Source organism: Zingiber officinale, chromosome 1A (assembly GCF_018446385.1).
Source record: "Zingiber officinale cultivar Zhangliang chromosome 1A, Zo_v1.1, whole genome shotgun sequence".
Taxonomy (NCBI): Eukaryota; Viridiplantae; Streptophyta; class Magnoliopsida; order Zingiberales; family Zingiberaceae; genus Zingiber; species Zingiber officinale.
In genome coordinates, this window is record NC_055987.1 from 190,384,895 (window position 1) to 190,436,110 (window position 51,216).

Below are 51,216 nucleotides of genomic sequence, written 5' to 3' on the forward strand. Positions count from 1 at the left end.
CACTAATGTTGTCCCATCTCCAGCCTCTCCATCTTGAAGTTCAGCAAGTTCAACAAGTACCTCTCATCAGTTCGGTGTTAAATGAAACTCTTCCCTAAGCACAACTCTTCATGATTCGAGCTAAAACTTCCTCAAACTTAGATTTTTGAAACTGAAATTTGATAAACCAGATATCCAGAAATCAGTTTTATTTCTGAAATTGACCTTTTGAATCTAGTTCCTGAAATGTGAAATGCAGAGATTAATTGCATCATGGAGGCTTCTTAACTGAAGTTGATAGCACTATTGTAATTCTGAAGATCCTAGAAGCTGCAGAGGAAAAGAATTTGACAAAGATCTGCAGGGTTAGTGTGGAATCTACAAATTTCAGTACTTTGAAATGATAATTGAATTTGGAGCATTAGCAAGGCATGATTGACTTCCAAGATCTATTAAGTTTATAGTGGCAGATCTTCTCAGTAATTGATCAGATACAAGTATTGAGCTTGTATTGTTTGCTAGGCACATACATAATAATTTAACATTAAACAGGGCAATAAAGAACATTATGAGGCATCAATAAAACGGATTATCTTCACAGTGTATAATTTCATAGTCCACTTGTATTTGAATTTGTTCCTTGCATTTAATTTAGCCTAAATTTATAGGATTTACATTTACATAAAACAAATTTAGCCTAAACAATACATAACAGACACACTAAAAAAGATGTTGTCGTAGGCTCTAAAAAAAGTTCACAATTACTACGCCAAGTAGCAAGAAAATAGAAAGGAAAGGCCTTCCGCAAGCACACATACCGTGTATCCACATGTTGTGCGTCTACTCCCTTGTGCCTCAGCGACTCCAAGTAGAAAGTCGGGCTTCGATTGAAAGCAACGAGCACCAAGCCGCTATCGCAAATAATCCATAAAATCAGTGATCGACGATTAAAAATCCAAAAAAAAAAATCAAACTTTTTTCTTGAGAAGTAGCGCTAGCTGACCATGCTTGGTATTTTCTGACGACGATTTGGGAAGCGAGGTTGGCGAGGAAATGATCGAAGACACCAGAACCGAGAGACAAAGCAAGGGAGACTAGGTGCAGGAGGCACAGAGGAGGCTTTTGGTGGAGATGGATAAGTTTTGGAGACTAAGGGGTGTTTGGTTGATGGATTTGAAAATGAGGGAATGAAATGATAGTGTTTGAATTATGGATTTATGAATGACAAATTGTGAATGATTTCTAGATTTATAAGAATCAACTAAACTCATATAACTAAGTGAGTTTCATTTCCATTTTCATTTCTATTCCACTTTACTATTAAACTCATACTCATAGTTAATCTCATCATTTAAATAGATAAGATTTTTCATTGGGAAAGTTTTAACTAAGGAGATTGAGTACGACAGCTCTAGTTAAAAAATTATATTGTCATAAATACTATAAAAAATATCTTTATAGTGTCTTTAATTTTAAAAAAATAATTAATAAATAACACTTATTTAAAAAATTATTATCTTTAATAAAAAAATAAAAAATATAAACAACGAGTTTTTATTGTAAGCATTTTCAAGATAATACTAAGGTTACGTTTGGTAGGGTGTAATATATCTTATAATGTAATTAGGATTACATTACAAGGCTGATTATTTTATTTGGTTTAATTTTAAACTTGTAATGTAATATAATCTGGATTACAAAAGATAGTGAAGTTTTGTAATTCCACCGCGTCCGTCGGTCGCCCCCACCGTCGGTCGCCCCCACCGTCGGTTGCCGCCCCACCGTCGATCGTCGTTGTCGCCCCCACCCACCGCCAGTCGCCATCGCTGCCCACCGCCAGCCATCGTTGCCGTCCACCGCCGTCGCCCCCCTCCATCGGCGACCACCGCCGGCCGCCGACCACGATTGACGGCGACCGGTACCGCCGGCTATTATCTCCGTAGCCGGTTACCGATTGTCAGCGGCTGCCGGCGACCGGCGGAGGAGGCCAACGACAGCGATCACTGGTTGTTACAAGCTCCGACAGAGGTGCGACGGCCATCGGTAGAGATCACGGGATATTTTTATCATTTTATAATAATATGAATTACATAAAAAATAATGGACACCAAACAAAAAAATATAATCACCCTTGTAATCAAAGATTACATACATTACATTATCATTGTAATCAAAGATTACATACATTATATTATCAAATGTAGTAATATAATCGAGATTATATTATATTACATTATAAATTTGATTACATTACAAAGCTAGATTATATTACACCTAACAAAATGTAGCATATATAAGTATTATCTTTTAAATATTATGTAATCTTAATTTTTTAATAGTGACCCAGGTAAATTTAGATTAGCTAAGCCCTTGAATGGATTGTTTTTTTATTTTTTTTTTTTTTTTTTTTTTTTTTTTTTACTGACGTAGCTCTTTCCATGATCTGCATAATTTGAAATGGCCCAAGATTATACGCTAATAAATGGCATTACATCTACAGATTGAGCTAGAACATTTTCGGATTTGATGAAGATATGAAAGACATCAGGCAACTGTTTGATATTAGTTTAACAGCTCGCGTTGTCCTCTCGGTTGTTGGTACTGGTGGTTTGGGCAAAACAGCGCTAACTAATAAGATCTACAGGAGCAGAGATGTCAAAAACTATTTCCAGCGGAAGGCATGGGTGCCCGTGTCACACAAGTATGTGGTTAAAGAACTCTTGTGCAGCATTGTGAAACAAGTGCTCGGCTTCATGGATGGACAAGAAAAAGGTATGGAAGAACTAGAGGTGAAGGAAAAGTTGTCGGAGCACTTAAGCGACAGAAGGTATCTAGTCGTGATGGATGCCATTTGGGGGGTGACAGCTTGGAACGCCATTAAAGCAGCTTTCCCAAAAGAATCGATAGGATCCAGAGTGTTGCTGACCACACGCAAGATGACTGTTGCGAACGTTGCAGATGTTCCTCCACCCGAGCTGAAATTTTGGAATGTCGAAGAGAGCTAGAATCTATTCTGCTGGAAAGCTTTCCGCACAGCATGCTCCCCACCAGAGTTTGAGCGATTCAAGGAAGATATCTTCACAAAAAAAAACTAAAGGTATTCGGAGGGCTTTTGAGAGGTACAAGTCAAGCCAGTGATGGGAGGGAATGTTGGATATATGCGAATGGAGAAGAGATAGAAATAGTATGAAACATTATTGTGAATGAGACTTTAGTCCCACATTAAGAATTTTAAGATATATTGGTTGGTTTATATTGATTTACATGTATTGATAATGTGAATAAATGTATGGGGAGAGACTTTCTTTCACGCCTAATTCACTTGGTCTGCGACTCGCCCAAATACGGGAGAAGATAATCAATATTTGATGAGGAAGGAGAATAGAATTGGGAATCACGCGATGAAGATTACAACTTCCCATACTTTGAGGAAGATGTGGATACAGCAAACAAGAGAGGACCTTACTAAGAATTCAAGTGAAAGAGGCAACTAAGAATCAAAATAATCTTACTCTCTTTTGTCTCTTTGTCGATTACGAGCTCATGATTTTCATGAAACTATAAAAAACAAGAAACTTCAAGTCACAAGGGCATGGGATAGTCAAATAGATAGTTACTTGTAAGAGACAAGTTTCATCAAATGTCCTTATAAGCATGCATTAGACATTCAGAATAAGGATAAAGATATTTTGATCATCTATCTATATGTTGATGACTTGATCTTCATTGGAAGCAATCTGAGCATGTTTGAAGAATTCAAAGAAGTAATGACCAAGGAGTTCAAGATGACTGATACTAGGCTCATGACATATGATCCTGTCTGAAACTGGTGAAGATGTCACGCTGAGCAGGTAGCTTTGAGGTTGACTGGGCAAAGACTCTAGACTAGAGAAGAATGAGCTCCTTCTTCCTCTTTGCGCACACCAAAGATAGAGCAAATCGAATGTTAGAGCGAGAACCAGGGAAGTCCCTGACACAGGTACTCTGACACTCAAGTAATAAGGTGGCCGAGCGGAAATTGAATAGTAGAATAGTAGTAGATGCGTGTGTGGATGGGTTAGAGCATGTACCTAGCCAACGAATAGGACCCCTTTTATATACCACCTCTCATAACCCCCACAATCATGAGGTGACAGCGAATGTTGGATGTCAAAAGTTGTTGAGCAAAGGAAGGCGTACAACCTAGGAGATGCATAGTTACTCATCTGTGGAATCTTCTATTACCTGTCTGTGTACTGCTTTTGGAACTTACACCATTAATGAGACAGTTGAGGGAATATGCTATCATAATATATTGGCTGATGAAAGGTGTATAATCACCTTCGAGAAAGGTTCCATTCAATGCATATGTTACAAGAGAAAAATATTCTTTGGCGCATGGTTGTTACTCTCTGACAAGTTGTTATGATTCTTTGACAATGTTGTCCCCTGAATATATCTCGATCGGACCTTTAGCTGATCGGCTGTATATTATACTAACAGATCAATACATAAGAAGTAGGGTACCAGCCCCGTAGGCCGTCTGGCCCATAGGTCTCTCGGCTATATATTGTGATGCTAGGGATTTGATATTGAAGCAACAGGGAGCCATGTTCCGTAGGCCGAGCCGGTTCTATGATTGACCAGCTATATGTCAAGATACTTATCTCTGAAGGATAGGGAACCGAGTCCCATGAGATCCAATCGATACTTTTATCCGATCAGATATGTAATGAGTTACCTGGTGTCTATCTTGCATACATATAGGAGATAGGAATGCTGAGTTGTATAAACCCGACCAACATCATGGTTGACCGACTATTATGAAGAAGGAATGTCACATGAGGAGTGAAAGATGTTGGATTGAAAAGAATTTAGATATCTCCATAATGGCATGATATTGTCTACTTTGGGTCTAAGCCCTCATGGTTTTGCTCTTGGACTCTACCCAAAAGACCTCTTACCAATGGAGATATCTTTCTCTTATAAACCAATGATCTTTCCCATGTGTTTTCAATGTGGGACTATGTTTGCAACCTTGCAACTCCAACAATCCCCCCCCTCAAACAAAGGAGCACAGACTCCCTAATGTCTGATCCTCGACCCACTAAGACTTCCTACCTCTCGGTCCACCCGACCTACTAGGACTTCCTTGCCTAGCTGTAACTAGGACTTCCTACCCCTCGATCCACCCGACCTACTAGGACTTCTTTGCATAGCCACAACTAGGACTTCCTGCCCCTCGGTCCATCCGACCTACTAGGACTTCCATGCCTAGCCGTAATTAGGACTTCCTGCGTAGTGTCTAGTTTTGTTGATCCAGACACGAGACCCCCCACTTCTTCGTTCGAGGTCAATATTCTACCCACATGGTTCAATTGGACCATGACTCTTGTGCACAGTCGGCGGATAGTTATTCTGGCAGTCCGGGCTCTGATACTAATTGTTGGGTCGAAAAGAATTTAGATATCTCGATAATGACATGATATTGTCCACTTTGGGTCTAAGCCCTCATGGTTTTCCTCTTGGCTCTACCCAAAAGGCCTCTTACCAATGGAGATATCTTTCTCTTATAAACCCATGATCTTTCCCATGTATTTTCAATGTGGGACTATATTTGCAACCTTACAACCCCAACAAAAGCCCCATAGGTTCAGTCGAATGTTGGGTCAACCGGCTATATAACGAGAATCACACTGTAGCAGTGGGGGACTATATCTTGTATGGTTAACTGGCGCGTTAAGGCCAGTCGGACTTGCTTTGTGTATCTTGGCAATGAGTGGAGCTACAAGTCTTTGCAATCTGACCATAGGGTCAACCAACCATATGCCGAGAGCTGTGCTTTGGGAATGGGAAGCTAGGTGCCCTAAATCTGGCCGAATATAAGTCTGATCAGTTAATAGCTGACCAGATATATACTAGGTGTTTTAGCATGAGTGAATCACTAGGTCCCTCGAGTCTGACAGGCTCTTTGGCTAGTTGTCTTTATATTGAAGGCCTTAGCACTGCGTGGGGAGTGAAGTCCTGTTGAGAGTGACATGTTAGCTATCACCTCCTTTTGACTTTAACTACCACGTCATCCCTGGGTCCACTCACGACATTCCGTATCAGCATACTATTTGGGCATTGAAGTGAATCAAAGGCAAGATGGAATCTTCATCTCTCAAGAAGGTTATGCAAAAGAGATATTACAGAAGTTCAAGATGGATAACAGTAAATCCATAAACACCCCAATAGAATGTGGAATCAAACTATCAAAGCATGGTGAAAGATAAAGAGTTGATTCAACACTCTTAAGAGCTTAGTTGGAAACTTACAACACTTGACATGCACAAGGCCCGATATTCTTTATGTTGTTGGATTTGTTAGCCGCTACATGAAAGCTCCAAGTACAACCCACTTTAAGATCGCTAAAAGAATTCTACGCTATATCAAAGGTACGACAAATTTTGAGTTGTTTTATTCATCATCTAACAATTTCACACTTGAAGGATATAATGACAGTGATAGGGGAAGATATATGGATGATAGAAAGAGTACTATAGGATTTGTGTTCTTTTTGAGTGATACAACTTTCACTTGGATTTCGAAGAAACAATCTATTGTCATGTTTTCTACTTATGAAGCGGAATGTGTGATTGTGACTTCATGTGTTTGCATGCTATTTGGCTCAAAACTTTATTGAAGGAGCTAAGTTTACCACAAAAAGAGGCAACCAAGATTCGAGTTGATAATAAGTCTGCAATAGCAATAACAAAGAATCCAGTCTTCCATGATAGAAGCAAATGTTGGAATGTATACTAAAAGTCGAGTTTTTATAAACATTTATTTAAAAATAAAGAATCACAATGGTCAAATATCTATATTTATTTGTTAAGTGTAGCTGTTCAATTAATTTATATTGTAGATAACATGGTGTGTAGTGTCACACACAGAAGATCATGTTATCAGTTCTTTATAAATTATAAACAGTTGCTCACGACTAAGATGGAAAGGAACAAATCATTGGAATAGTCGTAGTGTAATTAGGTATTAGTTTATCTTGACTAATAAATTAAGTAGTACACTCTAAGTGTATTGAGTAGTACCATTTTAGGTAAGTTCTTTTTATACTGACTTGATAAAAGAACTAGACCTTAGTTATTATGGAAGTATGTGCTCTTAATCCTAATATAATAACAAACACATATATTTAATATTTATTTCTTTGACTTATCAATGGGTGAGATTTAGCTCGATAAATCAATAAGCTCGATAAGTTGGGAAATGATATTACTTATAGTGTGTGTTGTTGATTATAGAAGGAAACTGTGTCCTAGTAATCTAGGTTGAGAATGACCCCAAGAGGAGCTCATAAGGATTGTCATGTTAAACCCTGCAGGTGGACTTAGTCCGACATGACGATGAGGTTGAGTGGTACTACTCTTGGATTAAGATATTAATTAAGTGAGTTGTCAGTAACTCATTTAATTAGTGGGCATTCGACATCTTAAACACAGGGAGACTAACACACTCATAATAAGAAGGAGCCCAAAATGTAATTTGGGATTGGTGCGGTAGTTCAATAATAATTCTTTAGTGGTATGAATTATTATTGATGAAATTAAGTTGTGTGTTCGGGGCGAACACGAGAAGCTTAATTTCATCGGGAGACCAAAACCAATTGCTCCTCTCGGTCCCTATCGTAGCCTCTTGTATATAGAGATTTATACCCACCACATACCCACTTCTTACCCAACCCAAGGGGGACGTCCAAGCTAGCTTGGAACCCAAGCTAGGGCTGGCCAAGACCCAAGGATAGAGCCAAGATTAGTGGTCGGCCCTAGCTTGGAGTACAAGCTAGGTGTGGCCAGTTGCATAGAAAATAAAAAGAGATTTTTATTAAAATTATTTCTTATGTGGATATCATGGTTTTAAAAGAAAGTTTGAAATTTAAATCTTCCCTTAGCTTTCTACAAAAGATTAAGAAAAGATTTGAAATCTTTCCTTATTTGTAGATTGAAAGGTAGAGAAAACTTTTCTTTTTAACCATGTTCATGATTTAAAAGAGAGTTTAAAAATTAAATATTTCTTTTATAAGTTTTTACAAAAGATTAAGAAAAGATTTGATATCTTTCCTTATTTGTAGACTAAAAGGAGATTTTAATTTTTAGAGATAACTTTCCTTTTTGAAAATCATCCACATGTTTAAAAGAAAGATTTTAATTTATAAAATTTCTTTTTTACAAACCACCATGAAGGGAAAATTTATTGGAGAAATTTTTATAAATTTTCGGAAACAAAATAAGAAGTTTTAATTCTTGTATTAATTAAAACTCTCATTGTTTTGGAGATTAAGGTGGCCGACCATGTTATGTGAGAAAAGGATTTTAATTAATTAAATTTTATCTTTTCATGGCAAAAGAATTAAGAAAGTTTTTATTTACATTTCCTTATTTGCCAAGGCCAAGGATTATAAAAGAGGGGGTGGAGGTGCCTTCAAGAAGAGAACTCTATTCTTTTTCTTCCTCTCTTTTTCTCCTTGGTGTGGCTGGCCCTAGAGGTTCTCCCTCTCCTCTTCTCTTCTTCTTTAGTGACCAGTTTCATCTTCTCTTGGAGCTCTTGTTGATGGCCGGTTCTAGCTAGGAGAAGAAGGAGAGAAAGGAGATTTTGTTTCTAGGATCCCTTGGAGCTTGGTGGTGGTGGCCGGACCTTTACTTCTCTTGGAGAATTGTAGTGGTCGAATCTTGCTTGGAGAAGAAGGTGGCTTAGGTGGATTCTCATCTCGGAAGATCGTTGCCCACACAACGTCCGAGATTAGAAGAGGAATACGGTAGAAGATCAAGAGGTTATTTGCTTACAAAGAAATGTATAACTAGTAATTGTTTTCTGCATCATACTAGTTTTCTTTGTATAGTTATTTTTGGAAATACCAAACATAAGAGACATATGATTCTAGAGTTTTCGGATTTGTTTCGAATTTGTGTTTCTTTTGTTTTATTTTTAGAATTTGTGATTCGATTGTTCTTTTTGGTTAAACCTAGAGTTATATAAGAAAATTAAATATTAGCTTTCCTTAAAAGGCTTTGTCTAAGCGGTGGTGGATGATTCCATACCCAAGAAGACCATGTGCCTCGCCATGCAGTCATGGAAGTCAATTTTGGAAATTAATATTTAATTGAATTTATAACATAAGTTGATTTGGATCAATAGTGTTAAGTTCCGCTTGCGATCCAAGTCTAAACCATTAAGAATAGATAAGTTAAATTTGGAATCAATAATATTAAGTTTCGTTTGTGATTCCTAATTTAATTTCTAAAGAACACAATAGGTTATTTAGGAAAGGTTCGACACTTGTACAAAATTTTTGTACAGTGGAACCGATACGATCTTCCTAGGACTAACCTGTTGGATCGAGACTGCGCTAGAGGGGGGGTGAATAGCGCTTGCGGCTATTTTGTACGTTTATCGGAATCGTGAAACTTATCGGAGTTAAAGCAGCAGAATTAGAACAAAGAAACATAAACAGATGGACACAGGGATTTTACTTCGTTCGGAGCCTAAGGCGACTCCTACTCGAAGGCCCGCGATCCTTGATCGCTTCCGGTGGGCAACAACTATAAGCACGATAGAAATTACAAATTACACTGAAGTTATTGAAATAAACTTGTACCGACAACTTAAGAAAGAAGAAGATTAGAGCTCCGGGTCGTCGGAATGTCGCAGCAGCACTTCGGAATGACTTTGTTAGCAGCACGTTGAAGAAGGAAAGCTTAGAACTTGATTCACTGAAGTGTTGGTCGAAACCCCCTTATAAAGGGTGTTCAAGGCGCCTTGAAGGCTGTTCAAGGCGCCTCCATGCTGCCGAGTCCTCCGCGTGGATGAAACTTGAACTGGTCGAACTTCATCTGTTTAAGGCGCCTTATACCCTGCTCAAGGCGCCTTCCAAGGCGCCTTAAACCTCCTTCAAGGCGCCTCCATTGAAGCTTCACAGCCAGGTCAGCTTTTGCACCCGAGGCGCCTCCAAGCTCCATGGAGGCGCCTCGGACACTGTTCATCCGAGGCTTTAGGTTGCTCCTTTGCACCTGCAAGATACATTAGTCCCAAACACTATCCCGCAACACAAAGTTAGCACAATAAATATGATAAATGAAGTATAGACAGTCTCCGGACTGTCCGAGTCTGACTTCAGGTTTCTAACCGGAAACCCTAGGTCGACCCGACGCCTACTGTTCCCTCTATGAGGAACGCATCCTCACCTACTCCCCTCAGGAGAGATTACTTGATGTCAGTCCGGTCCTCCAGACCGAATGGACTTTCCGCCTAGGGTTACCACCCCCTAGGACCTAGGGTTACCACCCCCTAGGGTTTTTCTCCACCTAGGGTTACCACCCCCTAGGACTTAAGGTTGTCGCCCCTTAGGGTTTTCCTCCACCTAGGGTTACCGCCCCCTAAGACCTAAGGTTGCCGCCCCTTAGGGTTTTCCTCCACCTAGGGTTACCGCCCCCTAGGACCTAAGGTTGCCCCCCCTTAGGATTTTCCTTCACCTAGGGTTACCGCCCCCTAGGACCTAAGGTTACCCCCCCCCCCCCTTAGGATTTTCCTTCACCTAGGGTTACCACCCCCTAGGACCTAAGGTTACCCCCCCTTAGGATTTTCCCTTGCCTAACCGCAGTTAGGACTTTCCTGAAACCTTATTTAACCACGTTAGATAACAAGGAATCTTAACTTTGAATCCCTTTTCCATTATCAAAACTGAGGATCGATCGTCGGATGCTTACTGCACCAACATAACCAACAACAAACACATCGATATACGCTATCACTATATCAAAGAGTACATCATAAGAAAGGAGGAGCAACTGGAATACACAAAATCTTAAGATCAAGTTGCTAATATCGTTACCAAGCTGCTCAAATTTGAAGACTTTATAAAGATGCGAAGTTTGCTTGAAGTGACAAAATCAAGTTTAAGAGGAGGTGTTGAAAATTAAAATTGATTTTGGGCTATTATGATTAAGGTAAAATGAATTGGATTAGACAAGTAAGCACATGATCAAGAATAGAGTAGCATATTCTAGAATAATCTAGAGAAATATATATGAGACTAGATTATAGTAGAATAGTTTAGAAAACTCTAGCTAGGCTTTATTAGCCATTAGATGAATATGTTGGTGCAGCGGGGCCGGCAAGAGGGGAGGGGTGAATTATCTGCAATAAGAAAATACTCTCCTCGTTCTTTCAACTCTAAAATAGCAATAATAAAATAAAAACAAAATAATAGAAAGGAAAGAGAGAAAACTCAGGGATTTGACTTGGTTACAACCTAGGTGGTTGTTAATCCAAGGTGGTTGAACAACTTCACTAGAAATATCTCCTTCACTGTAGGCGGAGAAACCTTTTTACACACTAAGAAAGCTCAGATGTTGCTAGGAATTGAATACAGAGTTAAATGAATAATTCCTAGCTCCAGGGACCTTTATATAACTCCTAGAAATCTTATCTCGAGTCTTGAGGGTGCCTCCAAAGGGGTTGAGGGCACCTCCAGCCGAGACATCTGATAAAACTTTATCCAAACTCAAAACAATCAAGTAGACTGGGTCGAGGGCGCCCTCAATAGCCTTGAGAGCGCCCTGGACAATGTGGAGGGCACCCTTAAGGCAATGAGGGCGCCCTTAAGCCTGTAGGAAATAGAGGCGCCTCCAACACTTCATTGAAGGTGCCTTCAGCTTGCTTTTCCAGCTCCTTTTAACTCCTTTTCTTCTTCAGAAGCTTCAATCGCTTGGGTGATTACGGCCAACTGAAATAGGGCTCACCCGAATCCAATTTCTGACCTTCTCCTCGAGCAGACTTCCTCTCCAGCTTCTCGTCCCTCAAATATCACACACGTTCTTCTCGTCCACCGGTGTACTCTTCCGCAGCTCTTTCATCCTTCGGACGCACCGAGCCCGTCGGCTCCCTTCCCGTGTCGTCCTTCTCGCTAGCTACGTCTTCCGCTCAACTTCCTGTACTCCTAAGCGGCCTGTACACTTAAACATAGGGATTAAAATCAAATAGGACCTAACCTAACTTGGTTGATCACATCAAAACAACCACGGGGTCCAACAATCTCTCCCTTTTTGATGTGCATCAATCCAAGTTCAAGTTAGGGTAAAAATAGACAAGTAGTAATTTAAAGAAATTACTAAACTAACATTTTAAGCATAAAGATTGTAATAATATAATTTGCAACACTATTTTTTTTTAAAAAAATATTAACTCCCCCTAAACTTGTTCCTATCTCTCCCCCTTTGATCACAGCAAAAAACAGGATAGAAAATTTTCAAAATAAATTCTAAGTTAAAATTTTAAGTTTAAAATAAATCATTTTCAAAAATAATTTCTAAGTTCTGAAATAATTAGCAATTAAGCATAAAAAAATTTCTAAATTGCTTATCAGTTTGTCAATTAAACATTCAATTCGATAATCGGCTTCCAGGCTGTGGCGAGACACTAGATCTTCTTGGTTATTGGATTATCAACCACTTCTAGGCAAAGCCTTTTAAGGAATTTAAATATTTAATTTCTTTTGAAAGCCTTAGCTTATAGAAAATTTAATTTAGAAAAGATTTTGGAATCTAGTATAGGTTCCTTCCTACTGGATTAATCAAAAACTTAGGGGGTACATAATTTCTGAAAATTTTTCTAAGTTGTCCTTGGTAGTGTTTAATATACCAATTTAATTTACCATAAATTCTAAGTTTTTATTTTTAAAATTTATTTAAGCATGTATAATCATTTTTTAATTTTTTAATTTCAATTTTCAATTTTCATTTTCTAATTTTAGATTATCGTACATTTCTAAAGGGCATGCTTTTACTAAATTTAATTTTAACTCATCATTTTCCTTTTCTAATATAACTAAATTTTTAGTAAGCACTTTAATGAACTGAAAGGATTGCTTGGGAGTTAGAGCACGTACCTTACTTACCTCAATTTCTGATGCTCTCCCTTCATCGCAACTTTCTTCTTCTGATGATCCCCCCTTCATCTATGCTCATTTCTGAGCTGGTCTCATCGTCTTCAACTTGATGGTTGGTCATCAGTGCTAATCCCAAGAAGGCTTCGACTTTATATTCAGAGGATAATGACTCATCCCATGTAGCCTTCAGACTCTTGCATTTAGAGGGCGTCGGTCTTTGGGACTTCTCCTTGTCCCTTTTCTTTAATTTTGGGCGGTCATCTTTGATGCACCCTTCCTCGTTGTAGTTGTAGCATTGGACCGTCCTTCTGTTGCATTGATGCTTTCTCGACTGTGATCTAAATTTATTAGTCTTAATAAACTTATTTAACTTCCTTACCAATAGCGCCGCTTCAGTTTCATCGATCGACGCTTCGGAGTCGGGATTGCCCATCTCGGCTTGTAGGGCAACATTGAGATTTGACTTCTCTATTTATTTAGGTTCTGCAATTCGAGACTCATGAAGTTCAAATGTAGAAAATAAATTTTCTAACGTACTTACCTCAAAGTCCTTAGAGATGTAGTATGCATCTACTAAGGACGCTCATTCTGGAGTTCTTGGGAAGACATTGAGCGCATTCCAGATTGAGTCTCAGTTTGTTACTGATTCTCCAAGGTTGTTCAATTGAGTTATTAACTCCTTGATTCTTGCTTGAAGTTGCGCTACCTTCTTGTCATTGTTTATCCAGAGATTTGTAAGTTGAGTCCGGAGGATGTCGCGCCTTGCTAACTTCACTTCTGAGGTACCTTCGTGGAGGTCTAGGAATTTTTCCCAGAGGTCTTTGGCAGAGTCGTAGCTTCCGACTCGACTTACCTCCTGGGGCGGCAGAACGCTGAGCAAATGGAACTCAGCCTTTCCGTTGGTCATGAAATTAGCTTGTTCCTTTTTTATCCAGTTGTATTCTTCCTTATCTTTAGGGGCTACAAAATCATATTTCATAATTAAAAGAATATCAAATTCTGTTTTGAAGAATACCTCCATTCGACGTTTCCATGTAGCGAAGTCTCCGTCGAATTTCGAGGGATGAATACTTGCACCAACCATCGTCTTGATCTTGATGCTTCAGTCGGCGGTCAGTCCTTCTGAGGTGGTCTGGCTCTAATACCACTTGTTGGTGCAGCGAAGCTGGAAAGAGGGGAGGGGTGAATTGCCTGCCATAAGAAAATACCCTCCTCGTTCTTTCAACTCTAAAATAGCAACAATAAAATAAAAATAAAATAACAGAAAGGAAAGAGAGAAGACTCAGGGATTTGACTTGGTTACAACCTAGGTGGTTGTTAATCCAAGGCGGTTGAACAACTCCATTAGAAATGTTTCCCTCACTGTAGGCGGAGAAGTCGTTTTACACACTAAGAAAGCTCAGATGTTGCTAGGAATTGAATACATAGTTAAATGAATAATTCCTAGCTCCAGGGCCCTTTATATAACTCCTAGAAATCCTATCTCGAGTCTTGAGGGCGCCTCCAAAGGGGTTGAGGGCGCCTCCAGCCGAGACATCGGATAAAACTTTATCCAAACTCGAAACAATCAAGTAGACTGGGTCGAGGGCACCCTCAATGGCCTTGAGGGCGCCCTGGACAATGTGGAGGGCACCCTCAAGCCTGTAGGCCATGGAGGCGCCTCCAACACTTTGTTGAGGGCGCCTTCAACTTGCTTTTCCAGCTCCTTTTGACTCATTGTCTTCTTCCGAAGCTCCGATCACTCGGGTGATTGCAGCCAACCGAAATAGGGCTCATCCGAACCCAATTTCTAACCTTCTCCTCGAGCAGACTTCCACTCCGGCTTCTCGTCCCTCAAACGTCGCACACATTCTTCTCGTCCCTCAAACACCGCGCACATTCTTCTCGTCCATCGGTGTACTCTTCCGCAGCTCTTTTGTTAGAGTGTATACTAAAAGCCTAGCTTTTGGTATAAACATTTATCTAGAAATAAGAATCACATTGGTCAAATGTCTACATTTATGATAAATGTAGTTGCTCAATTAATTTATATTGTAGATAACATGGTGTGTGGTGTCACACACAGAAGATCATGTTATCGGTTCCTTATAAATTATAAACAGTAGCTCACGACCAAGATGGAAAGGAACAAACCATTGGAAGGTCGTAGTGTAATTAGGTATTAGTTTATCTTAACTATATAATTACACTAGTACACTTAGAGTGTATTGAGTAGGATCATTTGAGGTCGTTCCTTTTATACTGACTTTATAAAGGAACAAAGACCTCAGTTATTATGGAAGTGTGTGCTCTTAATCCTAATATAATAACAAACACATATATTTGATATTTATTTCTTTAATTTATCAATGGGTGAGATTTAGTTCGATAAATCAATAAGCCCGATAAGTTGGGAAATGATATCACTTATAGTGTGTGTTGTTGATTATAGAAGGAAACTGTGTCCTAGTGATCTAGGTTGAGAATGTCCCCAAGAGGAGCTCATAAGGATTGTCATGTTAAACCCTGCAGGTGGACTTAGTCCGACATGACGATGAAGTTGAGTGGTACTACTCTTGGAGCTAGATATTAATTAAGCGAGTTGTCAGTAACTTACTTAATTAGTGGACATTTGTTATCTTAAGCACAGGGATACTAACACACTCATAATAAGAAGGAGCCCAAAATGTAATTTGGGATTGATGCGGTAGTTCAATAATAATTCTCTAGTGGAATGAATTATTATTGATAAAATTAAGTTGTGTGTTCGGGGCGAACACGGGATGCTTAATTTTATCGGGAGACCAAAACCAATTCCTCCTCTCGGTCCCTATCGTAGCCTCTTAATTATAGAGTACTATACCCACCTATACCCACCTTCTTACCCATCCTATAGGGGGTCGGTCAAGCTAGCTTAGAGACCAAGCTAGGGCCGGCCATGTTTTGGTTCATGGGTGAATTCATGTGAACTCAAGCTTAGGTGGTCGGCCCTATTAAAATAAAAAGGAATTTTATTTTTAAAATTTTTCTTATGTGGATAACATGATTTAAAAGAGAGTTTAAAAATTTAAATCTTTCCTTTTATAAGATTCTACAAAAGATTAAGAGAAGAGTTAAATCTCTTTCCTTATTTGTAGATTAAAAGGTTGATTTTAATTTTGGTAAAAACTTTCCTTTTAATCATGTTCATGATTTAAAAGAGAGTTTAAAAATTAAATATCTCTTTTATAAAGCTTCTACAAAGATTAAGAAAAGATTAGATATCTTTCCTTATTTGTAGATTGGAAGAGATTTTAATTTTTAAAGATAACTTTCTTTTTAATCCACATGTTTAAAAGAAATATTTTAATTTATAAAATTTCCTTTTTATTGACCATCATGAAGGGAAAAAATTTTAGAGAAATTTTTTATAAAATTTCCGGAAACAAATTAGGAAAGTTTTAATTCTTGATTGAATTAAATTTCCTTTGCTTGGTTTAAAGTGGCCGGCCACATTGTTGATGAGGAAAAAAATTATTTTTAATTAAATAAATTTTCCTTATCAATGGCAAAAGAATTAAGGAAATTTTTATTTAAATTTCCTTATTTTCCAAGGCCAATGATTATAAAAGAGAGGGTAGAGGTGCCTTCATGGTGAACAACTCTATTATTTTTCCTCTCTCTTTTTCTTCCTTGGTGTGGCCGGCTATCCTCTCCTCTTTTCTTCTCTTTGATGGCCGAACCTCATCCTTCTTGTGGAGACTCATATGGTGGCCGGATCAAGTTTAGAGAAGAAGAAGAAGAAGGAGAGAAAGAAAGCTTTGTTTCTAGCATCCCTTGGAGCATGGTGGTGGTGACCGAACCTCTTCATCCTAGAAGAAGTTTTGATGGCCGAAACTTGCAAGGAAGAAGAAGGTGCTTGGTGGTTCTCATCTCGGAAGATCGTTGCCCACACAACGTCCGAGGTTAGAAGAGGAATACGATAGAAGATCAAGAGGTCTTTCTAAAAGGTATAACTAGTATTTTTCCTTTCCGCATCATACTAGTTATTTTTGGAAATAATACCAAATACAAGAGGCATACGATTTTAGTGTTTCATATTTGTTTTCGATATAGTGTTCTTTTGTTTTTCTTTTCCTTGTGATTTGATTGTTCTTTTCGGTTAACCTAAAGTTATTTTAGGAAATTAAATATTAGCTTTCTATAAAAGGTTTTGTCTAGTCGGTGGTGGTTGCTCCCATATCCAAGAAGGTCATGTGCCTCGCCACGTCAGTACTGGGAACCAATTATGGAAATTAATATTTAATGGAATTAATAACTTAAGGTGACTTGGGTCGAATGTGTTAAGTTCCGCAGGAGATCCAAGTCAAAACCTAAAAGAACAAATAGATTAAGTTTTGGATCAAACGTGTTAAGTTCCGCAGGCGATCCAAAATTTAATTTAAAAGAACACATGGTAGCTAGGAAAAGGTTCAGACCTTTGTACAAAATTTTTGTACAGTGGAACCTCTAGGTTTTCCGAGTAGCAACCAACATCTTTCATCCTTCAGACGCACCAAGCCCGTCAGCTCCCTTCCCGTGTCATCCTTCTCACTAGCTGCATCTTCCGCTCGACTTCCTGTGCTCCTAAGCTCCTGCACACTTAGACACAGGGATCAAAATCAAACAGGACCTAACCTAACTTGGTTGATCACATCAAAATAACCACGGGGTCCAACAAAACATGTGTTGGCACAATCCTAACCATTGGTAGGAGGTGGAACTAGCATAAATAGGGGTGAACTCTCATTTTGTAACCAAGCCAAGATTTTAAGTAAAGCAAAGATTTCAATACAAGTTCAAGTTCTTTTTTTCCCTCTTTCATCTAAGTGCAATTTCCCCTTCCACAAGCTTTTCATTCCAATACAAAATGCATTGAATGTTCTTTACAGATCCCTCTTGGGCTTGTATTGGCCATCCCTCCTTTCAACTATCCTGTAAGCATGGTAGTCTCCGAGATTGTTCCTGCACTAATCGCCGACAACTCCTTGGTACTCAAGCCCCATACTCAGGTATGGAAATTACATTCTGCTCTGATCCTGCTATACGAATCAACTTCAACTGTCAATCTAATCTTGATTAGGGCTCTGTGGCTGCTCTTCACATGAACTGCTTTCACCTTGCTGGGTTCCCAGAGGGCCTCATCAGCTGTATCACTGGCAAAGGTTCATAAATTGGTGATTTCCTAACAATGCAACCTGGAGTAAATTGCATCAGGTATCGGCAACATGTTTGGTATTTCTAGCTTGGATGAATCAAATAGCGATTGATTTTCTGTGTTTCACGATATTGCTTCATTGGAGGTGATATCGGCATTGGCATCTCAAAGAAAGCCGGAATGATCCCTTTGCAGATGGAGATTGGTGGGAAGGTAAATTTTTTTGTGCTGCACGATATCGACTTAGTTGCTTCAAACATTGTCAAAGGAGGCTACTCTTACAAATGATATATCAGAGTATTGGTTGCTTCTAACTTACTCGTGTAATATAACAGAGTATTGGTTGCTTCTAACTTACTCGTGTAATATATCAGAGTATTGGTTGCTTCTGTTGAAGATCAATACCAACCCGTTAATGGATAAGAATAAAGACATGGATGAGAGTAATTTTCTCATTCAAAGGATAAAATTTAATAGATAGAAATTAGAATGTATGGTTGAGAGTATTTCTCTCATCCAATAGATAGGGATAAAATTTCTTTGTGGATATAATTTAATTTTATGATAACTATGTATCTTGCATGGTGAGTACTATAAATACTCCCGCCTGCATTCATGTTCAATCATCCAACGAAAAATAAAAGTATAGTTTTCAAGTTGAAAGTTGTTCTTCATCTTCCTTTTCTTTTCCTCTCTAAACTTGTGAGTGATCCTCAAAAGTGTTGTAGTGTCTTTGAAGTGTGGATATAATACAAGTAATTTATTTATTTGTTTATAGTCTAATTTTTTCAACAATTGGTATTAGAGCTGAACGATCAGGGATTGTTCTTGGTGGAGTTATCTTAAATCGTGAGGAGGTTTATATTGTACAAGGTTGTTAATCAAACTTGTTCGGTATAATCAAAAATTTTCCGACACGATGGGCGACCTTCAAGTAGTAGGAGTCAAGAAGCTCAACAACAAAAACTACAACACGTGGACAACATATATGGAGTCCTACCTACAAGGTCAGGATCTTTGGGAGGTTGTTAGTGGTAGTGAATGTTGGCGCAATATCCCACAGGTCAAGGTTGACTTGGTTGACCAAGATTAAGTCTTGGTTTGTGTTTCAATGTTTGACAATACAAGACTTCGATGATATGGACAAGTGCAGGTGCAGTTGTTCATTTGGGTAGATTGTTTGGTGCAATTCTCCTCTGATCAGGGTCTGATCAGGTTGGTTGAAGAAGAGTCAAGTAGGTCAAGGTTGACCAAATACTTGACTGGGAAGTCCTAACTGGGATGTTAGGCAGAAGTAAAATCATGGTGAGTAAAGCCAGGTGAAAGACCTAGTGAGTGAAGCTAGGCAGAAGGAAAATCCTGGTGAGTGAAGCCAGGTGAAATACCTATTAAGTGAAGCTAAGCAGAGAGAAAATCCTGGTGAGTAAAGCCATGTGAAAGTCCTAGTGAGTGAAGCTATGCAGTATGAAAATCTTGGTGAGTGAAGCCAAGTGAAAGCCCTGGTAAGTGAAGCCAGGCAGATGGAAAGTCCTAGTGAGTGAAGCTAGGCAGAAGGAAATTCTGGTGAGTGAAGCCAGGTGGAAGTCCTAGTGAGTGAAGCTAGGCAGTGAGAAAATCCTGGTGAGTGAAGCCAGGTGAAAGTCCTAGTGAGTGAATCTAGGCAGTTGGAAGTCCTGGTGAGTGAAGCCAGACAGATGAGAAGTCCTGGTGAGTGAAGCCAGGCACGGGGAAAATCCAGATGGGTCAAGGTTGACCAGACATCTGGTGAAACTTCAAGTAGGTCAAGGATGTTGGTGCAATATCCCTCAGGTCAATGCTGACCTGGTTGACCAAGCTTGAGTCTAGGTTTGGGTTTCGATGTTTGACAATACAAGACTTCGATGATATGGACAAGTGCAGCTGCAGTTGTTCATTTGGGGAGATTGTTTGGTGCAATTCTCCTCTGATAAGGGACTGATCAGTTTGGTTGGAGAAGAGTCAAGTAGGTCAAGGTTGACCAGATACTTGACTGGGAAGTCCTAACTGGGATGTTAGGCAGGTGGAAATCCTGGTGAGTGAAGCCAGGTGAAAGACCTAGTGAGTGAAGCTAGGCAGTTTGAAAGTCCTGGTGAGTGAAGTCAGGCAGAAGGGAAATCCTAGTGAGTGAAGTTAGGTGAAAAACCTAGTGAGTGAAGCTAAGCAGAGAGAAAATCCTAGTGAGTGAAGCTAGGTGAAAGTTCTGGTGAGTGAAGTCAGGCAGAAGAAAATCCTGGTGAGTGAAGCCAGGTGAAAGTCCTAGTGAGTGAAGCTAGGCGGTTGGAAGTCCTGGTGAGTGAAGTCAGGCAGATGAGAAGTCCTGGTGAGTGAAGCCAGGCACGGGGAAAGTCCAGATGGGTCAAGGTTGACCAGACATCTGGTGAAAGTCCAAGTAGGTCAAGTGGGTCAAAGGAATTGATCGGACACCTGGTGAGGGAGTCCTAGAAGGTTAAGGGTGACCAGATGCTAGGCATGATGAACCAACAGGTCAAGGTTGATCGGATGTTGGTTTGGGGGTTTGGGACTTGGTTTTGGGCAAAAACCAACAGTTGGATCGATTAGCCAATCGATTGGCTGGAGCCTAATCGATCGACCGATCGATTGGGGTATCCCCGCGAGAAGCCTTCGTCCCGATCGATCAGTGGATCGATTGGGAGGCAATCGCGAGCGCACAGTAGCCTGCTGGATCGATCAGTCGATCGATCCAGAGGTCCCAATCGATCAGTGGATCGATTGGGAAGCTGCGACTTATCGCGATAAGCCCTGGATCGATCCGTTGATCGATCCAGGCATTTTTCAAGAGCACAGAGGCACTCTGGATCGATCAGTGGATCGGTCCAAAGCCTCCCCGATCGATTGGGAGTAATCCAATCGATCGGGATCCGACCGTTGACGTCGTTTATAGCTGCAGGCGTTCGAGAACTTCAGCAGTGCTTACACGATTCATCTTCACCAGTGACTCCACAACATCTCTTGAGGTTCAGATCACCAGTTCTTGAAGGATCTTGGAGAGACATCCAAGTCAAGAGGCGAGAACACAAGAAGAAGGAAAAGCTAGGGTTAGGGTTTTTAGCTGTAAAACCTGTAAGATTTCTTGTATTTGTTGTTCCCTTTGTTTTCTTCTTGTATTGAGAGATTGTAGGGCTTCTCCGCCTTTGGTAGTTACCATAAAGGAGTGTTATTCATAGTGGAGGGTGTGTGAGTGTGTGGATCCTTGGATTAGTCACCTCCTTTGGAGGTGGATACCAAGTAAATCTACTTGTTAGCGTTGTGTGAGTTGTTTCTTGTTCATTTCCGCTGCACATCGTCGAAGAAACAAGCAACGCCGACCATGAGCACGCGACGAGCTATTCACCCCCCCCTCTAGCTACATTTCGGTCCCAACAAGTGGTATCAGAGCAAGGTCGCTCTTCACCAGAATCATCGCCGGAAGGGGCAAACAAAACAAGCAAAGCTAGAGGGTGAAGAAGTTGGAGCAAATTCATCAAAAGTCAAAGATTCCAAGAAGCTCATCTTCAAGATGCAATTCCAAGATAGACTTGGATTTGACACAAGGGTGGCTCCACCATATGCTTCCACAAGCTTCAATTCTTGGAAATCAAGAATCGAAAATTTTCTTATGATGGAGAGAGAGCAATGGTTTGCTCTTATGGAAGGCTTCGAAGCTCCAACGAACTCAAAGGGAAAAGTCCTCAAGCAGAGCAAATGGAGCAAAGAGCAGATTCAAAGGAGCGAGACAAATGATAAAGTGACCAAACTTTTGGTCAACTTATTGCCTAGCCACATTTTGGCTCAAATCGGAGAATTCAACGATGCCAAGGAGCTTTGGAGAAAATTGGTAACAATCCATGAAGAACCCTTCACTGTACTAAATCAAGAGGAATCCAAAGAGGGCGACTCATTGGAGCAAGATCAAGAGGAAGAGAACTCCGAGGTTGAGAGATGCTCAACTTCCGAAAAAGAAGTCCAAGAAGCCTTATCTTCAACGGAATGCAATGAAGAGGGCAAGGAGGGAGCATACTCCTTGTTCCATGTACAAGATGAAGAAGAAGAAGAAGCCTCCATCTCTAGGATTGAGGGGGAGCAAATTTCATTGACACCGGATCAAGAGCAAGAAGAATCTTCTACATCCGAGTCAAGGGAAGAAGAGGAGGAAGAAGCTTCCACCTCCACAAGTCAAGCTAAATCAAATGGAGGAGTATCATCATTATCGGATCAAGAGGAAGCCTCTACCTCCGGATCCAAAGGAGAAAGTGTCATCCCTACACAAAAAGGTATAACAATTTCAATTAATAATAAAAATCATATTATATGTTTTGAGTGTAGGGAGAATGGGCACTACAAGAGCAAGTGTCCCAAATTGGCCAAAAAGAAGGGTCAAGTGGTACCCAAGGGTAAGGAGAAGGCCAAGGAGACCATCCCTGGAACAAAGAAGAGCAAGGAGCACATTGTGTGCTTCTTGTGCAACCAAAAGGGGCATTACCAAAGTCAATGCCCTAAGGGGAAGAAGGTGGTCAAGGCTCAAGGAGGAAGCTCAATTCAAGGGGGAGCCTCCAAGGTAAAAAGAAAGGTATCTTTTATTGAGCCTACCCCTTTAAATTATGGTAAAAAGCATGATAATTCTAATTTATATCATTTCAATGTTATTTACCATGAAAATAGGAGGCATGATAAAATTAAAGAAAATCATGTAGTTTATCATGCTAAGACCTCTCAACCTAGGTTTAGAAAGGTAGATAGGGACTTAGGCAAGAACCCTAAGGATTCTTGGTATGTGCCTAAGAAGAAGAAAAGTCAAGGTTTTAGTGAAAAACCTAAGGTTAAAGAATTATGGAAGGAAAATCAAGTCTTGAGGTCAAGACTTGATAAATTAGAGAGGACTCTTAGAAAAATCACAAATATGACACAAGGGTCCAAGAGTCAAAATCTAGGTCTAGAAGTATCAAAGTCATCCAATGGTCATAAGGGTTTGGGATACAAACCTAAAACCAAGAAGGATGTAATTTCTTACCATAGGGCTCCGTATAGCTATGGAACCAACCCTAGACCTAGTGGGCAAGTCAAAAATACTAGGAAAGTCATCCCTAAGAGTATTTTTGCAACAAATGTGACTAAGACTTCTAAGAAGTCCTAGAAAGTCACAAAGAAGGTCACAAGGGAAGCAATCCCTAGGGTTGACCCAGAAAAGGTGACCAAGGCTTCTAAGAAGCCAAACAAGGTCACTAGGAAGGTATCTAGGGAAGTTATCCCTAGTGAATACCTAGAGCATCCAAGGAGCACCAATAGGTTTTGGGCTCCTAGGAGTATTTTTTTTACCCCATAGATGGGTTAGAGAGTGTCAACTCTAAGAAGAAGGGTAGTTAACCCAACTTTAAAGAAATTGACACTCAAGGAGCATTTTCAAGGTTATTATTAACCTTTGAAAATGAAATGGATTTATGAGTTACTCTTTGAAAGAGTAATATGTGCCAAATTTGAGAAGTATTGATCTTATTTTAAAATGACACATATTGGGAAAACATAAGGAAATACCAAGTTGGGATTTTGGTATTTTCTTAGTGCTACTCTTGTGGAAAAATGAAATATGTCAACATTTGAGGAATAAGTTTAATTTCAATTGGCATAAATTAATCAAGAGAATTAGAAATGTCAATTTAGGTTTTGGCAAATTTCTTGAAGCACTTTGGTCAATCTAGTTTAGATTTCAAGTTAGCCAAGATTAAGGATACTTAGATAGGTAATCTAGGTATTTTATTTATGCTAACTTGCCATGATTTTCTTGCCCATCATATGCCATGACATCATGATTATTTTTGCATTCATGACTTACTATGAAAAACACAAAAATACCATGTCATGATATACATACATCATGTAGTTATAGGAAATTTTCTTTTGAAAATTATTTCTTTTTGATGTATGTCATAACATTATCATGCATTATGTTTATTTCCTTAAAATTAAGGACAAAAGGTATTTATCAACAAGTATCAACAGTGGTAACAAGTGGTACAAGTGTATCAACAAGTGACATCCTAGGTGGATGTTCATATCCACAAAATGCCTAGATAGAGATGCATGATCCCTAGATTAGGGCAAAACCAAATTTTACATCTCACAAAGATCCATAAGGTGACTTGTATGTATTTTAGTGCACAATAGATACAAGTGAGATGTTAGGATGATGAACAAAGCTCAAGATGTTGATTTAGTGCATTCTTTTGAGTTTTAAGTTCATCAAAACACATAGTATGTGTTTCCCATCATTGGGAAAGCTAATGTACAAGTTATGTGCATTAAGCCCAAAGAACATGGTGGGATATTGGTTTTGAAAATCATTTAAAAATGTTTTTGGAAAACCTTGGTGAAGGCTATCTTTTGATAGTAATCACCATTGAATAGTTAGACACAAACTTGAAGAAAACACTAAAGTTTTTGCAAGTTTTCAAGTTTGTGTAAATCTTTGAAAATATGATGTATTTTCTTAGAAAACTATTTTTCATTGAAAATATATACCCTAAATAATGTCTACACGAATTTTTATGATTTTTAGAATTTTGTAGAATTTTCTAGGGGTTTCTGAAGTTGGCTGAAATGAAATTTCAGCAACTATCAGACCTCAATCGATCACCTGATCGATTGAATGGGTCTCAATCGATCGGGCGATCGATTGAGAACAGGCTTCTCATGAACAGAAGCCATCTGGATCGATCCGTTGATCAATCCAGACCTCTTGAATCGATCAATAAATCGATTCAGCATGGTCCGATCGATTGGGACCCAACTCCAATCGATCGAAGTTGCTGATTTTGGCTGGTAAAGCCTGATTTCAGTATTTTTGAACCATGGTTAGTCTAGGTAACCATTTAAAACCCTTAAAATACACTTGTATACATGAAAAGGGTGTTTTCATGTTGAAAACAAGGATGGATTGGTTAAGGGAGACTAAGTAGAAGTAGGTTGAGGTTTGCTTCAAATATTGAATATTCGAACCTCAAAACTTCTAAAAATGGGTTTCCTAAAGGTTTAGGGATTCTAAGTCATTGTTGGTGCAATGACAGAAGTTACCACCATGTCTTTAGGGGGAGGGACTCTTTAAAGACATGAAAACTATTTTTCATGAACCTTGGAAGGTGGTTAACCTTCTTTTCAGAACATGCTCAATGTTGAGCATTTGAACTTTAATGGGGAGTGGATATCCTCATTGTTCAAGTGGTTTAAGTTAAAAATGCTCAAGGATGGGCATTTGACTATATTAATGGGAGAATGTAGGGTTAAGGATAATGAAGGGTATGAGACTTTCATTATCATGTTGATCACAATGAGTGAAGTTGTGAGCAACGATGAGCAACTCTTCAGGGGGAGAGTTTTCAACAAGTGAATTTGTTGATGTGTGCCCAAAGATGGGGCATTTGTTGATGTGTGTCAATAGGGGGAGAATAAAGGGTTTAAGTTAGAACTTCATTACCTAGAGGGAGTTTGCCCTCTTAGGAGGAGAATGAAGGGTTTAACTTATGCCTTCATTACCTAGTGGTATGAAGGAGGTTGAGGCTATGAGATTAGCCTAACTTAAATGTGGTATTGTCAAACATCAAAAAGGGGGAGATTGTTGGTGCAATATCCCTCAGGTCAAGGCTGACCTGGTTGACCAAGCTTGAGTCTAGGTTTGGGTTTCGATGTTTGACAATACAAGACTTCGATGATATGGACAAGTGCAGGTGCAGTTGTTCATTTAGGGAGATTGTTTGATGCAATTCCCCTCTGATCAGGGACTAATCAGTTTGGTTGGAGAAGAGTCAAGTAGGTCAAGGTTGACCAGATACTTGACTGGGAAGTCCTAACTGGAATGCTAGGTAGGTGGAAATCCTGGTGAGTGAAGCCAGGTGAAAGACCTAGTGAGTGAAGTTAGGCAGTTTGAAAGTCCTGGTGAGTGAAGCCAGGCAGAAGAAAAATCCTAGTGAGTGAAGCTAGGTGAAAGACCTAGTGAGTGAAGCTAGGCAGAGAGAAAATCCTAGTGAGTGAAGCTAGGTGAAAGTCCTGGTGAGTGAAGTCAGGCAGAAGAAAATCCTGGTGAGTGAAGCAAGGCAGAAGAAAATCCTGGTGAGTGAAGCCAGGTGAAAGTCCTAGTGAGTGAAGCTAGGCGGTTGGAAGTCCTGGTGAGTGAAGCCAGGCAGATGAGAAGTCCTGGTGAGTGAAGCCAGGCACGGGGAAAGTCCAGATGGGTCAAGGTTGACCAGGCATCTGGTGAAAGTCCAAGTAGGTCAAGTGGGTCAAAAGATTTGACCGGACACTTGGTGAGGGAGTCCTAGCAGGTCAAGGGTGACCGAATGCTAGGCATGGTGAACCAACAGGTCAAGGTTGACCGGATGTTAGTTTGGGGGCTTGGGACTTAGTTTTGGGCAAAAACCAGCAGCTGGATCGATCAGCCGATCGATTGGCTGGAGCCCAATCGATCGGCCGATCGATTGGGGTGTCCCCGCTAGAAGCCTTCGTCCCGATCGATCAGTGGATCGATTGGGAGGCAATTGCGAGCGCACAGTAGCCTGCTGGATCGATCAGTCGATCGATCTAGAGGTCCCAATCGATCAGTGGATCGATTGGGAAGTTGCGACTTGTCGCGATAAGCCTTGGATCGATCCGTTGATCGATCCAGGCATTTTTCGAGAGCACAGAGGCGCTCTGGATCGATCAGTGGATCGATCCAAAGCCTCCCTGATCGATTGGGAGCAATCCAATCGATCGGGATCCGACCGTTGGCGTCGTTTATAGCTGTAGGCGTTCGAGAACTTCAACAGTGCTTACACGATTCATCTTCGATCTTCACCAGCGACTCAACAGCATCTCTTGAGGTTCAGATCGCCAGTTCTTGAAGGATATTGGAGAGACATCCAAGTCAAGAGGCGAGAACACAAGAAGAAGGAAAAGCTAGGGTTAGAGTTTTTAGCTGTAAAACCTGTAAGATTTCTTGTATTTGTTGTTCCCTTTGTTTTCTTCTTGTATTGAGAGATTGTAGGGCTTCTCCGCCTATGGTGGTTACCATAAAAGAGTGTTAATTCATAGTGGAGGGTGTGTGAGTGTGTGAATCCTTGGATTAGTCACATCCTTTGGAGGTGGATACCAAGTAAATCTACTTGTTAGCGTTGTGTGAGTTGTTTCTTGTTCATTTCCGCTGCACATCGTCGAAGAAACAAGCAACGCCGACCATGAGCACGCGACGAGCTATTCACCCCCTCTAGCTACATTTCGGTCCCAACAAAGGGATTGACCGGATACTTGGCACGAGGAGAAAAGTCCAAGTGGATCAAATGGATTGACCAGACACTTGGTGAGGGAGTCCTAGCAGGTCAAGGGTGACCAGATGCTAGGCATGATGTACCAACAGGTCATGGATTAACCGGATGTTGGTTTGGAGGACTTAGGACTTGGTTTTGGGTAAAAACCAGCATCTGGATCAATCAGCCGATCGATTGAATAATTCCCAATCGATCAACCGATCGATCAGGTGAGTCCCTGCGACAGAGCTCCTCCCAATCGATCAGCCGATCGATTGGGAAGAAATGTCGCGCGCACAGAATGCCTCTGGATCGATTAGCCGATCGATCCAGAGCTCCCAATCGATCAGTGGATAAATTGGGAGATGACGATGTTGCGTGATAAGCCCTGGATCGATCAGCCGATCGATCCAGGCATTTCTCGAGAGCACATAGGCGCTTTGGATCGATCAGTGGATCGATCCAAAGCCTCCTCGATCGATTGGGAGCAATCCAATCGATCGGGATCCGACCGTTGGCGTCGTATTTAGTTGCAGGCGTTTGATTCCTTCAGTAGTGCTTCACCGATTCATCTCAGATATTCACTGTGCTCCCAGAGCTTCTCCACAAAGTTCAGATCGCCAGTTCTTGAAGGTTCTTGGAGGTCTTCCAAGTCAAGAGGCGGCTCTACAGCTGAGGAAGAAAGCTAGGGTTAGGGTTTTTCTATACTCATTGTAAGCTTTTGCTTGTATTTGTGTATCCTTTCCCTTTCTTCTTGTAGTGTGAACTTATAGGGATTCTCCGCCTTCGGTAGTTACCGAAAAGGAGTGTTTATTAGTGGAGGTATGTGGATCCTTGGACTAGTCATCTCATTTGGAGGTGGATACCAAGTAAATCTACTTGTTAGCATTGTGTGTGTTGTTTCTTGTATATTTCCGCTGCACATCTTTGAAGAAACAAGCAACGCCGACCACGAGCACGCGACGAGCTATTCACCCCCCCTCTAGCTACATTTCGGTCCCAACAAGTGGTATCAGAGCGAGGTCACTCTTCACCGGAATCATCGTCGGAAGGGGCAAACAAAACAAGCAAAGCTAGAGGGTGAAGAAGTTGGAGTAAATTCATCAAAGTCAAAGAATTCAAGAAGCTCAACTTCAAGATGCAATTCCAAGATGGACTTGGATTTGACACAAGGGTGACTCCACCATACGTTTCAACAAGCTTCGATCTTTGGAAATCAAGGATCGAGAATTTCTTAATGGTGGAGATAGAGCAATGGTTTGCTCTCATGGTAGGATTCGAAGCTCTAAAGAACTCCAAGGGAAAAGTCCTCAAGAAAAGCAAATAGAGTAAAGAGCAGATTCAAAGGAGTGAGGCAAATGATAAAGTGACCAAGCTTTTGGTCAACTTATTGCCTAGCCACATTTTGGCTCAAATTGGAGAATTCAAGGATGCCAAGGAGCTTTGGAGAAAATTGGCAACTATTCATGAGATCCCCTCCACTGTACCAGACCAAGAAAAATCCAAAGAGGGTGACTCATTGGGTCAAAATAAAGAGCAAGAGAACTCCGAAGTTGAGAGATGCTCAACTTCCAAAGAAGAGGAAGTCCAAGAAGCTTCATCCTCAAAGGAGTGCAATCAAAAGAGCAAGGAAGGAGCATATTCCTTGTTTCATGCACAAGAGGATGAAGAAGAAGGTGAATCCTCCACCTCTAGGATTGAGGGGGAGCGACCTTCGGTGACACCGGATCAAGAACAAGAAGGAGCCTCCACATCCGGGTCAAAAGAAGAAGAGGATGAAGTAGCTTCCACCTCCACAAGTCAAGTCAAATTTAATGGAGGATCATCACTATCGGATCAAGAGGAAGTCTCTACTTCCACATCACATGGAGGACCAAGTGTCATCCCTACATGTGAAGGTAAAAATATCTCAATTAATAATAAAAATCATATTATATGTTTTGAGTGTAGGGAGAATGGGCACTACAAGAGCAAGTGTCCCAACTTGGCCAAGAAGAAGGGCCAAGTGGCACCTAAGGGCAAGGAGAAGCCCAAGGAGACCATCCCCACAACAAAGAAGAGCAAGGAGCACATTGTGTGTTTCTTGTGCCAACAAAGAGGGCATTACCGAAGTCAATGCCCTAAGGGGAAGAAGGTGATCAAGGCTCAAGGAGGAAGCTCAATTCAAGAGGGAGCCTCCAAGGTAAAAAGAAAGGTAACTTTTATTGAGCCTACCTCTTTAAATTATGGTAAAAAGCATGATAGTTCTAATTTATATCATTTCAATGCTATTTACCATGAAAATAAGAGGCATGATAAAGTTAATGAAAATCATATGGCTCTACATGCTAAAACCACTACACCTAGGGCTAGGAATGTAGATAAAAATCTAGGCAAGAACACTAAGGTCAATAACTATACGCCTAGAAATAAAAACGCTCAAGGATTAAATAGAAAACCAAAATCTAGGGATTTATGGGAAGAAAATCAAGTTTTGAGGTCAAGACTTGATAAAATGGAAAATACTCTAAAAAGGATGGAAAATATCCTAATAGGGAAAAATGAGAAAAACCTAGGTCTAGGAGTACAACAAGGGTCATCCATGGCCATAGAGGGTTGGGATACAAACCTAAAACCAAAAAGGATGTACCTACTTACCATAGAGTTCCATATGGTTATGGAACAAACCCTAGGTCTAGTGGTCAAGTCAAGAATACTAGGGAGGTTATTCCTAAGAGTATGTTTGCAACAAATGTGACTAAGACTTCTAAGAAGTCTAAGAAAGTCACAAAGAATGTCACAAGGGAAGCAATCCCTAGGGTTGACCTAGAAAATGTGACCAAGGCTTCTAATAAGCCAAACAAGGTCACTAGAAAAGTATCTAGGGAAGTTATCCCTAGTGAATACCTAGAGTATCCAAGGAGCACCAATAGGTTTTGAGTTCTTAGGAGCATTTCTCTACCCCATAAATGGGTTAGAGAGTGTCAACTCTAAGAAGAAGGATAGTTAACCCAACTTTGAAGAAATTGACACTCAAGGAGAATTTTCAAAGTTATTATTAACCTTTGAAAATGAAATGGATTTATGATTTACTCTTTGAAAGAGTAAAATGTGCCAAATTTGAGAAGTATTGATTTTAATCTTAATTGGCACAATTTGGGAAAACATAAGAAATACCAAGTTGGGATTTTGGTATTTTCTTAGTAATTTAAGGCAAATCTAAGCCTTAATTTAAAGTGCTACTCTTGTGGAAAAATGAAATATGCCAACATTTGAGGATTAAGTTTAATTTCAATTGGCATAAGTTAATCAAGAGAACTAGAAATGCCAATTTAGGTTTTGACATTTTCTTGGAACGTTTAGAGGGCAATTTAGGTTTAATTTTTAATTTAGCTAAGGTTTAAGGACACTTAGATAGGTAATCTAGGTATTTTATTTATGCTAAATCTGGCCATGATTGTTTGCTCATTATATGCCATGACATCATGATTATTTTTGCATTCATACCTTATGATGAAAAACACAAAAATACCATGTCATGACATACATACATCATGTAGTTATAGGAAATTTTCTTTTGAAAATTATTTCTTTTTGATGTATGCCATAACATTATCACACATTATATTTATTTCCTTAAAATTAAGGACAAATGACATTTATCAACAGGTGGTATCAACAGGTGACATCCTAGGTGGATGTTCAATATCCACAAAATGCCTAGATAGATATGCATGATCCCTAGATTAGGGCAAAACCAAATTTTACATTTCACAAAGATCCATAAGGTGACTTGTATGTGTTTTAGTGCACATTAGATACAAGTGAGATGTTAGGATAATGAACAAAACTCAAGATGTTGATTTAGTGCATTCTTTTGAGTTTTAAGTTCATCAAAACACATATTATGTGTTTTCCCATCATTGGAAAAACTAATGTACAAGTTATGTGCATTAAACCCAAAGAACATGGTGGGATATTGGTTTTGAAAATCATTTTAAAATATTTTTGGAAAACCTTGGTGAAGACTATCTTTTGATAGTAATCACCATTGAATAGTTAGACACAAACTTGAAGAAAACACTAAAGTTTTTGCAAGTTTTCAAGTTTGTGTCAATCTTTGAAAATATGATGTATTTTTTTAGAAAACTATTTTTCCTTGAAAATATATACCCTAAATAATGTCTACACAAATTTTTATGATTTTTAGAATTTTGTAGAATTTTCTAGAGGTTTCTGAAGTTTGCTAAAATGAAATTTCAGCAACTATCAGACCTCAATCGATCACCTGATCGATTGAAGGGTCTCAATCGATCGGGCGATCGATTGAGAACAGGCTTCTCGTGAACAGAAGCCGTCTGGATCGATCCGTCGATCGATCCAGACCTCCTGAATCGATCAGTGGATCGATTCAAGCTGGTTCAATCGATTGGAACCCAACTCCAATCGATCGAAGATGCTGATTTTGGCTGGGAAAGCTTATTTTCAGCAATTTGAACCTATTTTAGTCTAGGTAACCATTCCAAACCCCTAAAAATACATTTGTATACATAAAAAGGGTGTTTTCATGTTGAAAACAAGGATGGATTGGTTAAGGGAGACTAAGTAGAAGTTTACGTTTGAGGTTGATTCAAAGTTTGAACTTTTGAACCTCAAAACTTCTAAATTTGGGTTTCCTAAAGGTTTAGGGATTCCAAGTCATTGTTGGTGCAATGACAGAAGGTACGACCATGTCTTTAGGGGGAGTTACTCTTTAAAGACATGAAAACTATTTTTTCATGAACCTTGAAAGGTGGTTAACCTTCTTTTAAGAACATGCTCAAGGTTGAGCGTTTGAACTTTAATGGGGAGTGAATATACTCATTGTTCAAGTGGTTTAAGTTGGTATATACTCATGGATGAGCATTCGATACAAATGAAGGGTATGGGACCTTCATTTGGGTTATTGGACCTTGTTAATGCTCAAGGGCGAGTATTGATGATAATGAAGGGTATGAGACCTTCATTATCGTGTTGACCACAACGATGAGCAACTCTTCAGGGGGGGAGTCTCAAAGGGGAGAGTTTTCAACAAGTCAATTTGTTGATGTGTGCCAATAGGGGGAGAATGTAGGGTTTAAGTTAGGCCTTTATTATCTAAGAGGGAGTTTGCCTTCTTAGTGGGAGAATGTATGATTTAACTTACGCCTTCATTACTTAGTGGCATGAAGAAAGTTGAGGATATGGGAATTAGCCTAACTTAAATGAGGTATTATCAAACATCAAAAAGAGGGAGATTGTTGGTGCAATATCCCACAGGTCAAGGTTGACCTGGTTGACCAAGATTAAGTCTTGGTTTGTGTTTCGATGTTTGACAATACAAGACTTCGATGATATGGACAAGTGCAGGTGCAGTTGTTCATTTGGGGAGATTGTTTGGTGTAATTTCCCTCTGATCAGGGTCTGATCAGGTTGGTTGAAGAAGAGTCAAGTAGGTCAAGGTTGACCAGATACTTGACTGGGAAGTCCTAACTGGGATGTTAGACAGAAGGAAAATCCTAGTGAGTAAAGCCAGGTGAAAGACCTAGTGAGTGAAGCTAAGCAAAAGGAAAATCCTGGTGAGTGAAGCCAGGTGAAATACCTAGTGAGTGAAGCTAGGCAGAAGGAAAATCCTGGTGAGTGAAGCCAGGTGAAATACCTAGTGAGTGAAGCTAGGCAGAAGGAAAATCCTGGTGAGTGAAGCCAGGTGAAATACCTAGTTAGTGAAGCTAGGCAGAAGGAAAATCCTGGTGAGTGAAGCCAGGTGAAATACGAGTGAAGCCAGGTGAAATACCTAGTGAGTGAAGCTAGGCAGAAGGAAAATCCTGGTGAGTGAAGCCAGGTGAAATACCTAGTGAGTGAAGCTAGGCAGAAGGAAAATCCTGGTGAGTGAAGCCAGGTGAAATACCTAGTGAGTGAAGCTAGGCAGAGAGAAAATCCTGGTGAGTGAAGCCAGGTGAAAGTCCTAGTGAGTGAAGCTAGGCAATATGAAAATCTTGGTGAGTGAAGCCAAGTGAAAGCCCTGGTGAGTGAAGCCAAGCAGATGGAAAGTCCTAGTGAGTGAAGCTAGGTAGAAGGAAATCCTAGTGAGTGAAGCCAGGTGTAAGTCATAGTGAGTGAAGCTAGGCAGTGAGAAAATCCTGGTGAGTGGAGCCAGGTGAAAGTCCTAGTGAGTGAAGCTAGACAGTTGGAAGTCCTGGTGAGTGAAGCTAGACAGATGAGAAGTCCTGGTGAGTGAAGCCAGGCACGGGGAAAATCCAGATGGGTCAAGGTTGACCAGACATCTGGTGAAAGTCCAAGTAGGTCAAGGGATTGACCGGATACTTGGCACGAGGAGAAAAGTCCAAGTGGGTCAGCCAAGTGGGTCAAATGAATTGACCAGACACTTGATGAGGGAGTCCTAGCAGGTCAAGGGTGACCAGATGCTAGGCATAATGTACGAACATGTCAAGAATTGACCGGATGTTGGTTTGGAGGACTTAGGACTTGATTTTGGGTAAAAACCAGCATCTGGATCGATCGGGTGAGTCCCTGCGACAGAGCTCCTCCTAATCGATCAGCCGATCGATTGGAAAGAAATGTCGCGCGCACAGAACATCTCTGGATCGATCAGCCGATCGATCCAGAGCTCCCAATCGATCAGTGGATCGATTGGGAGATGGCGATGTTCCGCGATAAGCCCTGGATCGATCAGCCGATCGATCCAGGCATTTCCCGAGAGCACAGAGGCGCTCTGGATCGATCAGTGGATCAATCCAAAGCCTCCCCGATCGATTGGGAGCAATCCAATCGATCGGGATCCGACCGTTGGCGTCGTATTTAGCTGCAGACATTTTATTCATTCAGTAGTGCTTCACCGATTCATCTCAGATCTTCACTGTGCTCCCAGAGCTTCTCCACAAAGTTCAGATCGCCAGTTCTTGAAGGTTCTTGGAGGTCTTCCAAGTCAAGAAGCGGCTCTACAGCTGATGAAGAAAGCTAGGGTTATGGTTTTTCTATACTTATTGTAAGCTTTTGCTTGTATTTGTGTATCCTTTCCCTTTCTTCTTATAGTGTGAACTTGTAGGGCTTCTCCGCCTTCGGTAGTTACCGAAAAGGAGTGTTTATTAGTGGAGGTGTGTGTGAGTGTGTGGATCCTTGGACTAGTCACCTCCTTTGGAGGTGGATACAAAGTAAATCTACTTGTTAGCGTTGTGTGTGTTGTTTCTTGTATATTTCCGCTGCACATCTTCGAAGAAACAAGCAATACCGACCATGAGCACGCAACGAGCTATTCACCCCCCTCATCTAGCTACATTTCGGTCCCAACAGTGAAGTCATGCAACCAACAGAAGATGCTAATGGCATCTTGCGAAAATGGAGGATCAAAGCAGGTAAAGCAATGTTTGCTTTAACAATCACTATTGAAGAAGAAATGTTGGAGCACATTCGAGATACCAAAACACCAAAGGAAGAGTGGGATACCTTTGCTACACTTTTTTCAAAGAAGAATGATGCAAGATTGCAACTCTTGGAGAATGAGCTATTAGCAATAGGGCAACGTGACAAAACAATTGCCCAATACTTCCACAAGGTAAAGTTGATATGTCGCAAAATTTCAGAATTAGATCCAGCAGCTCCTAGTGGGGAAACCAGGATAAAGAGAATAATTATCCATGATTTGAAACCAGAATATCGAGGATTTGTTGCTGCTATACAAGGATGGCCAACACAACTATCGCTTATTGAGTTTGAAAATTTACTTGCAGACCAAGAAGCTATGGCTAAACAAATGGGAGAAGTCTTGCTAAAGGGTGAGGAGGAAGCGCTCTACACCAATAAAAGTAAGGGCAGCTTCAAACAACATGCTGGTGATGGATCTAAAAAGGATGGTGACAAAGTGAAAAATTACCAAGGAAATGAAGTCCATCGTCTAAGGAGAGCCCCACAGAATCATGTCAATTAAAGAAAGTTTATTGGCAAGTGTTACAACTGTGGGAATGTGGGCCACATGGCAAAAGATTGATGGGCCAAGAAAAAGTTTGTTCAGAGTAATACTGTTACCTCTAATCCTAAGGAGAATAGCGAAGATGACTGGGATGTTGAAGCCTTGTTCGCTGCAAAGGAAAATAAAGTAGCTTTCACAACAATGCAAGACAAGATTAACTACAAAAATGATTGGATCGTAGAATCAGGATGCTCAAATCACATGACGGGTGATAAAGAAAAATTACAAAACTTGTCCAAATATAAGGGAGCTTGTAACGCCCGCCCTCCCTGCTAACCCTAAGGGACGGGGCTACGATACTCTACGTACATATTACAGCGGAAGACTTAAAATAATTTTTCTTAGATTAATAAAACTTTTCTTTTGTTGCATACCCGAACTACACTAATATGGTTTCCATAACATGATAACAAGATAAATAGAAACATAACATCAAGTCACCCATTTAGTACTACAAATTTATGAAACCAAAGCGTAATTCTTAAAAGTTCTTAAAGCAGGTTCTTATTTGGTTGCCTAGCCACAGCCACACACATCTCCTTGCCTCTCCTGTTGCTCCTTTAGCACATCCAGCTTTTTCCTTTATCTGTGGTACAAGGAAAGTAAGCTGTGAGCACTCATGGCTCAGTAAGTTCCTTTCCTACTCACTAAAATCGAAAATTGTCACATGATCAAAGAATATCTCAACATAACATGATCTCAACTAGTCATGACATAACATATCATACTCTTTAAGCATATCATGCAACATAACAAAATCATATCTAATCATGGCACATCATTTCTTAAAGCATAGCATGATACATAACATAATCATATCTAATCATGGCATATCATAGCTTCATCATAAGGTAGCATGGCATATCAAGCATAGCATGAAATATAACATAATCATGTCTAATCATGGCATATCATAAATCATAGCATCATCACAACATGATCATAAGGTATATGCAATATGATTTTGAAAACATGTATCCGAAAAACATGTGTATGTCTCATGATCTTTAAAACCATTTCTTCTTACATATATACTTGAACGTAATATCAACATATTCAGGGCCCCGGCTTGTACCATACATACATAACATAGATCTGCGCGCATCCTAAGTATATCCAAGGTAGCAAGTCTTGAATCATACTAGGAACTAGGTCAGGATCACACAGCCATAGACCTAGGGGCGTACTAAGGAGCCCATCCCTTACTAGCCTGGATCACACAGCAAGGCCTAGGGGCGTACTAAGGAGCCCATCCCTTTATTTTTACTAGCCCGGATCACACAGCCAAGGCCTAGGGACTGATTAGGAGTCCACCCTTGGTACAAGCCTTACAAAGTAAAGTAGTATGTATAAAAATGCATCATTTAGTCACATAGCATATCATAGAAGTATGCATCACTTAGGCATACGTTGTGTCATAAAAGTATGCATCACTTAGGCATACATCATATCATAAAAAGTATGCATCACTTAGGCATACATCATGTCATAAAAAGTATGCATCACTTAGGCATACATCATATCATAAAAAGTACGCATCACTTAGGCATACATCATGTCATAAAAGCATGCATATTTTCACCACATAGCATATCATGAGAGCATGCATATTTTAGGCACATAGCATATCATCAAAGCATGCATATTTCTATCCACATAGCATATCATGAAAGCATGCATATTTTAAGCACATATCATATCATTAAAGCATGCATATTTCTATCCACATAGCATATCATGAAAGCATGCATATTTTAAGCACATAGCATATCATCAAAGCATGCATATTTCTATCCACATAGCATATCATAAAAGCATGCATATTCTAAGCACATAACATATCATCAAAGCATGCATATTTCTAAGCACATATCATATCATGGAAAGTATAAATCACAAGCATACATGTTTAAGCATAAGGGTGTATCATGTGATTATACTAACATAAGAAACATGGTAACATAGTTAACTTGGGTTCTAAGCTTCCTAATCCCTTGGGTTCTTATCATAGCCGAACCCCCTTAGATCTCAATTTAGGTAAAAACAACCTCCAAGCATGTGGAACCTAAATTATCATCACATCAATTTCATAGGAAGCATTATAAGCATTATTAACTTGGTTTCTAAGTTCTCCAAGTCCCTAAACTCATGTGGCCGAACCCTATCAGGTGTGAAACAAGGTCTCAAATGTCATGAAAGCATGGAAACCTTAAACCATATTTATAACATTTTTTTCCAAGTGACATAGTAAGCACATTTGAGCTAGTTACTAAGTTCTTCAAGCCCTTAACATATGTCATGGCCAAACTTTTAACAAGTATTCCTTAGGGTTAAAACAAGTATACAAGCATGTGAACTTGAACTAACATCATGTATAAATTCATAATAAGACATCATACAATAGGTATGGCCGAAACTTACCCTAACCTCATTTAAGTCACTAAATAACATATAGCATGAGAACTTTGGTTTTCTACTTATCATATTTCATGTAGAGTGACATAAGCATATTTAATTTTTGTTCTAGGGTTTCTAGGGCATCTATCCCTTCATGGCCGAAACATACAATGGTCCATTTAGGTCATGGAAAAATTATACAAGCATGTGACACAATCAACATATTATCATATTTCCATAAGAAGCATTTTTAACACCATTGGTTTCAATTCTAAGGCTTCTAGGTCTTTTAAACCCTACTTGGCCGAGACTCATCAGTGTATAAACTTGCTTCAAATAGCCTAAAAGCATAAGAAGTCATACAAGTTTCATAGCATGTATAAAGACAAGCATAATAAACATGCATGTGAATTGTGTCTTAGGCTTCCTAGGTTTCTTTCCCTTTTTCTTTTATTTTTCCTCATGGCCGAAACCTACCAATCCCTAAACTAGGTTTTAAGTGGCCTAAAGCATGGAAAACCTAAGTAAGTTTCATGGTAAAAATTACTAAGAACATCATATACAAAGTTGGTTCATAAACAAGCTAGGACCCTTGTGATCTTACATGTCATATATCATGTAACTAAATTTTCTATACTCTACTTAAGCATAAGAGTATCAAACAACTTCCATATCATAATATTACAGAGGTCTTGAGCATGTTAAAATTTTGTTTAAGCTTTTCTAAGCTATCCATCTTATCATGGCCGAAAATCTAAAATAAGAGTTCATGAATTTCTAGCAATATTCAACATGCAATTCCTTAAGAGAACTCTATATTCTATCATACAAGCATGGTTACTTAAATTTAAAGGTCTTCCTAACCCTAAGCCCTTTTCTTGGCCGAAACATATGAGTGGATTTCTTTTAGTTCCAAGTAACTTTCAAGCAAGAAAACCAATAAAAGACCCTTAGTAGTTCATGGGGGAAATCTTGTACTAGTTTGGTTAAACAATGATTTCTCTAACCTCTTGAAAATATTTTTGGCCGAAATTCTAGGGTTAGGTACTCCTCTGATCAAGCATCATATAGGTATAAAAACATGAAGGAAAAACCTTCCTACATAGCATAGAAAAATATCATGAAATGAGGACTTGTTTAAACCTTCCTAGATTTGAAGACTCTTCTTTGGCCGAATTTTATTAAATTCTTTTCTAGGTTTTCTAATCCTCATAAAATCTGAAAATCATATAAAAAGCCTTGTACCACAGGTGAGGGGAAGCTTACATCCTTTTCGCTTGTGGATCTAAGGTGTGATGATGGAAGAAGTAGCCTCTTCTTCTTGTTCCCTTCCCTTGATTCCCTTGCTAAGTCCTCCTTGTATCTTAGGCTTTCTTAGGAGAAAACCTTGGCTTGGGGCCAAAGATGGAGGAGAGGGGACTGAGGTTTCGGTGAGGGAGAGGGAGAATGAGAAAAAATGAGAGAAAATAGAATTTTCCCTTTACATATTCCCTTTTATGTTAAGGGGGAAGAGGTAGCAAACTTGGTTTTTTGCTTTCCTTCTCCCTTAGCCTTTTTTTTTCTATTTTCTTTTATTTATTTTATTTTCTAATTTATTCTCATCATTCATGATGAAACAAGGGGGAATGAATCCCCTTCATTCTTCATTTAAGGTCACGACAAGAGAGGGAAAAGAGAGAGGAAGGGAGGAAGGCAAATTGCCTTTCTCTTGCTCTTTTCTTGCTTTCTCTTCTTAGATCTTTACTCCTATCTTTATCATGCATTCCCTTTCCTTGCTATCAATATCTTCTCTCTATCCCAATTGGTTTCTACTAATTAATTCTATCTATTATAGTATAAGAGGTTCAAGGTTCAATCCTTGACCTCCTCTTCTTTTTATTTCACTTTATTTCATTTTGCTTCAACTTACTTCTTATTATTTTCTAAGGTAAAATTCATCATTCTCTTATTTATCTTAAAATCTTAGTGGGTGTTACAGAGCTCGTATGGTAGTGACAGCCAATAACTCAAGGTTACCAATAGCTCACATTCGTAAGACAATAATTACGCCCCGATATAATTCTAACCAGGTGTCACTTCAAGATATCTATCATGTCCCAGGAATGAAGAAAAATTTATTATCTGTGACTCAACTAACATCATCAGGTCACTATGTTCTATTTGGTCTTGAAGATGTAAAGGTAAATCGAAATCTCAAAATATCAGAAACACTAACATGGAGGCGCAACGACTAGAGTCAGTCTACATGATGTCAGCAGAGTCTGCATATATAGACAAGATAAGGAAAAGTGAAACATCAGACATATTGCATACGAGATTATGTCATGTTAACTATTCCAAGTTAAACATGATGATGAAGAAGTCGATGCTTAAGGGGCTTCCTCAACTAGACATATGAACAGACACGGTATGTGCGGGATGTCAATATGGTAAAGCACACTACTTACCATATCAAGAGTCAAAGTTTAAAGCAAAGGAACCATTAGAGTTAGTCCACTCTGATGTATTCGGACCTGTTAAGCAACCATCAATCAGTGGTATGCAGTACATGGTGACATTCATTGATGACTTCTCAAGGTATGTCTGGATCTTATTTATGAAAGAAAAATCTGATAGATTTTCCAAGTTTAAAGAGTTCAAACAGTCAGTCGAAGGAGAATTGGGAACAAAGATCTGTTGTTTACGCACAGACAACGAGGAAGAATATAACTCAAGAGAGTTCTCCCAATACTTAAGAGAAAGTCGAATTTACCATCAGTACACATGTGCCAACATAGCACAGCAAAATGGTGTAGCGGAAAGAAAGAACTGACATCTTGTAGAAATTTGTCGGAGTATGCTGCACGACAAGAATGTACCTGGACGATTTTGGGTTGAAGCAATGAGGACTACAGCTTTTTTCATTAACAAACTTCCTCAACTAAGGTTAGAATTCACTTCACCTTTTGAGAAATTATGGAACATAAAACCTATAGTTAGCTACTTTCGAGTATTTGGTTGTGTATGTTATGTATTTATTTCTGATCACTTACGAACCAAGTTTGACAAGAAAGTTATTAGATGGATCTTTGTGGGATACGATAGCTAAAGAAAATGGTGGAAATGTTGTGATCCAACAAGTGGAAGATGTCACACTTCACGAAATGTAGTGTTTGATGAAGCATCTTCTTGGTGGAACCCAATTAAGGAGGTATTGTCAGACTCTAAAGACCTCGAAGATAAATTGCAACAAACGATGAGAGAGTATACTGTTCAACTTCAATCAAGTTCAGATGAATCAGAAGATCCAAATGACAATGATATTGAGCAAAGAGTGGCTCGGAGTCCTTGGCAAATCGGCATATATCAACAACCAAATGAAGAAGAGAGGCCTAGTGAAATGGAAGAATTAATTCCACAATCTCAACTCCGAAGGTCAATAATAGCACGAAGGCCAAATCCAAAATATGCCAATGCAGCCGTAGTTGAAGAAGCAACAGAGCCCGTGACGTTTGAAGTAGCATCGTAAAGTCCTGAGTAGGTGATAGCCATGACAGAAGAGATTGCTGCACTGCAACAAAATCAAACTTGAGATCTCATACCAAAACCAAGAGATGTGAACCCCATTTCTTGCGAGTGGGTTTTCAAAATAAAGCGTCGTCTAGATGGATCAATCGAGAGGTACAAGGCACGATTGGTAGCTCGTGGCTTCTCTCAACAGTATGGACTAGACTATGATGAAACATTTAGTCTAGTGGCGAAACTTACAACTATACGAGTCCTACTTACACTTACAGCCAACAAAGACTGGAATCTATGGCAGATGGATGTGAAGAACGCTTTTCTTCATGGAGAATTAGATTAGGATATTTATATGATCCAACTAATAGGTTTTTAGAACCAACATCATCCTGAATATGTGTGTAAGCTACGGAAAGCGCTCTATGGATTGAAACAAGCATGTAGGGCATAGTATGGTAAGATTGCTGAATTTTTAACTCAAAGTGGTTATTTAGTAACATCTGCAGATTCCAACTTATTTATTAAAACAAATAAAGGAAAATTAGCTATCGCACTAGTATATGTGGATGACCTAGTCATAACAGGCGATGACAAAGTAGAAATTCTTCAAACGAAGGAGAATTTATCAATTGGATTTCAAATGAAAGAACTTGAGCAACTTAAGCATTTTCTTGGTTTAGAGATTGATCGCACACAAAATGGAATATTTCTTTGTCAACAAAAATATTCGAAAGACTTGTTGAAAAAGTTTGAAATGCTCGAATGCAAGCTGATCTCGACACCTATGGAACCAAATGTCAGAATGTGTGCATATGAAGCGAAAAGTTTAGAAGATGCAACTATGTATCAACAATTGGTAGGCAGTCTCATCTACTTAACCTTAACTTGACCTGATATTTCTTATGCAGTTGGTGTGATAAGTCGGTATATGCAAAATCCAAAGAAACCTCATTTAGAAGCAGCCCGACAAATACTAAGATATGTAAAGAGCACAATTGATTATGGCCTTTTGTACAAAAGAAATGAAGACTGAAAGTTAGTTGGCTACCGCGATGCTGATTATACAGGAGATTGTGACACCAGAAGATCAACAACAGTAATATATTTAAGCTTGGTTCTGGAACAATCTCGTGGTGCAGCAAGAGACAACCAACTATATCATTGTCAATCACTGAAGTTAAGTATCGAGCGATAGCAATGACAGCTCAAGAGAGCACATCGTTAATACAATGATCCGGATCGGGGCGAGGGGCAGGGGAGTAATTAGGGGATCAGGGAGGGGCATTTTAGTCATTAAGGAGGAGTAGGGTTGGAGGTAAAAGGGGGGGACTGTAGCACAGCGAAGAGGGGGGGCTTTTTTCTGACCTCGACGGCGGCCAACGAAGGGAGATTTTTTCTCCTCCTCGCGCCTTTCGCCGGAGCGGGCGAGATCATCGACGCTCTCCTCCTCTCCTCCAGCCTGCGAACGTCTTTAGTAGCCACCACCTCTCCTTTCCACCAGCCGCTGCTCTCCTTTCTTCTTCACCACGAGCCCATCGCAGGTGACTCCAGCAGCCGCCTGTAGCTCCCTCGTCCTCACCACTTTCAGCCATAGCCGGCTGAAAGTGCCTCCGGGAAGGCTTTCTGGGGTTGTGGTTTCCGTCGCCAAGCATGAGCAGAAGGCGCCTCTCTCCCTCGTGCGCCATCGCCTCGCCACCTTCCGTTCCTTCTCGATCCACGCCGACGCAGCTACTTCTGGCGGCCACTGCCGTAGTCACCTCCGGCGATCAGCGTCCTCGGCATCCAGCGCCGCCACCTCCTCCTGCCGCAGCCACCGACACCTCCAGGCAGCCGTCATCACCCTACCAGCAGCCGTCATACGACGGGCTCAGGTTTGCGTATTTAGGCCTTCACGCCAAGATTATGTTCGGCTTGTGAGCCGGTGTGGATCCGGCCATCGTGCCGTTGTACTTCATTCTTCGTACCATTGTTGTTATCCGGCCTGCGTGCCGTGTGCCGGCCTGTGAGCCGCTGTATTGTTCCGGGCCGCTACGACTCGATCGGTATCCCGACCAACTCATTCATCCATCCGAGGGCGCCCCCCTGGGCCAGGGTACGTTCTCGTACCTTTTCTGCATTTAGTTAATTATTTTGTCATTAGTATTCGATTGCTCATATATCTGTGGGATTCGCCTCGAGCACCGAGGTACCAGACGCCGGGGCAACCCGGTCGCTGGATACAGGTACAGTTGACTGGAGGAGGACTTCAGACGACTTGGTCAACGCAGCGGACAGATCATCAACCGGGTCATGGGGATGCGGTCAACCTTCCAGACACGTCACACCGGCAGGTTCGTTTTCTCAGCTTCCAGACAGGATCATACAACTAATGAATAATCTACATCAACCAGTAGATTATGCAATTCCAGTATATTGTGGCAATCAATCAGCAATTTGTTTGGCGGAAAATCCAGTCTTTCATGTTGGTACGGAAAGCATCCGACGATCGAATCCGAGTTTTGATAATGGCAAAGGATTCAAAGTTAAGATATTTGTTATCTAATGTGTTGAATGAGCATGCAGAAAAAGTCCTAAGGTATCTTAGGCAAAAGTCCTAGCCGCGGTTAGGCAGGCAGGAAAACCCTAGGGGGTGGTAACCCTAAGCATGAAGTCTTAGTGGGTCGAAGCTTGGGGCAAAAATCCTAGGGGGGTAACCCTATGTTGAAAATGTTGGACCGTTGCGGCCGGCTAGAAGGGTTGAATAGTTTGCAAAAATAAAAAACACAACCCTTTCTCGAACTTTCAACAGAACACTTGCATAAAATAAGAGAGCAATAAATTAAAAAGGAAAAGAAAGAGGCACAGATGTTTACTTGGTTACAATCGGGGAGGTTGTTAATCCAAGGAAGATGTCGCACTAGAATATCTCCTTCAGGCGGAGAAGTCTTTTACAACAATGAAAGCGCAAAAAGAAAGAAGCTAATCTAGAGATTGAGCGTACAAGTGTTGGAATTACAATTTCTGAGATGATGAAAAGCTTCTGGACCAAGGCTGTATTTATAGCCTTGGTCGGGGCGCCCCGAAAGGGTTCCGGGCGCCCTGGGGGGATAAAATTTATCCCCCAATGTTCAGATTGTGATTGACGCAATCTGGTCAAAAAGTCAACTCCGGGCGCCCCCGACAGTTCCGGGCGCCCCGGCTGGGAAAGTCAACCTCATTGACTTTTTCAGCCCGGGTCTTCTGCTCCGCCTCCATTCGCCTCAGACCGAGTCTTCCGCTCGCTTGAGTGATCTCTGCCATCCGGAATAGGGCTCACCCGAACCCAACTTTCGGTCTTCTCGAGCAGGCTTCCGCTCTGGGTTCTCGTCCCTTGGAATCGCTGCGTGCTTCCTTCTCGTCCGCTAGCGCACTCATCCGCAGTCTTCGTCCCTCGATCGTACCCCGTGCCGACCTTCTCGCTAGCTGCGTCTCTTGCACCTCAAGCAGTCTTCCGCTCCGGCTTCTCGTCCCTCGGAACCACCCACGCTTCCTTCTCATCCGCCGGTGTACTCTTCCGCAGCGCCTCGCCCCTCGGACGCATCGCGTGTCGTCCTTCTCGCTAGCTGCATCTTCCGCTCGACTACTTGTGCTCCTAAGCTCATGCACACTTAGACACAAGGTTGAAAACACACAGGACCTAACTTAACTTGTTAATCACACCAAAATAACCTTGAGGTTCCAACAATCTCCCCCTTTTTGATGTGAGCAACACAAGTTAAGCTAGGGTAAATAGACTTAAAAAATAAACTAACTAATTTTTCAATAAAGTGCAAAAAGATAGAAAATTTAATTTTGGTCTACCTCCCCCTAGACTTATACTTTTACCTCTCCCCTTTGATCACATAAAAAAAATGGGGTTCCAAAGAAAATCTAAGGGTTAAAAAAAATTTATAACTTTCTTGAAAGAAATTCTAAGTTGAATAAATTCTAAGTTAGACAATTTGTAATAATTTTCAGCAAAAAATATTCTAAGTTAAACAATTTCTAAGTAAGACTTTTTAGGTAAGAAAATTTACTAAGGAAAAATTCTAAGTAAAAAAATTTATAAGTTTTAAGTAAGGAAAAAAATTCTGACTTAAGAAATTTTACAAAAATATCTTTGAAAATTTTTCTAAGTAAAGATTTTAAGCATAAATTTCAGAAAAACATTTAACTTTTATGCAAAAGTTTCACGCAAAAAAAATTCTAAGAAATTTTTTTTAAAAAAAATGTTTAAACAAACTTTTTAAAACATTATTAAATTTTAATCTTAATGCTTTATTAGAAAGTTAATTAAACATTTTATTTCAATATTTTGACTTCCAGGTCATGGCGAGACACTAGGCCTTCTTGGTTATTGGAGCAACAACCACTTCCTTGGACAAAGCCTCATAGAGAAATTTTAATGTCTAATTTTCTCGCTGAAAGCTCTAAATCCGATTAAAAATTCAAGTTAAACAACACTTAGGAACCCAATATAGGTTCCGGCTTACTGGATTAAGTAGGAATTTTTTAGGGACATTTTTCTTTGAAATAATTCTAATATGTCCCTTATGATATTGAAAATGCCAATTTAAATTGTTGTATTTTCTAAAATATGTTTTATTTGAACATGCATGATTTTTTAGACTATCTATTTGCATTTTCAAATTATTATTTTCTTATTTCAATTTTTTATTTTCTAATTTTGATTTGTCTAAATCTTCTAGAGGGCAAGATTTAACTAGTATTACTTTTAAATTTTTATTTTCTTTTTCTAATTTACAGCAATCTTTTGTTAATAATTTAACGAATTTAAAGAGTTTATTGGGAGGAAGGGATCGTACCTGACTTACCTTGTCGATCTCGTTTCCATGTCTCCCCCTGAACTGTGTTATCTTCCGACGAGGCTCTCCCTTCATCGATGCTCTCAATGCTCATTTCGAAAGAGCTTGACTCACAGTCATCGTCTTGATGACTCACCATTAATACGAGCCCGAAGAATGCCTCAACTTCCGATTCGGACGACGTATCATCTCACGTCGCCTTTAGGACTTTGCGCTTTTGGATAGGTTTTTTACCTTTATCCTTGTCCTTGTTCTTTAGCTTGGGGCAGTTGTCCTTGGCGTGCCCTTCTTCGTCATAGTGGTAGCAGCAGATCATCCTTTTCTTTTTACCCTGCGGATGGTTAGAGGTTCGAGATTTACAAAGTTTTTTAAACCGTCTTACCATCATTACCATTTCCTCGTCATCGAGAGAAGACTCAGACTCAGGTTCGTCTCTCGATGCTTTGAGGGCGACGTTGTTCTTGGGCTCCTTTGTACCTGCACATCTTGATTCGTGCACTTCAAATGTAGAAAAGAATTCTTCTAATGTAATTTTTTTAAAGTCTTTTGAAATATAAAAGGCATCTACTAGTGATGCCCATTTTGAATTTCTAGGAAAGGAATTTAGTGCGTACCTTAGCGAATCTCGGTTACTTACCGTCTCTCCAAGATTCGAAAGTTTGGTGATGATTTCCTTTATCCTTGAGTGCAGATGCGCAACTGTCTCGTCTTCCCCAAGTCACAAGCTGGTGAGCTGGTTGCGGAGTAAATCCCGTTTTACGAGCTTTGCTTCGGATGTTCCTTCGTGTAACTCAGGAAACTTTTCCCAAAGTTCCTTCGCGGAGTCGTTGTTGTCGATTCGGTTGACTTCTTGTGGCGGAAGAAGGCTTAGCAGATGGTACTCTGCTTTGTCGTTTGCCACATAGTCGGCCTGCTCCTTCTTCGTCCAATGGTATTTCTCCTTACCTTCCGGTGCTGTAAAATCGAACTCCATAATTAACATTAAATCAAAATCAATTTTAAAGAATACCTGCATTCACTTTTTTTCAGCTAGCGAATTCCCCTTCGAACTTCGGCGGGTAGATGCTTGGTCCAACCATTATATCGTTGCTTCGTTTAGCGGTTACTCCTCCTAAAGCGCCTTAGCTCTGATACCACTTGTTGGACCGTTGCGACCGGCTAGAAGGGGGTTGAATAGCCTGTAAAAATAAAAAATGCAACCCTTTCTCAAACTTTCAACATAACACTTGCATAAAATAAGAAAGCAATAAATTAAAACAGAAAAGAAAGAGACACCAGATGTTTACTTGGTTACAACCAGGGAAATTGTTAATCCAAGGAAGATGTCGCACTAGAATATCTCCTTTATGCGGAGAAGCCTCTTACAGCAATGAAAGGGCAAAAAGAAAGAAGCTAATCTAGATATTGAGCCTACAAGTGTTGGAATTACAATTTCTGAGATGATGAAAAGCTTCTGGACCAAGGTTGTATTTATAGCCTTGGTCGGGGCGCCACAAAGGGGTTTCGGGTGCCCTGGGGGATAAAATTTTATCCCCCAAAGTTCAGATCACGATTGACGCGATCTGGTCAAAAAGTCAACTCCGGGTGCCCCGGCTAGGAAAGTCAACCCCGTTGACTTTTTCATCCCGGGTCTTCTGCTCCGGCTCCGTTTGCCTCAGACCGAGTCTTCCACTCGCTTAGGTGATTTCTGCCATCCGGAATAGGGCTTACCCGAACCCAACTTCCGGTCTTCTCGAGCAGGCTTCCGCTCCGGCTTCTCGTCCCTCAGAATCGCAGCGTGCTTCCTTCTCGTCCGCCAGCGTACTCATCCGTAGTCTTCGTCCCTCGGTCGCACCACATGCCGACCTTCTCACTAGCTGCGTCTCTTGCTCCTCGAGCAGTCTTCCGCTCCGGCTTCTCATCCCTCGGAACCACCGTACGCTTCCTTCTCGTCCGCCGGTGTACTCTTCCGTAGCGACTCGTGCCTCGGACGCACCGCGTGCCGTTCTTCTCGCTGGCTGCGTCTTCGGCTCGACTACCTGTGCTCCTAAGCTCCTGCACACTTAGACACAGAGTTAAAAACACACAGGACCTAACTTAACTTGTTGATCACACCAAAATAACCTTGGGGTTCCAACAGAAAAGTCCTGGTGTCGTGAACCAGGTGAAAGTCTGGATAGATCATGGAGTGGACGTCCAACGGAAAGACCTGAAGACTCGGGCGCTGAGCAAAAGTCCAGTCTACCTGGAGGACCGGACTGGCAACAGGTATACTCTCCTGAGTGCAGTAGGTGAGGACGCGTTCCCGGCTGAGGGAACAGTAGGCGTCGGTTCGACCTAGGATTTTTGGTCGAAAATCTGAAGTCAGAACCGGACATTCTGGTGGCTATCAAACATCTTCTTATTCATTATTATGTGTGTGTTGCAGGGTATTTTTGGGACTGACATATTTTACAGGGACAAAGGAGCAAGTTTTGTCTCGGATGAACAGTACCCGAGGCACCCTCCATGGAGCTTGGAGGCGCCTCGGGTGCAAGGCAGAAGGAGCGCGCGCTGCAAAGCTGGAGGCGCCCTCCAGAGGAGCTGGAGGTGCCTTGGATAGCCTTGAAGGCGCCTTCCAGGAGGTTGGAGGTGCCTTCAGGTGGATAGGCGCAGACCACTTCGGCTCTCATCTACACAGTGGCTGACCCGGGGATTGGAGGCGCCCTCAAGGGGATTGAATGCGCCCTCAACGACCCTTATATGGCAGTCTCGATCAGCAGCATGTACATCGGACTTCGAAGCCATCTTTCTTCAGCGCACTGCTAACGAGATGATCTGGGAAAGCCGCAACGACATTCCGACGACTTGAAGCGTCGGTCTTAACTATTTCTTATTGTCGGTATAAATTTCTAGTGCACTTAATTGTAATATTTAATTGTACCTTTTCTGAGCTTATAGTGATTGCCCAAAGTAAACGCTCAACGAGCGTGGGCCTTGAAGTAGGAGTCGCCCAAGTCTCCGAACCAAGTAAAAATACTTGGGTCCTTTTGTGTTGTGTTATTTACTATTCCGCTGCTTTTACTCGTAAATTTTCCGAATATGAAAAGTGAAAACCACGAGCGTTATTCACCTTCCCTCCCCTTTAGCGCATCTCGATCCAACATTTCATGCAAGAACTAAACATGTTGAAGTGCATTATCATTTTATTAGAAGAAAAGTTCTGCAAGGAAAAATTGAGATGAGACAAATCAGTACAGATGATCAAGTTGTGGACGTGTTCTCAAAAGGTTATTTGAGTACTAATAAATTCAAGATGTTCCGTTATCAACTCAGCACAGTTCAAAGGGTTGGTGTTGAGAGGGAGTGTTGAAGATCTATACCAACCCGTTAATGGATGAGAATAAAGACATGGATAAGAGTAATTTTCTCATTCAAAGGATAAAATTTAATAGATAGAAATTAGAATGTATGGTTAGGAGTATTTCTCTCATCCAATAGATAGGGATAAAATTTCTTTGTGGATAGAATTTAATTTTCTTATAACTATGTATATTGCATAATGAGTACTATAAATACTCCCCCCTGCATTCATGTTCAATCATCTAACGAAAAATAAAAGTATAGTTTTCAAGTTGAAAGTTGTTCTTTATCTTTCTTTTCTTTTCCTCTCTAAAATTATGAGTGATCCTTAAAAGTATTATAATATTTTTAAAATGTGAATATAATATAAATAATTTATTTACTTGTTTATAGTCTAATTTTTTTCAACAGCTTCTAACTTACTCGTGTAGCAGTAACTTGATGTCTACTTTTTATTCAATTCAGTGGACAAAGATGCATGGCCGTTAAGGTAGTTCTGGTCATGGAATCAGTAGCCGACGCCATCGTCGAGAAAGTGAAAGCTAAAATGGCAAAGTTGAGTGTCCGCCGGAGGAAAACTCTAACATCACTCCGGTGGTATCCGAATCATCTGCAAACTTCATAGAAGGTTTGGTTCTGGATGCCAAGGAGAAAGGAGCCACCTTCTGCCAGGAATACAAGAGGGAGGGCAATAATAACCTACCATCTCCATCGTACACTATGGGTTAAACCAAGAGCTAGTATATTTGACTTGTTAAATGATATAATAAAATTTTATGCTATAAGTTTATACGGTTTAAGTGTTGTATTAAGCTGCAATAATAAAATCAGAAAAGACAAGTGTTAAGTACTGTTTTTTATTGCTTCCGTCCGAAAGCTGAGTTAGATGGGAGACCGGTGACAAGAGTGAGAGAGTTGACAGAGAGAGACTGAGCTCTAGGACTCGAAGATACGTCGTAGGCTTTGGATCTACTAGCAGAGTAAGAGGAGACGGTGGAAGATGGTACCCATGGACCTGCACACACCTTAGACAGTTCCCATGTGTTAGAGCATGAACCAGAGAAGAGGTCCCTAGCGCAGACACTCCGATGCTCAAGTTAGAAAGAGACCCAACGAAAAGTGTATGAAAAAGTAGAACTGTAGTAGATGCGTGTGTGCGCGTGTACCTGGCCAACGAAGAAGATCTTCCTTTTTATACGACCTCTCACAACCTCCGCAATAATGAGGCAGTCAGAGAATATCGGGTGATGAAAGATGTACGCCTGACTTCTATTGGGTAGGGGAAGGTTCTGCAATACTCATGTGACAGAGTATCAGAATATTTTTTGATGAATAGTCATACCACGTTCTTGTGAGTCCGACTGGCGCTATAACCGGTCGGGAATAAATTGGAAGTTGTGCCCATGAGAAATGTGGAATTGAGCTATGGGAGTCTGGCTAGTACTGGAGCTAACCCGGAATAGACTTGGAGTCATGCCTAGAAAAAGTACGGAGCTAAGCCCTGGGAGTCTGGCCGACTATTTGGCCGATCGAAAATAGACTGAGAGTCGTGTCCAGAAGAAGTGCAGGCTAAGTCCTAAGAGTTCGATCGACTATTGAGCCAATTAAAAATAGACTGAAAGTTATACCTAAGAAAAATGAGAAGCTAAGTCTTGAAAATCTGACCAACAATCGGATCGACCGAGAATGATCGACTGTCATTTTATCTTTACTCCTTGACCATGGGTCTTATGTTGTCCTTCAGACCCCACTGTACGCTTTATCATTTATAAAGAAAAAAAATATTAAAAGAAATAGATAAACCAAATTGAAAACGAAATTAGGGTCAAATTGATTTTGAATTGAATTCA

The 51,216-nt window shown here is 40.4% G+C and overlaps 1 protein-coding gene and 1 pseudogene across 1 annotated transcript in view; one reads left to right on the forward strand and one right to left on the reverse strand.

Annotated features, from left to right (window-relative positions):
- Window positions 1-1,167, reverse strand: part of LOC122038827 (T-complex protein 1 subunit alpha-like) — a 2,027-nt gene extending 860 nt beyond the window's left edge. The window contains exons 1-2 of the mRNA XM_042598778.1: window positions 983-1,167; window positions 798-890 (exon numbers count right to left, since the gene is read on the reverse strand). Coding sequence (XP_042454712.1) covers window positions 798-890; window positions 983-985 — 96 coding nt within the window. The 5' untranslated portion in view covers window positions 986-1,167. The remainder of the gene's footprint in view (window positions 1-797; window positions 891-982) is intronic.
- A 1,346-nt stretch (window positions 1,168-2,513) lies between these two features.
- LOC122008628 lies at window positions 2,514-50,095 on the forward strand (annotated as a pseudogene).
- Window positions 50,096-51,216: the final 1,121 nt, after the last annotated feature.